Source organism: Oncorhynchus tshawytscha, linkage group LG14 (assembly GCF_018296145.1).
Source record: "Oncorhynchus tshawytscha isolate Ot180627B linkage group LG14, Otsh_v2.0, whole genome shotgun sequence".
In the NCBI taxonomy this organism is placed as follows: domain Eukaryota; kingdom Metazoa; phylum Chordata; class Actinopteri; order Salmoniformes; family Salmonidae; genus Oncorhynchus; species Oncorhynchus tshawytscha.
Window position 1 is genome coordinate 57,308,572 of NC_056442.1, and position 51,414 is coordinate 57,359,985.

At 43.4% G+C, this 51,414-nt stretch overlaps 2 protein-coding genes across 3 annotated transcripts; both read right to left on the bottom strand.

The window, feature by feature from the left end:
- Positions 1-590: 590 nt before the first annotated feature.
- LOC112247955 (THAP domain-containing protein 5) lies at positions 591-10,982 on the bottom strand. Of its 2 annotated transcripts, none has more exons than XM_042297729.1 (5): positions 10,796-10,982; positions 9,591-9,774; positions 7,655-8,503; positions 6,902-7,070; positions 591-1,126 (listed from the first exon to the last, which is right to left on the bottom strand). In XM_042297729.1, exons 3-5 carry the CDS (start codon positions 7,975-7,977, stop codon positions 1,025-1,027), a joined length of 594 nt encoding a protein of 197 aa, XP_042153663.1. In that variant the 5' UTR covers positions 7,978-8,503; positions 9,591-9,774; positions 10,796-10,982; the 3' UTR covers positions 591-1,024. The 2 variants fall into 2 exon arrangements, with proteins under 2 accessions (XP_042153663.1, XP_042153662.1); XM_042297728.1 differs by having other exon boundaries at positions 6,884-7,070; positions 10,796-10,980.
- A 1,111-nt stretch (positions 10,983-12,093) lies between these two features.
- Positions 12,094-43,260, bottom strand: LOC112247953 (serine/threonine-protein phosphatase 5-like). The gene is made up of 13 exons (XM_042297730.1): positions 43,124-43,260; positions 30,472-30,713; positions 27,562-27,709; positions 27,167-27,288; positions 26,663-26,728; positions 24,043-24,141; positions 23,740-23,845; positions 22,483-22,625; positions 18,000-18,087; positions 17,876-17,916; positions 17,569-17,747; positions 17,253-17,334; positions 12,094-13,546 (listed from the first exon to the last, which is right to left on the bottom strand). The coding sequence occupies exons 1-13, from the start codon at positions 43,230-43,232 to the stop codon at positions 13,484-13,486; spliced, it is 1,488 nt and encodes a 495-aa protein (XP_042153664.1). The 5' UTR covers positions 43,233-43,260; the 3' UTR covers positions 12,094-13,483.
- Positions 43,261-51,414: the final 8,154 nt, after the last annotated feature.

Below are 51,414 nucleotides of genomic sequence, written 5' to 3' on the forward strand. Positions count from 1 at the left end.
GTGCCTGGACACAGCCCATAGCTGTGGTATACAGTCTGATATACCACAGCTTTCAGCATTCAGGGCTGGAACCACCAAGTTTATAATGACCTAAGACACTAATAAATAATAAAACAGACACGTTCATGCAAACAGATCAGTCTCCATCTTCTGATATTCCAATAGACAAAGTTTCTGATTTTCACATCACATAAAGTGCAGGGTTCATATCAGCTAGATTCCTCATCACTTTAGCAAGGTAACAACTACCTATCTCGCCTGTCTGTTCTGGACCCTGACCCCGTCCCGTGTCTGTCTGTTCTGGACCCTGACCCCGTCCCGTATATATGTTCTGGACCCTGACCCCGTCCCGTATATATGTTCTGGACCCTGACCCGTATATATGTTCTGGACCCCGTATATATGTTCTGGTACCTGACCCGTCCCGTATATGTGTTCTGGTACCTGACCCCGTCCCGTGTCTGTCTGTTCTGGTACCTGACCCCGTCCCGTGTCTGTCTGTTCTGGTACCTGACCCCTGTCTGTTCCCTGTGTATCTGTCTGTTCTCCCGTATCTGTCTGTTCTGGTACCTGACCCCGTCCCGTATCTGTCTGTTCTGGTACCTGACCCCGTCCCGTATCTGTCTGTTCTGGTACCTGACCCCGTCCCGTATCTGTCTGTTCTGGTACCTGACCCCGTCCCGTATCTGTCTGTTCTGGTACCTGACCCCGTCCCGTATCTGTCTGTTCTGGTACCTGACCCCGTCCCGTATCTGTCTGTTCTGGTACCTGACCCCGTCCCGTATCTGTCTGTTCTGGTACCTGACCCAGTCCTGTGTCTGTCTGTTCTGGACCCTGACCCCGTCCTGTATATGTTCTGGTACCTGACCCCATCTCGTCTCTGTTCTGGACCCTAACCCCGTATATATGTTCTGGACCCTGACCCCATCCTGTATATGTTCTGGTACCTGACCCCATCTCGTCTCTGTTCTGGGCCCTAACCTTTCTCGGTTTTTATACTAGACAAGGCATAGAGGTACGCTGTTTATCCCGATCCGTCATAGAGGTACGCTGTGTTGTCCTGTTCATAGATGATAGCCACGGTCTCTCCTGCTTCCGATACAGCAGCACTGGTCTGGATACACACCTGGGAAAGAACAAATACGTTCACGTACAGTTTGACAAATGTTTGGAGAATGTTATTATTTATTTTATCAGAGAGAGGGGGGTATCATAAAGCAGAATCAGCCATCAGTTTGAAAACATTAGTTCTACCAGTATTCTTACTGTTTATCATATAATCCTGCACATTTTATAGTCACAGCAATGTCCTCAGGGCAATGTCCTCAATCACAGGAACATTGGGATCCTCTAACCAGAGGAAAGAGTGCCTCCTACTGGCCCTCCGACACCACTTCCAGCAGCAGCAGCTGGCCTTATCAGAACCAACCCTGCTTAGCTTCAGAGGCCAGCAGCTGGCCTTATCAGAACCAACCCTGCTTAGCTTCAGAGGCCAGCAGCTGGTCTTATCAGAACCAACCCTGCTTAGCTTCAGAGGCCAGCAGCTGGTCTTGTCAGAACCAACCCTGTTTAGCTTCAGAGGCCAGCAGCTGGTCTTGTCAGAACCGACCCTGCTTAGCTTCAGAAGCCAGCAGCTGGTCTTGTCAGAACCGACCCTGCTTAGCTTCAGAGGCCAGCAGCTGGTCTTATCAGAACCGACCCTGCTTAGCTTCAGAGGCCAGCAGCTGGTTTTATCAGAACCAACCCTGCTTAGCTTCAGAGGCCAGCAGCTGGTCTTATCAGAACCAACCCTGTTTAGCTTCAGAGGCCAGCAGCTGGTCTTGTCAGAACCAACCCTGTTTAGCTTCACAGGCCAGCAGCTGGTCTTGTCAGAACCAACCCTGCTTAGCTTCACAAGCCAGCAGCTGGTCTTGTCAGAACCAACCCTGCTTAGCTTCAGAAGCCAGCAGCTGGTCTTGTCAGAACCAACCCTGCTTAGCTTCTGAGGCCAGCAGCTGGTCTTATCAGAACCAACCCTGCTTAGCTTCTGAGGCCAGCAGCTGGTCTTATCAGAACCAACCCTGCTTAGCTTCTGAGGCCAGCAGCTGGTCTTATCAGAACCAACCCTGCTTAGCTTCAGAGGCCAGCAGCTGGTCTTGTCAGAACCAACCCTGCTTAGCTTCAGAGGCCAGCAGCGGGATGCAGGGTGGTATGCTTCTGGACTCTCGAGATTCAGTGCATTCACATTTTGTTACATTACAGCCTTATTCTAAAATGTATTTTAAAAAAAACATTCTCAATCAACAATCAATACCCAATAATGACAAAGCAAAAACAAGTTTAGAAATTTTTGCAAATGTGTAAAAAATATTTACATAATTATTCAGACCCTTTGCTATGAGAATCTAAATTGAGCTCAGGTGCATCCTGTTTCCATTGATCATCCTTCCTTGACATGATTTGGAAAGGCACTCACCTGTCTATATCAACTCCCACAGTTGACAGTGCATTTCAGAGAAAAACCCGAGCCATGAGGTCGAAGGAATGCTTAGAGACAGGATTGTGTCGAGGCATAGATCTGGAGAAGGGTGGCAAAACTGGTCTGCAGCATTGAAGGGACCCAAGAACATAGTGGCCTCCATCATTCTTAAAAATGGAAGCAGTTTGGAACCACCAAGACAGGCCAAAATGAGCAATCGGAGAATAATTTAATTTAACTAGGTAAGTCAGTTAAGAACAAATTCTTATTTAGAATGACTTCCTAACCCGGCCAAACCCGGGCCAATTGTGTGCCGCCCTACGGGACTCCCAATCAGGGCTGGTTGTGATACAGCCTGGAATCAAAGCAGGGTCTGTAGTGAAACCTCTAGCACTGAGACGCAGTGCCTTAGACCGCTGCGCCACTCGGGAGAAGGGCATTGGTCAGGAACGTGACCAAGAACCCGATTGTCAATGACAGACCTCAAGTTCCTCTGTGATGATAGAAGAACAACCATCTCTGCAGCACTCCATCAAATCAGGCCTTTATGGTAGAGCCACTCCTCAGTAAAAGGCACATGACAGCCCGCTTGGAGTTTTCCCAAAGGCACCTAAAGACTCTGACCATGAGAAACAAGATACTCTGGTCTGATGAAACCAAGATTTAACTATTTTTCCTGAATGCCAAGCATCACGTCTGGAGGAAACCTGGAATCTTCCCTACCGTGAAGCATGGTGGTGGAAGCATCATGCTGTGGGGATGTTTTTCAGCAATAGCGACTGGGAGACGAGTCAGGATCGAGGGAATGAGAAACAGAGCACAATCCTTGAAGTCCTGAGCGCTCTGGAGCAGGTTCTCAGACTGGGGCGAAGGGTAACCTTCCATCAAGACAACGACCCTAAGCATACCGCCAAGATGATGCAGGAGTGGCTTCGGGACAAGTCTCTGAATGTCCTTGAGTGGCCCAGCCAGCATCCGGACTTGAACCCAATCGAACATCTCTGGAGAGACCTGAAAATAGCTGTGCAGCGACACTCCTCATCCAACCTGACAGAGTTTGAGAGGATCTGCAGAGAAGATATGGGAGAAACTCCACCAAAAACAGATGTGCCAAGCTTGTAGCGTCATAACCAAGAAGACTCGAGGCTGTAATCGCTGAGTAAAGGGTCGGAATACTTATGTAAATGGTGCTTTATGTGATAAATGTGTAACATTTTCTAAACCTGGTTCTGTTTTGGTATTGTGTGTAGATTGAAGAGTTAAACTTTGAATTCAATTTAGAATAAAGCTGTAATGTAACAAAATGTGTAAAGTCCAAGGGTCTGAATACTTTCTGAATGCCCTGTACATATTCTATATAAAAACGTTCTATCATGTAGTATTTATTTATTTATTTATTTTACATTAAGTGATTTCAGCAGCCCTCTTATCCAGATTGACTTATAATAGTATACATTTTGTTGTAGTGCCCCCAAGGGAAACAAACCCACAACCCAGCCATTTCAAGAGACATGCGCTATCAACTGAGCCTCAACGGACACTACATGGCCAAAAGTATGGGGACACACCTTCAAATGACTGGATTCTGGCTATTTCAGCCAAACGCATTGCTCACCGGCGTATATAAATTCAAACAGTCATGCAATCTCCATAGACAAACATTGGCAGTAGAATGGCCCTTACTGAAGAGCTCAGTGACTTTCAACGTGGCACCATCATAGGATGCCGTCTTTCCGACAAGTCAGTTAAATTTCTGCCCTGCTAGAGCTGCCCCCGGTCAACTGTAAGGGCTGGTTTTGTGAAGTGGAAACATCTAGGAGCAACAACGGCTCAGCCGCGAAGTGGTAGGCCACACGAGGTCACAGAACATGACAGTCGAGTGCTGAAGCACTTAGAAATAGTCTGTCCTCGTGTTGCAACACTCCCTACAGAGTTCCAAACTGCCTCTGGAAGCAACGTCAGCACAAGAACTGTTTGGCGGGAATTTCATGAAAATCGGTTTCCATGGTTGAGCAGCCGCACACAAGCCTAAGATCAGGAGTACACTTCCTGCCTGAATGCATAGTGCCAACTGTAAAGTTTGGTGGAGGAGGACCAATTTCAGCCTAGAGTCTTCATGGGTATGATGCTACAAGCTTGGCACACCTGTATTTGGGGAGTTTCTCCCATTCTTCCCTGCAGATCCTCTCAAGCTCTGTCAGGTTGGATGGGGAGCGTCGCTTCACAGCTATTTTGAGGTCTTTCCAGAGATGCTCGATCAGGTTCAAGTCCAGGCTCTGGCTGGGCCAATCAAAAACATTCAAAGACTTTTCCCTATGCCACTCCGTCGTTGTCTTGGCTGTGTGCTTAGGATCTTTGTCCTGTTGGAAGGTGAACCTTCGCCCTAGTCTCGGGTCCTGTGTGCTCTGGAGCAGGTTTTCATCAAGGATCTATGTACTTTGATCCGTTCATCTTTGCCTCGAGTCTGACTAGTCTCCCAGTCCCTGCCGCTGAAAAACATCCCCACAGCATGATGCTGCCACCACCATGCTTCACCATAGGGATGGTGCCAAGTTCACCAGACATGTTGCTTGGCATTCAGGCCAATGAGTTCAATCTTGGTTTTTGTCAGATCCAGAGAATCTTGTTTCTCATGGCCTGAGTCCCATTGGTGCATTTTGACAAACTCCAAGCGTGTTGTCATGTGCCTTTTACTGAGGAGTGGCTTCAGTCTGGCCACTCTACCATAAAGGCCTGATTTGGTGGAGTGCTGCAAAAACGTATTAGGTATTGTGTGTAGATTGGATGACGACATTTCATTTAAACCATTTTAGAATAAGGCTGTAACAAAATGTGGGAAAAGTCAAGGGGTCTGAATACTTCCTGATACACTGTATATATTGTGATGTATTGTTACATATCGTTATATCTTGAATTGTCCAGTCCCGTACTGGCCCGTCCTGTATCGTCCCGTCCCGTTGTGTGTATTGTCCCGTACTGGCCCGTCCTGTATCGTCCCGTCCCGTTGTGTGTATTGTCCCGTACTGGCCCGTCCCTGTATTGTCGTCCCGTCCCCCGTGTATGTGTATTGTCCCGTCCCGTTATGTGTATTGTCCCGTCCCGTGTGTGTATTGTCCCGTACTGGCCCGTCCTGTATCGTCCCGTCCCGTCCCGTTATGTGTATTGTCCCGTACTGGCCCGTCCTGTATCGTCCCGTTGTGTGTATTTGTCCCGTACTGGCCCGTCCCTGTATTGTCCCGTCCCGTTATGTGTATTGTGGCCCGTCCCGTTATGTGTATTGTCCTGTATCGTCCCGTCCCGTTATGTTATGTGTATTGTCCCTCCTGTATCGTCCCGTCCCGTTATGTGTATTGTCCCTGTACTGGCCCGTCTTGTATTGTCCCGTGGCCCCGTGTATGTGTATTGTCGTTATGTGTATTGTCCCGTTATGTGTATTGTCCCGTACTGGCCCGCCCGTCCCATTATGTGTATTGTCCCGTACTGGCCCGTCCCGCCCCGTTATGTGTATTGTCCCGTACTGGCCCGTCCTGTATCGTTCCGTCCCGTTATGTGTATTGTCCCGTCCCGTTATGTGTATTGTCCCGTTATGTGTATTGTCCCGTACTGGCCCGTCCTGTATCGTCCCCGTCCCGTCCCGTTATGTGTATTGTCCCGTCCCGTTATGTGTATTGTCCCGTCCCGTTATGTGTATTGTCCCGTCCCGTTATGTGTATTGTCCCGTACTGGCCCGTCCCGTTATGTGTATTGTCCCGTACTGGCCCGTCCTGTTATGTGTATTGTCCGTCCCGTTATGTGTATTGTTATGTGTATTGTCCCGTACTGGCCCGTCCCGTTATGTGTATTATTGTCGTTATGTATTGTACTGGCCCGTCCCGTTATGTGTATTGTGTCCCGTTATGTGTATTGTCGTACTGGCCCGTCCCGTTATGTGTATTGTCCCGTACTGGCCCGTCCGTTATGTGTATTGTTATGTGTATTGTCCCGTACTGGCCCGTCCCGTTATGTGTATTGTCCCGTACTGGCCCGTCCCGTTATGTGTATTGTTATGTGTATTGTCCCGTACTGGCCCGTACTGGCCCGTTATGTGTATTGTCCCGTACTGGCCCGTCCCGTTATGTGTATGGCCCGTACTGGCCCGTCCCGTTATGTGTATTGTCCCGTACTGGCCCGTCCCGTTATGTGTATTGTCCCGTACTGGCCCGTCCCGTTATGTGTATTGTCCCGTACTGGTACTGGCCCGTCCCGTTATGTGCATTGTCCCGTACTGGCCCGTCCCGTTATGTGTATTGTCCCGTACTGGCCCGTCCCGTTATGTGTATTGTCCCGTACTGGCCCGTCCCGTTATGTGTATTGTCCCGTACTGGCCCGTCCTGTATCGTCCCGTATTGTCCTTATGTATTAAGTATTGTGTCATGTATGACGTACCCTCTCCAGCAGACGTACCCTCTCTTCATTCAACAAGTTGTTCTGTCTCAGTTGGTTGACGGTGTTTTCCAGACCCACAAGTTTATCCAGGTGTCTCCTGTGTCTCTGCTGCAATACCTTTACCTTCTTCTGAAGCTCGATCACAATGGCTTCCAGCTGCTCCTTACTCAGGCTGTTCTTATTGTAGCTAACAGAGGAGACAGTGGTTAGGGTTACTCAGGATGGTATTGTAGCTAACAGAGATGGTGGTTAGGGTTACTCAGGATGGTATTGTAGCTAACAGAGGAGATGGTGGTTAGGGTTACTCAGGATGGTATTGTAGCTAACAGAGGAGATGGTATTTAGGGTTACTCATGATGGTATTGTAGCTAACAGAGGAGATGGTATTTAGGGTTACTCATGATGGTATTGTAGCTAACAGAGGAGACCTTAGTGGTTAGGGTTACTCAGGATGGTATTGTAGCTAACAGAGGAGACCTTAGTGGTTAGGGTTACTCAGGATGGTATTGTAGCTAACAGAGGAGATGGTAGTGGTTTGGGTTACTCAGGATGTTAACTTTTTTTTTATCCCATTGATTTTGTTGTAATATTTGAGTCACTCAGATATCACATTAATGTTGGGGTGACACGGTATCTTAGCATAACATACTGGCACTAACATTAAGGCAAGAGTCTGAACACAGGGTTTGGGTTAGGCACCAGGCCCAAGACCATCATTCTTAGGGTCAAGGGGTAGAGGGTCAAGGGGTAGAGGGTTAGGGTTCTCTATACCGGTGTTCCTCCAGTTGGCTTCCCCGATGTTCCATATCGTCCTCCTCTGGAGTCTCCCCCTCCTCTGTCGCCAGTCTCTCCAGCGTGAGGATAAGTGATGCAGGAGAGGGGGGCATGTGCTTGGACACTATAGGCAGTGTGGAGACGATGGGTGTGGGGCTGAGAGCTGAGGACAGCACAGTGTCTGGGGGGATGCTTAACTGAGCCGCCCCGCTGGACAGAATGTTGGGAATCGTCTCAAAGTAGGCAATGATCTGAGCCCCACCACCGTGGTCGTCCTGGGAGACAGACAGCTCCTCCATCTCAGGAGAGACGGTCTCCATGACCAGAGACGTCGGGGACAACACAAAATTGTCGACATCTTCCGTCGTTCCGAGGTCATGACCCTCAGTCAAGATGGCCGCTGTGACCCCACTCACCACCTCTTCCAGCTGTTGTGACACCACCACCTCCCCGTCCAGCCCACCCAGATCCTCTAATGTCTGGAACACCGTAACAGGGAAGTCTCCCGCAGCCACGTCATGGCTCCTCCTCCAACGCTGACAGTGTCAGAGGTGCTGTGTGCAGAAGGCCCACTGTGTGGCCAGTCACGTCATGGCTCCTCCCCCCCATCACCGACAGTGGCGCTGTGTGCAGAAGGCCCACTGTCACGTCCCGCTCCTCCAGCAGCTGTGCCTCCTCAGTCACCGAGGGGTTAACAGTGACCTCATAGAGTGTCAATGTGTTGTCACTGTCGGTGGAGTCGCTAACTGGCATCCCAACGTCAGAAGAGGTGGTGGTCAGTGGTTTCCTGCCGTGTCGCAGCCTTTTGGATTTCTGACTCTCACTGTGTTCCTCACCTTTACGTTTCTGACCAAATCAAAAGGGAAGAGGAAGAGTGTTTTCAAACTTCTGAAACTATTTTTTAAGAAATGTAAAGCATAAAAATAAATCTAATAAACTCATGTAGAACTTGAAGGAACATAAACCAACCCCATTACATTTAGGTTGACTTCATCCGGGTTAACACATGGCCACATTTACGGACAAAACCTAGGGTTAGAGTTACTACACGGCGTCTTCTTCACTTTCTCAACATTTTAATACATTACAGCCTTATTCTAAAATGTATTAAATGAAAATGTTTCCTCAATCTACACACAACCACAATGACGATGCACTCAGGACCTTAGACTGGGGCGAAGGTTTGCCTTTCAGCAGGTCAACAACCCTAAATACACAGCTAAGACAATGCAGGAGTGGCTTCGGGACAAGGCTCTGAATGTCCGTGGGTGGCCCAGCCAGAGCCCGGACTTGAACCCGATCTAACATCTCTGGAGAGACCTGAAAACAGCTGTGTAGCAACACTCCCCATCCAACCTGACAGAGATTGAGAGGATCTGCAGTGAAGAATGGGAGAAACTCCCCAAATACAGGTGTAGCTTGTAGTGTCATACCCCAGAAGAGTCAAAGCTGTAATCACTGCCTAAAGTGCTTCAACAAAGTACTGAGTAAAGGGTCTGAATACTTATGTTAATATAATATTTCAGTTTTTTTATAAGTTTACAAAAATGTATTTTTTTTAAAACTGTTTTTTTGCTTTGTCATTATGGGGTATTGTGATGACATTATGGGGTATTGTGATGACATTATGGGGTATTGTGATGACATTATGGGGTATTGTGATGTCATTATGGGGGTATTGTGATGTCATTATGGGGTATTGTGATGTCATTATGGGGTATTGTGATGTCATTATGGGGTATTGTGATGTCATTATGGGGTATTGTGATGTCATTATGGGGTATTGTGATGTCATTATGGGGTATTGTGATGTCATTATGGGGTTCTTGTGGATATATTTGAGGGTGGCAAAAAACAATTGAATCCATTTTAGAATACAGCTGTAACGTAACCAAATGTGAAGGGGTCTGAATCCTTTCAGAATCCAGTGTACCTCAGTGAGCTGGAAGACAGTGGGCACAGCATTATTCTCCAGGTAGCGAATCCCCCAGCGCAGCTTGAAGCTGGAAGATGCAAAATGTTCATGACAGATGTACTGGTGTCTGGAAGGGCTCCAGTCCTCACGACCCATGTTTTTCAACCACTGTTCTAACCGAGCTGGATCCTGCAGTGGAAACCTACAGGGGCAGGAGAACAGTATAATTTTCCAACAGCAACCTTTCTTGAGTCAGCTCATGCCACTGTGACACACATTGCGAAACATTGACCGTGTGGCACAGTAGATCAGCTTACACATTTATTTTTTATTATTATTGTTTTTTTAACTAGGCAAGTCAATTAAATTAATTGTAAATAAGAATGTTCTAATTTTATTTCACCTTTATTAAACTAGGCAAGTCAGTTTCAGAACAAATTCTTATTTACAATGATGCCTACCAAAAGGCAAATGGTCTCGTTAGGATTAAAAATATATAGAGATTTACAATGACGCCAACACTGGCCAAACCCGGACGACGCTGGGCCAATGGGACTCCCAATCACGGTCACGGTCGGTTGTGATACAGCCTGGATTCGAACATGGTGACGCCACTGAGATGCAGTGCCTTAGACCGCTGCGCCACTCGGGAGCCCACACGTCAAATACATTATTAGGGAAACTAACTATCAATATGAACTAGTATTAGCCTTTTAGCCTTTGAGCCATGACTTAATGTTATTTCCCGGAAGCTTTCCAATCTTTGGGGATCTCAGGCGATACGAAAGAGAGGTTGAACAGGCTAGTAATAGGGGTTGCAACAATGATAATGCTTGATACCGTCACCTTGCCATTCACAGTAGCCAACTAAACTTAACTGAAGTCGAGTGGCGACTACAGTTCCAATGACAGATACAATTACGTGTATCCAAAACTATTGTTTTCGGCAGCCAAAAAAATAGCCCGCAAATACACAAGACAATGTGTAATTTAGGGCTAGATTTTGGGTGCTGAAATCAGTAGTTTAAAACTATATTTTTTTTCTATAAAACTTACATTTTGTCACAAAAAATTGCGTTATTTTATTTTTATATTTTTAAACGCGTCCACCCACACTAGTCGCCACTTAACTCTATCGTAAATCGGCGAGTTTAATCATTAATAACGAACGTTACTGCTCGCATAGTTACAGTTAATCTAACAACAAATACAGCCATGCTTACTTATAGAAGCTTTTCCTATCAGAATTGTTGTTTCCAGAATCATTCTTGCAGTTCGGTGCAGAACAATACTTCGGCATCTCGTCAACCACCTTGAAGAGTTATCTTTAAAACTGGCCAGGCAAGGTGAGTTGTCAGTTTTCTGATCCACTTGTAGCGTTCGTCAGCTGTTAGCTTGTGTGCATTACGTCAAAATGATGCGACTCGCATATCACGTGGCGCACGTTTTGCTGCAATAAAAAAAACAACTGGGAACTCTGAAATCGCCGACTGGGGGGGGGGCTCCGACTGGGAAAAATCAATTTTTATTTCACCTTTATTTGACCAGGTAGGCTAGTTGAGAACAAGTTGTCATTTGCAACTGCGACCTGGCCAAGATAAAGCATAGCAATTCGACACAAACAACACAGAGTTACACATGGAATTTTGACCGTGATTCAACTCGGGAACCCTGGCCCTTTTCTAGATCTCCGAACTGAAGAACACTGACGTTATGATTTGATCTGGTATTTACTGAGTTAAAAAATGCGACATTCATCTCCCACTTCTGAGAATAGCTGTAGAACAGAATGAGCCAGATATTTCACTGGTGTAAATGTGAAGCATCCGGTTGACGTTTCCACTCACTACCAAATATGGTGATGAGAGGAAGCCCAATGACCGGCAATGGAAGAAGCCGGAGTGAGATGGATTTTGGCCGATATTCAAATCAAATTCTGCTAATTTTCTCATCGATGAAACATTTGATCTTAATACAATTTTCTGATTCCAAAACGTTTAAATCCATAAGAGTGGACTGTGTTTTGTACTTTACCCTTTGCCAAAGTAAAAAATAAATTAAAAATACGTTGTTTTGGAACGCAAGGACGAATTGAGTTTTTGCACACGCGCACTTGAGTAGGCGTTCCCCAAAGGAAATATGCAAATAAATGCTAGAACGTGCCAATAGGATATCACTAGATCTTCCTTGGCTCAGCCCACCGAATTGCTTGGCTCTGCCCACTATGATTCATTCTCTCCCATTGGAAACGACCGACTCTCTTCTATCTTCAGTCACATATACACACATTTTTGTCTGTGCCTGTTGGTGTCGTTCTTATAACTCAGTGGTTGGTATATGTCTAAAGATGGTAAACTATACTTGGCTGTTGGTATATGTAAAAACAAATATATACACTTGGCTTCATTAGGAAATATATTGGTAATTTCTTTGAAGTGGGTGCATTTCTTGACACAGAGAAATCATCGCAGACCCTGTGCACTGAAATTTCAACATAAATAATCATTCATTTAAAAATCACTGGACTGGAATTTTTTTTATTCAATATCTTTTTTTTTTCCAAACATGTACACAGCATTAATTTTAAATGATAATATATATATATACACACACACATACACTTCAGTGTATACCATTATCTTAAAAAGTTTAGGGCCAATATTGGGACACTGCAGCTGTGCGCATGAGAGAGAGAGAAGGGAGGTGGCTTGGTGTCTGGACGTCCGGGCTATACATCCACACAACGGCAAAGTCACACTGGTAGACAAAACTAACAGTGGAGCGTGTTGAAGCATCACACCAGTGCTTGGCCTTGTAGCAAAGCAGGTCAGGAGAGAAGAGATATTGTGCAAGAGCTGCCGGGAGACAGGAGAGTGACACTACTGACTGAGCTGAAGAGCAGCAACACTCCTGCCCCCCCCCACCTCCCCCCTCAACAGGTAGAGGAGAGGTGCAGCAGAGCAAAAATAACAACGGAATGAGGATCTGTTTTGTACATGTTGAATGTGAAGAACCTACAACATCTGACTACTAGTAATGAACAGCACCGTGCAGAGTGAGACTGGAGACAAACCAGGTTCTTCCCCAAAACACCTCCTTTTCTCCTGAAGATGCAAATCGTAGCTACATTTTTCTACACTCACTTTTGCCCTACTGTAAAAAATATTGAACTTTAATAAAACTATATTTCACAGGATGTATGAACCAATACTGTAGTATAGACATTCTGCTAGCACCCCCTCAACCAGACACACTATAAACGGTGCAGTTGGCCAACCAACTGTATGTTTTACAGTAGCAGAACAGTCAAATATTATTTTTAACAGTTCTGCTGCCGTACGTTCTTACAAAATCCGACAGTTCCGATCATTCCAGTTGTTATTTAACCATACAGTACCAATACAGTATAATTCATCATTCTAAATCACTACCGGGAATGAAACCCATGTGTGGGGACCAATATGGACAGAAATTAGGGAGAGATTGAGTTTTCCAGTTTTTACCATTACAAAACAAAAGAAATGAACACACCCAGTTCTTAACTGTGCCGGTCGAAGATATATATCTGCCATCACACCACCACGTTGTCTACTCTGAACGCAACAAGAGGGATTTACCGGAAACCGGTCGCAATTCGCTCCCCAATCCTTCCCCCTTGGTACTAAACCCTTCAATGTTTTCAGATCTTTAAAGTGCTGACCCTTCAGATGTACAAACATCAAAGAATTAAAAAGGTCAAGGGGAGGGGGGACTACTGGGGGACAGGCTGGGAGAAAGGGATCCCATGGAACCGCATGGACCAGTGGGCCAGGGCATGTTGTTGTCTAAGGAAGGAGTGGTGGGTGTGGTCAGCCAGGAGGTGGGTGTGGTCAGCCAGGAGGGAGGTGTCAGGCTGAGCGTCGTGGGCCTCTCTACATCATCCCCATCTGCATCAGAGAGTTGGCGTACGCCATCGGCTTCACATTCGGATGAGGCTGTGGAGGAAAGATACGAGATATTTTATTGGCCCGTGGTAACAAACATGGAAACTTATTTCCCCCCTCGAAGCTAAAGATCCGGATCCCGCTCACACCTTAATCCCGCTCACACCTTGATCCCGCTCACACCTTAATCCCGTTCACACCTCCCCTTCATGTTTCTCTTTAGTCACCCTCTTCTGAACCAAGCCACTCTCTGCCTCACATTTCTGAACAACTGAAATAACACAACCTGCAGCCATTTAAAAAAAATTTTTTTTTAAACTAGGCAAGTCAGTTAAGAACAAATTCTTATTTAGAAAAACTACCCTGGCCAAACGCGGATGACGCTGGGCCAAATGTGATGCAGCCTGGAGTCTAACCAGGTACTGCAGAGACACCTCTTGCACTGCGATGCAGTGTCTATGACCACCGTGGAGCCCATTTGAATGAACATTCCCACAAATATTTATTGAAGGCTATACAACCCGTCTGTTGTAACCAATATTGCAGTTGCACAAGCAGGGAAGTCCCTACACAATGCATTGTGGCAAAATCCATCAGCATATTGTGTGGTGTAGGCTAATCTGTCTCCTGTTGGTCAGTTATTCTGCTTTATATTGTCTCCTATTGGTGATGGTAATCTACATAGTTATTCTGCTTTATATTGTCTCCTATTGGTGATGATAATCTACATAGTTATTCTGCTTTATATTGTCTCCTATTGGTGATGGTAATCTACGTAGTTATTCTGCTTTATATTGTCTCCTATTGGTGATGATAATCTACAGCTATTCTGCTTTAGACTGTCTCCTATTGGTCATGACAATCTACATAGTTATTCTGCTTTATATTGTCTCCTATTGGTCATGATAATCTACATAGTAATGCTGCTTTAGACTGTCTTCTATTGGTGATGATAATCTACATAGTTATGCTGCTTTAGACTGTCTCCTATTGGTGATGGTAATCTACATAGTTATTCTGCTGCTTTAGACTGTCTCCTATTGGTCATGATAATCTACATAGTTATACTGCTTTAGACTGTCTCCTATTGGTGATGATAATCTACATAGTCTAAAGCAGCATAACTGTCTCCTATTGGTGACGATAATCTACATAGTTATTCTGCTTTAGACTGTATCCTATTGGTGATGGTAATCTACAGTTATTCTGCTTTAGACTGTCTCCTATTGGTGATGATAATCTACAGTTATTCTGCTTTATATTGTCTCCTATTGGTCATGATAATCTACATAGTTATGCTGCTTTAGACTGTCTCCTATTGGTGATGATAATCTACAGTTATTCTGCTTTATATTGTCTCCTATTGGTCATGACAATCTACATAGTTATTCTGCTTTATATTGTCTCCTATTGGTCATGATAATCTACACAGCCTAAATCAGAATAACTATCTCCTATTGGTCATGATAATCTACATAGTTATTCTGCTTTATATTGTCTCCTATTGGTCATGAAATCTACACAGTTATAAATCAGAATAACTATCTCCTATTGGTCATGATAATCTACATAGTTATACTGCTTTAGACTGTCTCCTATTGGTGATGATAATCTACATAGTTATTCTGCTTTAGACTGTCTCCTATTGGTGATGATAATCTACATAGTTATTCTGCTGCTTTAGACTGTCTCCTATTGGTCATGATAATCTACAGTTATTCTGCTTTAGACTGTCTCCTATTGGTGATGATAATCTACAGTTATTCTGCTTTAGACTGTCTCCTATTGGTGATGATAATCTACATAGTTATTCTGCTTTAAACTGTCTATTGGTGATGATAATCTACATAGTTATTCTGCTTTAGAATGTCTCCTATTGGTGATGATAATCTACATAGTTATAAAGCTTTAACCGTCTGTAGATTATCATCACTTTAGACTGTCTCCTATTGGTGATGATAATCTAAAGCAGTTATTCTGCTTAGATTATTGTCTCCAATAGATGATTTAAAGCAGTTATTCTGCTATGTAGACTATCATCCTATTGGTGATGATAATCTACATAGTTATTCTGCTTTAGATTATCATCTATTGGTGATGAGACATAGTCTAAAGCAGAATAACTGTCTCCTAGATGATAATCATGACCAGTTATTCTGGAGACAGTCTAAAGCAGTGATGATAATCTATGTTAGCTTTACCATCACTAATAGGAGACAGTCTAAAGCAGAATAACTGTCTCCTATTGGTGATGATAATCTACATAGTTATTCTGCAGCATAACTGTCTCCTATTGGTGATGATAATCTACATAGTTATTCTGCTTTAGAATGTCTCCTATTGGTGATGATAATCTACAGTTATTCTGCTTTAGACTGTCTCCTATTGGTGATGATAATCTACATAGTTATTCTGCTTTAAACTGTCTATTGGTGATGATAATCTACATAGTTATTCTGCTTTAGACTGTCTCCTATTGGTGATGATAATCTACATAGTCTAAAGCTGCATAACTGTCTCCTATTGGTGATGATAATCTACATAGTTATTCTGCTTTAGACCGTCTCCTATTGGTGATGATAATCTACATAGTTATTCTGCTTTATATTGTCTCCTATTGGTCATGATAATCTACATAGTTATTCTGCTTTAAACTGTCTATTGGTGATGATAATCTACATAGTTATTCTGCTTTAGACTGTCTCCTATTGGTCATGATAATCTACAGTTATTCTGCTTTAGACTGTCTCCTATTGGTCATGATAATCTACAGTTATTCTGCGGGAAAAAAAGTATCAGGAAAAAAATAACTAACCAATGTTTGCAATGATGAGAAAATCCAGGCAGTCAAAATAGACAGTATGTGTTTAATATGCTGGTTTACATTTGCTGTTAGAACAGACGTCGATCCTGTCTTTCGTGTAGGCTACAACATGAAATCACACTCGAGGCATGGAATGCATAGTTGGAACATGTCGACCATGTCTTCAGTGTACAACGTGAAGTTTCCACCTCCACGTCAATGAGGGGGGAGCGGCAGTAGAGGAGTGGGAGCAATGGGCGGCAGAGTGGGAGGCGGCCATGTGGGTGGCAAACGGCCATGTGGGTGGCAAACGGCCATGTGGGTGGCAAACGGCCATGTGGGTGGCAAACGGCATGTGGGTGGCAAACGGCCATGTGGGTGGCGTTACGGCCATGTGGGTGGCAAACGCCATGTGGGTGGCAAACGGCCATGTGGGTGGCAACGGCCATGTGGGTGGCAAACGCCACGTGGGTGGCAAACGGCCATGTGGGTGGCAAACGGCCATGTGGGTGGCAAACGGCCATGTGGGTGGCAAACGGCCATGTGGGTGGCAAACGGCCATGTGGGTGGCAAACGGCCATGTGGGTGGCAAACGGCCATGTGGGTGGCAAACGGCCATGTGGGTGGGAAGAGGCAGAGTGGGAAGAGGCAGAGTGGGAAGAGGCAGAGTGGGAAGAGGCAGAGTGGGAGGCAGAGCGGGAGGCGGCAGAGCGGGAGGCGGCAGAGCGGGAGGCGGCAGAGCGGGAGGCGGCAGAGTGGGAAGCAGCTATGTTAAAAAAAAAATCTTGCCACCTGCACAGAAATCTCTATAAATAGCCACGATGAGTCGGGTTCTAGAAAATCCGAAACTGCAACCAGTTTAAAGGCCTGAAAGGTAATGTAACTAAGTAGATGTACTGTTATTGTAACGTTGGTTAGGGTTAGTATGTCAAAGTTATTATCAGATGTACTTACCACAGCAGTGAACTGGTGAAACTCTGGTTTGAGGTCTGATCCTCTGAGGTGGATGTACGCTCCCTTATTAGCCATCTGATCACTTGAGGGAGAGAGAGAAGGACAGCGAGAGGAAGGGAAGGGGAGAGCGAGGGGAAGGGAAGGGGAGAGCGAGGGAAAGGGGTGAGAAGAGAATACTGATCTTAAATGTCTTTAGAGGGGGTGACATTTGACATGTGAGAGTCTTACAATAGATGTGGTTTAAATCTGGCAATGCATATAAAATAAAAAAAATCACAACACTTGGATTGAATAGTGAGTCTGTTGCCCTAGTTACCAGTAGTTGGGCGCTGAGAAGACTGTGATGCACTTCCCTGAGTGTGTGACCTCATAACCCTCTGCCTTGACCTCGTGACTGCGGACGATGTAATCCAACTTGTTCTGGTCCAGGAACCGCTCGGTGACGTCAGGACCAAACTGACAGCTCACACCTCGCTTAGAGACAGACCGCCCATTCTGGGGGTCAGGAAAAAAAGAAAATAATTAAATAGACAGATGACATGATGCAGTACAGCTATTTAAACCAGATTATATTAGAATTATATTTTGTTGTTGGACAAGAGTGTATTTCTAGGACACCAAACCTGTGGCTGTGGGTCTGACCAGAGGAGATCACACATGGGACCTGAAGAAAAACAAACAGTTGAAACAACACTTTAATTCCTAGGTCCTAAACGAGAAAGATATTGATTAATTGATCGCTCTTACCAGAGTCTGGGGGCTGTCTGTTCCTGTCGATCTTCCTCAGATCGTCGAGCATCACTCCGTCCTCACTGAACAGCCCTCCGTGCATCACCTGACACAGACAGAACACAACTACAGACAATATTCTCAAAAAAATGTCCAGTTGTACAATTGGAAGGCCTCAGCACGGTCGTTCAGTTCGGCTGGCGACTAGCGAAACTTGGCTAGTCGAACTGAAAGGCCGTGCTGCATACTCTCTTAAAAAGACCTTTGCTTGAAAAACGAGAAATAAGAAATAAAAGTGGCAACAGTACCGTTTGTCCATCTTGAGACGCCAAAGTCATTATTCACTTCCTCAAAAAAAGTCAGAATGGATCTAACTCAAGAAATCTGTCATTAATTGAAGTTATTGCTGAAGAGATTTGTCACACAATGTTACATGTAACTTAGAAGTTTGGTGCATTGTTTATCAATTAATTTTTTGATGCAGGAAAACGAGTTCTCTCACTGAATGGCAGACTTTATTGAGGAATCCTTACTGTTGAAAAATCACAGACGAAGGGCCTTTTCTTCACAGACGAAGGGACTCCAGAAAAATTGAGTGCCGAAACAGCCGGAAAAAAAACCCTCACCGAAGTCCAAAATGTCGTCCTATATGAACAAACTCCACCGAACTGTTTCGGCTGGGAAGCATGCGGACGCCTTAACAGACAACCTACCATGACTTTGCTGTTTAATACACCATGTGAGGGCTGTCAGGGGTCAAAGGTTAGAGGTCAGGGATACCTAAAAGGACTTTGCCGTTGATGCACTGCGCCACAGGTTAGGGCATGGGTGTCAAACTCTGGCCCGTGGGCCAAATTTGGCCCGCGGGGTAATTATATTTGGCCCGCGAGACAATACCAAATTACTACTAGAGCTGGCCCGCCGGTATTATACAGCGCATTCACCACTAATACTACGAATCCCATAATGCTCTGCTGTTTTCGCGCGCCAATCAGGACAGGACCCAGAAACGCTCTCTCCTCTGTGACAGTAGTCATAGCAACATAGACGCTACAACTGTCAGCGAGCTAACCCTTCCCAAAAATGGCGAAAGAAAGGCAGAAAACAGGAGCTTTCTGGACAAGTGGGAGGCAGAATATCTGTTTACATATGTAAAAGACAAACCTGTTTGTCTTGTTTGTGGAGTCAACGTGGCTGTAAGTAAGGAGTACAACATTAGACGACACTATGAAACGAAACACCATGACAAATACAAGGACCTGGACATGACTCAAAGGAGCCAGAAAGTAGAGGAGATGAAAAGAAGTTTGGTTTCACAACAGAATATGTTTAAAAAAGCCACATCACAAAGCGAGGCTGCTGTAAAGGCTAGTTATATAGTGGCAGCAGAGATCGCAAAATCAGCCCGGCCCTTTAATGAGGGAGAGTTCATGAAAAAGTGCATGATGAAGGTTTGTGACCTCGTATGCCCAGAGAAAAAACAAGCATTTTCAAACGTGAGCCTGAGCAGGAACACAGTAGCTGATCGCACATGTGATCTTGCCACCAATCTGTATGACCAGCTGATGGAAAAGGGAAAAGATTTTGTTGCGTTCTCCTCGCTGTGGATGAGAGCTGCGACGCATCTGATACTGCTCAGCTGTCAGTCTTCATCCGTGGAGTGGACTCAAATCTGTGTGTTACGGAGGAGCTATTAGGATTCAAATCAATGCATGGCACAACCACAGGAAAGGAAATCTTTGAGGAGGTTTCCAAATGTGTAACTGAAATAAAGCTGCCGTGGGATAAACTCGTTGGATTAACGACAGATGGTGCGCCAGCGATGTGCGGTAAAAAGAGTGGACTGGTGGGCATGGTTCGGGAGAAGATGCGGGAAGAGAACTGTGCAGGTGAGCTAACTGTTTACCACTGCATCATACATCAGGAAGCACTGTGTGCCAAAGCCCTAAAGATGGAACATGTTATGACCACAGTAACACAGGTAGTTAACTTTATAAGAGCCAAAGGTCTAAATCACCGCCAGTTTAAATCTTTTCTGGAGGAGTGTGGTTCGGAATACGCAGACATGCCGTATCACACAGAGGTGAGATGGCTAAGCAGAGGAAAAGTACTGAACAGATGTTTCGAGCTGCGTGAGGAAATATGTCAATTCCTGGAAACCAAAGGGAAGGATACAGCAGAGCTCCGGGAGCAAAAGTTCCTTTGTGAGCTGGCCTTTCTCTGTGACATCTCGAGCCATCTCGATGCGCTGAACCTGCAGCTTCAGGGGCGGGGGCGCATCATCACAGACATGTACGCTGCAGTGAGGGCCTTCAAAACTAAACTGTGCCTGTGGGAGAATCAGATGCTGCAAGGAAACCCTTGCCATTTTCCCTGCTGCCAATCCATAAAAGCGCAGATCTCTACCGCCGTGTTCCCATGCGCACAGTTTGCTGAAAAACTCAGTGTTCTCGCCGCTGAGTTTAGCCGGCGATTTGCCGACTTCGATGCCCAGAAATGCAAGTTTGAACTGCTTAGTAATCCCTTCGCAGTTGATGTGGAAAATGCACCAACCAACATCCAAATGGAGCTGATTGAACTCCAGTGCAACGACACGCTGAAGTCAAAGTATGATGCTGTGGGCGCCGCACAGTTTCCACGGTTCATCCCTGACACAATGCCTCTGCTCCGCACCCAAGCTGCTCAGATGCTCTCCATGTTCGGCAGCACTTATCTATGCGAGCAACTTTTCTCCTCGATGAAGATGACCAAAACAACTCACAGGAGACGTCTGACTGATGAACATCTTCGCTCGATACTGAGGATTTCTTCAGCTCAGAGCTTGAGCCCAGACATTGATGAACTAGCATCCAAGAAGAGATGCCAGGTATCTGGCTTGGGCACATCAGATTAGACCAGTGTGCAATAATTAACGTTTTCTTTATGCACTTTTTCTTGCTACAAGGCATGGGCTTGAATGGTTGATTGATTTATCATTTTATTTGTAAAATTATTAGCCAGTGGAAAAAGTTTATTTTGGTATTTAAATCAGAAGGCTGCAAATAGAAAAGAGGCATACAATTTTTATTTAAATTTTATTTATTTAATAAATGAATGCCATTGATGTGTTTTTTCATTTGAAATTCGATTTTGCATGTCTCCACTATTAAATTATATATTGTATGGTAATAAGCGATGCTTGTTCCATATTCAATGTTAAAGCAAAACTTGTTTGGGTCCATATTAAAAGGTTAATTTGTTCAATGTTGGCCCGTGACTTTGTTCAGGTTTTACATTTTGGCCCACTGGGTATTTGAGTTTGACACCCCTGGGTTAGGGTTTAAAGGTCAGGGTTACCTACCACTGGAGAATCTCAATTGCACTAGTTCTTTTTCCTCGCCTACCTCTCAAAACCCATTGGAGGAGATGGTCAGAGGGGAGGGACCTCTGGCTTTCTCATCCAATGAGTTTTGAGAATGAGTATGCAAATGAGATTCTTCCCGATGGTTTTACAGTTAATACACTGTGCTTCAAAAAGGGGGTGTGGTAGATATCAAAACTCTTCCGCAAAGAACTGCGATAGGATACACATGACAAGCCTCAATGAAAAACGTGGCTATCGAGGAGGAGAAGACACAAACAAATTGACTCTCCTCGACCACCATCGGTTTCCGGGTCACGGAAGAGAGAGGACAGAGGCAGTTTGGAATTCGATGGTGAGTTTTGCAACCGAGGACAGGCGATTTTTGAGCGCTATGCGCATCAGTGTTCCCATTCTGTGAGCTTGAGTGGCCTACCACTTCACGGCTGAGCCGTTGTTGCTCCTAGACATTTCTAGTTGACAAAACCAGCACTTACAGTTGACCCGGGACAGCTCTAGCAGGAATTTGGAATTTGATGAACTGACTTGTGGGAAAGGTGTCATCCTATGACAGGGCCACATTGAAAAGACACATCTTCAGTAAGGCCATTTAATGTGTTTATTTATTTTATTTTTTAAACCTTTATTTAACTAGGCAAGTCAGTTAATAAGAACAAATTATTCTTTCAAAATGACTAGGAACAGTGGGGTTAACTGCCTTGTTCAGGGGCAGAACGACAGATTTTTACCTTGTCAGCTCGGGGTTTCGATCTTGCAACCTTTCGGTTACTAGTCCAACGCTCTAACCACTAGGCTACTTGCCAATGTTTGTCAATGGAGATTGCATGGCTGTGTGCTTGACGTTATACACCCATCGGGTGTGGCTGAAATAGCAGAATCCACCAATTTAAAAAGTGTACTCCCCAAAGTCCAAGTTCAAAATGTGAATTTACTTGTTTCGTATTTACGGCTTCACAACTGGTAATTACCACATAGTTATAAACGCCAAATTACCTACCAGGACCTTGCCGTTGATGCACTATGCTAGAGGTTAGGGGTCAGAGGTTAAAGGTCAGGGGTCAGGGTTACCTACCAGAACTTTTCCATTGATGCACTGTGCCAGAGGTTAGGGGTCAGAGGTTAAAGGTCAGGGTTACCTACCAGAACTTTTCCATTGATGCACTGCGCCAGAGGTAGCCACTGGAAGACCTCACTGAAGAGCGTAAACATCTGAGTGGTGTACTTGGCCTTCACCTCCCCCTCAAAACCATACATCTGGTTCATGTTGTCAGTCTCGTGGTTACCTAGTTACACAGGAACATATGGACATCAGTTACCAACACAATTTTCCCTAAGGGCTAAGCCCCACTCACAGAATTATGGGCAAGCAATCGCAACGCTTCGATGGATAGCAACTGTAGTTGAGTCCAACACCTCGGACAAGGTCATGTTTCAAACCCTTGGAAGCCAAGGTGGGCTATGGCAAAAACAGAAACGTAATTTATATTGTATTATATTATATTATTATATATTGTTTAAAGGGTTAAATAATTTAACAGTGCACCAGAGGTACTTGCAACTACGACACATGAAATACAGAGCCTGTTGTGTTTTTCAGAATACATTATACTGTGGTTGCATTGTTAGCTAGCTTGTTAGCTAGGGTCTCATTGAAAACGTTGCTAACGCTAGAAGGTTGGCTAGCTCTCATTGAAAACGTTGCTAACGCTAACTGGTTAGCTAGCGCTCATTGAAAACGCTCATAGTTAATATTACTCATTGGCATGTAGCTAAATTGGCTATTGGGAATATAACTCTCATAGGCCGTTGACAAACAATTTGAAAGCACTTCTTAACTCCAAAAGTGGTTAGTAGCTTTGACTGCATGCAAAGTGCCTTTAGAGCCATCTAGTGGCTAGCCACACTACAAACTTAATTTGACTAGGTTCCCAAAAAAAGCAATTGTAATGACAGTTCACCACAACATACCTGAGAGTCTCCTGATCAGCTAGGGGTAGTCTGTTTAAATTCATTGTGTATTAACAGCCCAGTTTAAGATCATTGCGAGGGGTTTTCTCCAATGGTTTGAATGGAGAATTGGGCTTCCTGGTAAAATGTTGACCAAGGTCGCAAAAGTAACCAAGGGTGACAAGGCTTAGCGAAGGGTCCATTACACATGGGTAATATAAACATTAGCAAAGAAGGAAGACTGGCCACAGATATACAGTGCTCTTAACTTCCTCTGTGAGCCTACTGACCTCTGAGCAGGTAGAAGGAGGAGCCTACTGACCTCTGAGCAGGTAGAAGGAGGAGCCTACTGACCTCTGAGCAGGTAGAAGGAGGAGCCTACTGACCTCTGAGCAGGTAGAAGGAGGAGCCTACTGACCTCTGAGCAGGTAGAAGGAGGAGCCTACTGACCTCTGAGCAGGTAGAAGGAGTCCGGGAGGAGCAGCTTGAAGCCGAACAGAGTCAGAATGACCTCTAGGGAGAACGAACCACGGTCCACAAAGTCTCCATTAAACAGCTGTGTTCTATTGTTAAGGGTTATCATGTACATATATTTGAATACAAACACCGCTTTACTGCACACGCCACCGCTTTACTGCACAGGTCACCGCTTTACTGCACAGGTCACCGCTTTACTGCACAGGTCACCGCTTTACTGCACAGGTCACCGCTTTACTGCACAGGTCACCGCTTTACTGCGACTGAGCAGGATACATAGGGGTTGGTCTCGGAGGGTAAGCCGTTCAGCTCAAAGATGTTCAGAAGGTCGTAGAATTGTCCATGTGTGTCGCCACAAATGGTTATCTTCTCTGTCTGTTGGGGAGGAAACAGAACAGGTTTAGGCACAGGGACATATGCTGAAGTGCTAACAGTCAGTATCTGGATAACGTGTGAAATGCTTGATACTGTACCAACCAGCCTGACTCAGTCTACTGTACCAACCAGCCTGATTCAGTCTACTGTACCAACCAGCCTGACTCAGTCTACTGTACCTACCTACATTACCTGCTTGATAATGGATGTGATATCAACAGAGAAGTATATTTTCTGAGTGATTTAAATATTGACTGGTTTTCATCAGGGTTGCCCACTCAAGAGAAAGCTTCAAACTGTAACCAGTGCCTGCAACCTGGTTCAGGTTATCAGTCAACCTACCAGGGTAGTTAGAAACAGCACAGGAATGAAATCATCAACATGTAATTGATCACATCTTTACTAACACTGCAGATATTTGCTTTAAAGCAGTATCCTGCTGTAAATTGCTGTTCCAGTTTCAACTGACCTGAGCCCTAGGACCATGCCCCAGGACTACCTGACATGATGACTCCTTGCTGTCCCCAGTGCACCTGGCCATGCTGCTGCTCCAGTTTCAACTTCCACCTGACTGTGCTGCTGCTCCAGTTTCAACTGTTCTGCCTTATTATTATTCGACCATGCTGGTCATTTATGAACATTTGAACATCTTGGCCATGTTCTGTTATAATCTCCACCCGGCACAGCCAGAAGAGGACTGGCCACCCCACATAGCCTGGTTCCTCTCTAGGTTTCTTCCTAGGTTTTGGCCTTTCTAGGGAGTTTTTCCTAGCCACCGTGCTTCTACACCTGCATTGCTTGCTGTTTGGGGTTTTAGGCTGGGTTTCTGTACAGCACTTTGAGATATCAGCTGATGTACGAAGGGCTATATAAATAAATTTGATTTGATATCCAAATTATACAAGAAGTTTGTATGTGATTCCTATGTTGTCGATGTAAAGAATATTTGTTGGTCCGCGGTGTGTAATGAGGAGCAACCAGACGTTGCACTTGATACATTTATGAAATTGCTTATCCCCGTTACTAATGAGTATGCACCTATTAAGAAAATGACTGTAAAAACTTAAATCCCCTGCAAATTGAGAAATCATGTGACTAAACTGAATAAAAATGAAGAAACTACACTATGAAACAAAGATAAATGACAAAGAATGATAGCTTTTTACTATGGTGCTCCTTAAATGAAATTTCGGGCAAAAAGGCAAACTCAGCTCCATCATTTATTGAATCAGATGGCTCACAAACCCGACTGATATTGCCAACTAATTTAATGTTTTTTTATTGGCAAGATTAGCAAACTTAACCATGACATGACAGCAACAAATGCTGACACTACACATCCAAGTTTATCTGACCAAATAATGAAAGACAAGAATTGTAATTTTGAAGTGTGGAAGAGGTGAATAAAGTATTGTTGTCTATCAACAATGACAAGTCACCGGGATCTGAGAACTTGGATGGATAATTACTGAGGATAATAGCAGACGATATTACCACTCCTATTTGCCATATCTTCAACTTAAGCCTACTAGAAAATGTGTGCCCTCAGGCCTGGAGGGAAGTTAGTCATTCCGCAACCCAAGAATAGTAAAGCCCCCTTTACTGGCTCGAATAGCCGACCAATCACCCTGTTATCAACCCTTACAAAAGTTTTGGGAAAAAATAGTGTGACCAGATACAATGATATTTTACAGTAAACAAATTGACTTTCAGCACGCTTATAGGGAAGGACTTTCAACAAGCACAGCACTTACACAAATTGACTGATGAGAGAAATTGATGATAAAAATATTGTGGGGGCTGTTTTGTTAGACTTCAGTGCAGCTTTTGATATTATTGATCATAGTCTGCTGCTGGAAAAACTTGTGAGTTATGGCTGTACACCCCCTGCTATAATGTGGATAAAGAGTTACCTGTCTAACAGAACACAGAGGGTGTTCTTTAATGGAAGCCTATCAAATATAATCCAGTTAGAATCAGGAGTTCCCCAGGGCAGCTGCCTAGGCCCCTTACTTTTTAACATCTTCACTAACGACACGCCACTTGTATTTGTGAGATGCATTGACATGTTGAATGCACCGAGCGGTCTGTTTAAACTACTGGCACACAGCTCAGACACCCATTCATATCCCACAAGACATGCCACCAGAGGTCTCGTCACAGTCCCCAAGTCCAGAACAGACTATGGGAGGCGCACAGTACTACATGGAACTCTATTCCACAGTACTACCTAGAGCCATGACTACATGGAACTCTATTCCACATCAGGTAATGCAGCAGTAGAATCAGATTAAAAAAACATTAAAAAAATATACCTTATGGAACAGCGGGGACTGTGCACACACTTGGTGTGTTGTGAATTCTGTAATGGAATGTTTTTTAAAATTGTATAACTGCCTTTAATTTTGCCGGGACCACAGAGTAGATAACGTGGGATCAATAATAAATACAAATCTGCCAATTGAAGGACAGGATGAAGAGCAATACCAGGAAGTCAACATACATCACACGGATGTCTCACCTCTTTTAACGTGATCTCAACTAGACTGGGTAGTTTGGACAAGAGCTCTTTGACTTGGATCAGAATCTAAAAGGAGAGATTTTATTAGTCAACACAAATACAGTATTATTATAGGTATACCTGGTAACTACAGTAATATTACAGTATTATTATAGGTGTACCTGATAACTACAGTAATATTACAGTATTATTATAAGTGTACCTGGTAACTACAGTAATATTATAGGTGTACCCGATAACTACAGTAATATTACAGTATTATTATAGGTGTACCTGATAACTACAGTAATATCACTGTACTTATCAGGTATACCTGTAATACTGTAATATCAAATCAAACAAATACCTATAATACTGTAATATCACTGTATTTATAGGTGTACCTGATTAGCACAGTAATATTACAGTATAATTATAGGTGTACCTGATGAGTACACTAACATTACAGTATTATTATAAGTACACGATAAGTACACTAATATTACAGTATTATATAAGGTGTACCTGATAAGCACACTTTCTGTGCAGTTTCTTCTGGTCTTTGAAGCACTCCATCATCTCTTTCATGAACCTCATCGTCACCTTTCCTTCTTCCAGCTTCGGTCCAGTGTACTCGTCCTCAATCACTGCATGGGTGGCACAATCAAATCAACCAAATGTATACAGCCCATTTTACAGCAACATCTGTCACCAAGTGTTTCACAGTAACTCAGTCTTGAAGATTTTAATTTCAAAAACACCAATGTATACAGGCAGTAGTCCATTATCTAGACATTCAAATTTTATATATATATATATATATATGGAGATAAATAGAGATGTATTTATATATATCTATATATATAAAAAATGATAATCAAGTAATGAATCCTAAAATATGAAGATTACCAACTACTCACTCATGTTTTCGATGTCTAGGGAGTCCACGACCGATTTCTTCATCTCGTCGCTGGCGATGGCTCTCTCGAAGGCTTTCTGTTTCACAATCTTGTTGCACTCCTGGTATTTCATCTTAGCGTCCTTATCGTTGGGTCGCACCCGCACTACCTAACCCCACAACACCAGGCAAACACACAGGACTTAGGGTCAGTCTCACACTTAAAACACTATCCCCGGTACCAGTACTACACAATGGTCAGTACCATGTCAGAAAAGTCCGTCCAAAATTCAAAGGAAAATAGATTTTACAGCCATGGTTTGGTTGTAAATTAATACAAAACAGTTTTGATTTCTAGAAATAGTTAGTGCTTCTCTCCTCTCACTAAGACTTCAGTACTGTTCTCCCCAGTAGACACGGTTGCATCTGTGTAGAGCAATATGTCCATGACACCAATACTCTAAATTTGTCTCAGTGACAGCAGGCAGCTATCACTGTCAGTGATGTGGCACAGCCAGCCAGCTCCCTGTTGCCAGAGCCTTGGGGTGTTTATGTCAACATGGAACAAAGACCAGCTGTTTATAAATGGGACCCCCCCATTGACCAAATGTAAATTTGAAGGAACAAACTTTTGATCGATTTACTGAACTGACCACATTTTAAAACAGAATCTAACCCTGGCAGTACGTGACTGCCAAGTCTTTACACTGTTCAAGGTAAACACATCTGCAAGATGTCATCTCAAACAGGGCGACTTTCTAAATTGTGACGACAGCCCCACTATTGGCTCCTCCCTTGTGACAAGCCCACATTCTCCTCTTCTGTCCTCATCAGTAATAATACTACTGCTACATGGGCCTTATACAGCGCTGGTCAAACCCAGTCACCTGGTAGGACGTCACCTGGTGATTTAGGGGGCGGCAGGGTAGCTTAGTGGTTAGAGCGTTGGACTAGTAACCGGAAGGTTGCAAGTTCAAACCCCCGAGCTGACAAAGTACAAATCTGTCGTTCTGCCCCTGAACAAGGCAGTTAACCCACTGTTCCCAGGCCGTCATTGTAAATAAGAATTTGTTCTTAACTGACTTGCCTAGTTAAATAAAGGTTAAATAAATAGTCACCAGTTTGTTTTTTTGCGACTAACTTTTTGTCTTATTTTTGTTGTGAGGGGTTCAGATCACAATAATATTAGAAAGAATTAAAACAAAACACCAAAAAACTCAAATAAGTTCGGTGTAGTCTATTCATACTCCTCCCTCACACCAACCTCCCTCCCCCATGGGCTCATGTTGTGGACATACACTACCCTTCAAAAGTTTGAGGTCACTTAGAAATGTCCTTGTTATTGGAAGAAAAGCACATTTTTTGTCCATTAAAATAACATCAAATTAATCAGAAATACAGTGTAGACATTGTTTATGTTGTAAATGACTATTGTAGCTGGAAACGGCAGATGTTTTATGGAATATCTACGTAGGCGTACAGGGGCCCTTTATCAGCAACCATCACTCCTGTGTTCCAATGGCACGTTGTGTTAGCTAATCCAAGTTTATCATTTTAAAGGGCTAATTGATCATTAGAAAACTCTTTTGTAATTATGTTAGCACAGCTGAAAACTATTGTTCTGATTAAACCAGCAATAAAACTGGCCTTCTTTAGACTAGTTGAGTATCTGGAGCATCAGCATTTGTGGGTTCGATTACAGGATCAAAATGGCCAGAAACAAAGAACTTTCTTCTGAAACTCGTCAGTCTATTCATGTTTTGAGAAATGAGTTATTCCATGCAAGAAATTGCCAAGAAACTGAAGATCTCGTACAACGCTGAGTACTACAACCTTCACAGAACAGAGCAAACTGGCTCTAACCAGAATAGACAGAGGAGTGGGAGGTCCCGGGGCACAACTGAGCAAGAGGACAAGTACATTAAAGTGTCTAGTTTGAGAAACAGATGCCTCACAAGTCCTCAACTGGCAGCTTCATTAAATTGTACCCGCAAAACACCCGTCTCAATGTCAAGAGTGAAGAGGTGACTCCGGGATGCTGGCCTTCTAGGCAGAGGTCCTCTGTCCAGTGTCTGTGTTCTTTAACCCATCTTAATCTTTAATTTTTATTGGTCAGTCTGAGCTAGATAAGGCTATTTCTTTGCAACTCTGCCTAGAAGGCCAGCATCCCGGAGTCACCAATTCACTGTTGACATTGAGACTGGTGTATTTCAAATCAATTTGATGTTATTTTAGAATTGACAAATAAATGTGCTTTTCTTTAAAAAAAAACTTTAAAAAACAAGGAAATTTCTAAATGACCACAAATTTTTGGAACGGTAGTATATCTATGAAAAAAACTAAGCATCATGAATAAGTCATCTTATGTTTGTACGTTTACTTGTGGGTCCAAGGTACACGTTGACAGTCAGCCTGGACATCGATATTCGATACAGATATTCAAACTACAACTGATGAATTTATACATGATTACATGAACTCATAATAAGGTTGTTGTTGTTCTCTAATGAATGCTCTAGTGAAAGGACATTTGACCATACCATGCCGTTTGTTTCTAGAGTTTAAACGATCACAATTTGTTTCGGTAGAACATGTTTTATATCCAGAAGAATGACAAATACATTTATTATTATTTTTCAACAAATTCGGGACATTGGATTTGTCTGCGTCAAGAATAACATTTCACCACCCTCCATTGTGGCTAAAGGATTAGAATGGAAATGTATTTGAACAATTATAAATTGGACAATTTAGCCACTACAGTAACTATTCCCATTTAAGTCACCTGGGGATTTACAACGATGTCATCTTCCTAAGAGTACCTGGAAGCTTCCTCTCCTATCATCTTCCTAAAGAGTACCTTGAGGCTTCCTCTCCTGTCATCTTGCGGAGTGTACCTTTAACTCTCCCGTCTAACCGTGTCCGGTCTTACCGTCTCGTAGTCTTTGAGTGCAGCCTTGAACTTGCCCAGGGCCATGTTGGATGTGGCTCGGCGATAGTAGCCCTTGATGTAGTTCTTGTCTATCTCCAGACACTTGGTGGCGTCGGCCAGTGCGTAGCCATAGCATTCTGTCCGCAGGTACGCCAGGCTGCGGTTGGAGAAGTAGATGGCGTTGGCCGGGTTGAGCTCCAACGCCTCCGTGTAGTATTTGATTGCATTGTCATAGTCTTTCTCTAGAAAACAACATCACATTCATTGTCATATAATTACTCCTGAAAACATCACATTCATTTAGATCGGAATCAGTTCCACTTACAAGGCTATAGTGGACTTTCTCTCGAGTCACTCATTCGCTTCAATAATATGCATTTATTGGCTTATTGCCTATCAAGGAACGGGCTACTCAACGTGTCAAAGAAACCCGTGGAGTTGTCAATGGCGGTATTGAGCAAAGGCAGGCCTTGTTAACCTTGCCTTGTTATGACTTTGCTCAATACCGCCATTGACAACTCCACGGGTTTCTTTGACACGTTGAGTAGCCCGTTCCCATAACACGAGGTTCAAAGGTTGAACTCTAAAAAATGTATACCACTGGAAGACAAACCGGGGGCGGCAGGGTAGCCTAGTGGTTAGAGCGTTGGACTAGTAACCAAAAGGTTGCAAGTTCAAATCCCCGAGCTGACAAGGTACAAATCTGTCGTTCTGCCCCTTGAACAAGGCAGTTAACACACTGTTCCTAGGCCGTCATTGAAAATAAGAATTTGTTCTTAGTTAAATAAAGGTAAAAATAATAATACTAAATTTAAAAAAACACACATTGGGAAGTGTCTTTCCCTTAGCGGGTGGATTGATAGGCTAATTGATCAAGGGCTATCTTACCACTGCTATGGAAGCGTTATGGTATCCTGGATTTCAAGTGCAACACATTGATGGATTCCATAGCAGGATAACAGTGGCTACAATAGGACCTGCCTTGGTGATAGTGCTGTTAAGAAGGTAGAAACTAGGGCCTGTAGGACCTGCCTTAAGAAGGTAGAAACTAGGGCCTGTAGGACCTGCCTTGTTGATAGTGCTGTTAAGAAGGTAGAAACTAGGGCCTGTAGGACCTGCCTTGTTGATAGTGCTGTTAAGAAGGTAGAAACTAGGGCCTGTAGGACCTGCCTTAAGAAGGTAGAAACTAGGGCCTGTAGGACCTGCCTTGTTGATAGTGCTGTTAAGAAGGTAGAAACTAGGGCCTGTAGGACCTGCCTTGTTGATAGTGCTGTTAAGAAGGTAGAAACTAGGGCCTGTAGGACCTGCCTTGTTGATAGTGCTGTTAAGAAGGTAGAAACTAGGGCCTGTAGGACCTGCCTTAAGAAGGTAGAAACTAGGGCCTGTAGGACCTGCCTTGTTGATAGTGCTGTTAAGAAGGTAGAAACTAGGGCCTGTAGGACCTGCCTTAAGAAGGTAGAAACTAGGGCCTGTAGGACCTGCCTTAAGAAGGTAGAAACTAGGGCCTGTAGGACCTGCCTTGTTGATAGTGCTGTTAAGAAGGTAGAAACTAGGGCCTGTAGGACCTGCCTTGTTAAGAAGGTAGAAACTAGGGCCTGTAGGACCTGCCTTGTTAAGAAGGTAGAAACTAGGGCCTGTAGGACCTGCCTTGTTAAGAAGGTAGAAACTAGGGCCTGTAGGACCTGCCTTGTTAAGGTAGAAACTAGGGCCTGTAGGACCTGCCTTGTTGATAGTGTTAAGGCAGAGCATCGCTTTATTATAGACAGACTTCTCCCCATTTTAGCTACTACTGCATCAATATGTTTTGACCATGACAATTTACAATCTAGTGTTACTCCAAGCAGTTTAGTTATTTCAACTTACTCAATTTCCACATTATTGATTACAAGTTTTAGTTGAGGTTTAGGATTTAGTGAGTGTTTTGTTCCAAATACAATGCTTTGTTTTAGAAATATTTAGGGCGAACTTATTCCTTGCCATCGACTCTGAAACTAACTGCAGCTCTTTATTGAGTGTTGTAGTCATTTCAGTCGCTGTAGTAGCTCATGGCTATAGTGTTGAGTCAACCGCATACAAAGAAACTATGGCTTTACTCAAAGTCAGTGGCATGTCATTAGTAAAAATTGAAAAAAAAGCAAATGTGCCTAAACAGCTACCCTGGGGAATTCCTGATTCTAACTGGATTATATTTGATAGGCTTCCATTAAAGAACACCCTCTGTGTTCTGTTAGACAGGTAACTCTTTATCCACATTATAGCAGGGGATGTAAAGCCATAACATAAAGGTTTTTCCAGCAGTAGACTATGATCAATAATATCAAAAGCTGCACTGAACTCTAATAAGACAGCCCCCACAATCATTTTATCATCAATACCTCCCAGCCAATCATCAGTCATTTGTGTAAGTCCTGTGCTTGTTGAGTGTCCTTCCCTATAAGCATGCTGAAATTGTTTTCAATTTGTTTACTGTAAAAAATAATTGTATCTGGCCAAACATTTTTTCCAGAAGTTTACTACGGGTTGGTAACAGGCTGATTGGTCGGCTATTGGAGCCAGTAATACTATTGTTGGGTAGCGGAATGACTAACTTCCCTCCAGGCCTGAGGGCACATACTTTCTAGTAGGCTTAAATTGAAGATATGGCAAATAGTTGTGGCAATATCGTCTGCTATTATCCCCAGTAATTTTCCATCCAAGTTGTCAGACCCCGGTGGCTTGTCATTGTTGATAGACAACAATCCTTTTTTCACCACCTTGCCAATCAGTTGGAGTTCCTCGTCAATCCAAGGGGCTTGAACAGTTTTTACAGTCTTTTCGGTGCGTGCTTATTAGTAACTGAAATAAGTAGTTTCATAAATGCGTCAAGTGCAGCGTCTGGTTGCTCCTCATTACACACCACAGACCAGCAAATATTCTTTACATCATCAACATAGGAATCACTACAAACTTCTTGTATGACCTCTTATACACTATATTAGGCCCAGCCTTTGGATCTTTGGTTTTCCTAGATATGGCTATTATATTGTGATCGATACATCCTATGGATTTGGATACTGCTTTAAAGCAAATATCTGCAGTGTTAGTAAAAATGTGATCAATACATGTTGATGATTTCATTCCTGTGCTGTTTCTAACTACCTTGGTAGGTTGACTGATAACCTGAACCAGGTTGTAGGTACTGGTTACAGTTTGAAGTTTTTTCCTGAGTGGGCAGCTTGATGAGAGCCAGTCAATAATTAAATCACCCAGAAAATATACTTCTCTGTTGATATCTCATACATTATCAAGCATTTCACACGTTATCCAGATACTGACTGTTAGCATTTGGTGGTCTATAGCAGCTTCCCACCAGAATGGGCTTTAGGTGAAGCAGATGAACCTGTAGCCATATTACTTCAACAGTATTTAACATGAGATCCTCTCTAAGCTTTACAGGAATGTGGTTCTGAATATAGACCGCAATACCGCCTCCGTTGGCATTTCGGTTTCAGAGATAGATGACATTCATATTCTGACTGTTACAAGCAAATTATTGACTTCATGGACCTTGTTTCTTAGGCTACATATGTTAATATGGGCAATTTTTTAGCACTTTTCTGGGTTGCTTGATTGTTTTTTAATGCTTTACTGGGAAGCTTATCAGAGGTAGACTTACTCATGTTATTTACATTGGAGCTGATAGTGCAGGGTGAGCTATATAAAGTGGTCTTCCTACTAGGGCACACCGCCTAAGCGCTAACAGTGTAACTCTGGTTTATTGGCTCATGACTACTGCTTACAATAGGTGATAAACAGATATATTCAGTGCAATTAGGAATACATAAATTAAATTACTTGTGTTTACCAATGCCCCTAAGATCATGTACATTTGATGCAGCATTATGACGACTCATTGTCACAATGGTAGGGATTAACTGAGCTGGTCCTGGACCATTTACCAGTCAGTGGTAGGGATTAACTGAGCTGGTCCTGGATCATTTACCAGTAAATGGTAGGGAGTAACTAAGCTGGTCCTGGATCATTTACCAGTAAATGGTAGGGAGTAACTGAGCTGGTCCTGGATCATTTACCAGTCAATGGGGTAGGGATTAACTGAGCTGGTCCTGGATCCTTTTCCACTCATTGTTTCAAAGCAGCCTTGAAATGCTTGGACAGATTCCAGGAGCCAAGATGATTTGGAAGGACTCCGTCATTCATGTAGAGTATCTTCTGTTTCCAGAAGGTGTCAAAGTTATCAATAAAAGTGACTCCAGCAGAGCTACAGTAGTCTTTTAGCCAGATGTGTAATGCCAGCAGTCTGCTGAATCTTTCACACCCGCGGCCCAATGATGGTACTGGACCTGAAATTATTGGCTGTTTTTTGGGAGTCTTTTAAAACCTCTTAAGCCTACCCCCTACTTTTTCGAACATTCTGTTAAAAATCGCGCAACATTTTGGCGTCCTGCTACTCATGCCAGGAATATAGTATATGCATATGATTAGTATGTGTGTATAGAAAACACTCTCACGTTTCTAAAACTGGTTAAATCACGGCTGTGACTATAACAGAACGTCTGTTTCATCGAAAAGCGCAGGAAAATCTGATCACTGAGAGTGGAAAAAAAAAATATCCATGCGCCACTTCAACCCATTGTTAAAGGTGAACCGTATTAAATGAGGCCGAGGTTGCAGTACCTACAGCTTCCACAGGATGTATAGAGTCTTCTCATTTGATTCGGATTTGATTCTTGGTAGAACCGACCCAAGGGAACCGATTCCCTCTGACCTCCAACTTGATGTATTGGCTGAGTTTTTCCGGACATTTTTTCCAGACGACCACCTATCGAATTTACATCGCCTCCTGATGATTTTTATCGCTTATTAACGTGTACTAATACCTAAAGATGCATTAGAAAAGTATTTGAAGTGTTTTGTGAAAGTTTATCGTCGACTTTTTAACTTTTAAAAAATGACGTTACGTTATGAAACGCTATTTTTTTTCCGTTTATCACACAGTCTTCATAGATCGATATCTAGGCTATATATGGACCGATTTAATCGAAAAAAGACCCAGTATTGATTATGGGACATCAAGGAGTGCCAACAAAGAAGATGGTCAAAGGTAATGAATGTTTTATATTTTATTGTGCGGTTTGTGTAGCGCCGACTATGCAAATTATTTTGTTTACATCCCCTACGGGTCTTTTGGGGTGTTACATGCTATCAGATAATAGCTTCTCATGCTTTCGCCGAAAAGCATTTTAAAAATCTGACTTGGTGCCTGGATTCACAACGAGTGTAGCTTTAATTCAATACCAAGCATGTGTATTTTAATGAACGTTTGCGTTTTAACTAACACTATTAGCGTGTAGCGTAGCGCATTTGCATTTCCAGAGCTCTAGGTGGGACGTCTGCGTCTCAAGTAGGATCAAGAGGTTAACTAATACTATTAGCGTTTAGCGTAGCGCATTTGCATTTCCAGAGCTCTAGTTGGGACGTCTGCGTCTCAAGTAGGATCAAGAGGTTAACTAATACTATTAGCGTTTAGCGTAGCGCATTTGCATTTCCAGAGCTCTAGGTGGGACGTCTGCGTCTCAAGTAGGATCAAGAGGTTAACTAATACTATTAGCGTTTAGCGTAGCGCATTTGCATTTCCAGAGCTCTAGGTGGGACGTCTGCGTCTCAAGTAGGATCAAGAGGTTAACTAATACTATTAGCGTGTAGCGTAGCGCATTTGCATTTCCAGAGCTCTAGTTGGGACGTCTGCGTCTCAAGTAGGATCAAGAGGTTAACTAATACTATTAGCGTTTAGCGTAGCGCATTTGCATTTCCAGAGCTCTAGTTGGGACGTCTGCGTCTCAAGTAGGATCAAGAGGTTAATGCCAAAATCAGTTCTCTAAAATCAATTTTCAAATGTTCCGAGCTAGCCCTCCTGATGTAGTTTGACCCCACATGGACTACGACACTGTCAGCTCCCGGCATCTGTGGTAGAACAGTCGGAAGCAGCCTTGTACTCGTTCTCCTGGGTAGCACAGGGGTTTTGCCTTGGGGACCGAGATGTTTCTCACCATAGAGCTGCCTATGATGACAGCTGGTGAATAGGCCAGTCTCTCAGGTAGCCTTGCGGTCTGATGAGGGTGGGAGCTCCGAGGATCTGAACCCAAGGTAGAAGCCACCGGAGAGGGAGACAGAACTGAGGACGAAGACGCAGGTACCTCCGGATTCGATCTTCATTGGGAAGCCACCACGGACGAAGGTGCCGGAACCTCTTGATCCAGGGCAGCAAAGCTGTTTCTGGTCTGTGTCAGTTCCGGGCTCAACATCTCCATGGAGACCCCCGTTGCCAGAGGACGCCTTCTTCGACTTCCACGGCGAGTGACGTACCTCTATGGCTGGTTGGTTGGGTCGAGATCAGCTCCGTTCTCCAGGGAAGGGGGAGACCCCTTCGGGGATGGAACCCTGCCTAGAACCGGCCAGTCGGCTGTGGCGAGCCGACACGGCGGCAAAACTTCCACCAGACCAGAGCGGCGTCCGGCTACTGGGGTGGAAGAAAAATAAAAAGTAAGTGGCCGTGGGTTCCCCAGTAGTTTATGTAGGTTTGCTACATTGCTTGCTAAGAGTAGCTACTTTGCTCCTGTAGTCGTCCACAAGCAAGCAATTGCTACATTGAAAGTCAACTCGGTCCACATCGTCCCGGAACAAAGCAAAGTAAAAATGCAGCTCCTGCAACGTTGGAAGCATCCAATAGCTGCCTACATTTGAGACTGCCGAGCCAGCTAATCTAGCTTGTCTTTCTGGCAGGATCCCGGGACAGATAGTTCATGTTTCAGCGTTCGACAGCGTTTAACAACAAAGATACGTTGCGCCCCGATGACGTCAGTGTCAGGTGATTAGGTGCAGTGTAGCTTATCAGGGTACAATTTAATTACACACTTCTGGAACAAAGCTATAAATGACAATTCATACAGTAATAACTGGGAGCTTTTTAAATATTAGGTTGGAAAATATGGGAGTATTGATGCCAAGACGAGGAGAGCTGAAGAAAGTTTAATTACAAAGATCACTTCTTGTTAAAAAGCCTGTTGAAAGTCTCTCAGATGAGGACACATCTGTTCTGTTTGAGCTACAACACAAGTTGGATGATATGTATAAACTGAAAGCAGAGGGAGCCTTTGTCAGATCTAGGAAGAAGTGGCTAGAGAAGGGTGAACAAAATGCTTCTTATTTTTTCAGGTTAGAAAAACACCACTCTCAAAATAATACAATTCAACAATTAAATATGACTGGTCTAATCACAGATGATCCCAAATTTATTTCTAACTTTAGTTGCAACTTCTACAGGAATTTATATAATTCTTAGTATTGTGAGGTTTCCTCAACTCTGTTTTTTACTCTCTGGGGGATGTGAAATCATTTGGGGAGGCTGAGAGGGAACAGTGTGATAACACTATTATAGGAGAAGAGATCATGTATTCTATTGAACACCTTACAAATAATACATCTCCTGGGACTGATGGTATATCTGCTGAGTTTTACAAAACTGTTTCTCAACAGTTGGCCCCATTTCTGTTTTGAGGTATTTTCTGAAAGCATTGTAAATAATGCTCTCCCTCCCAGTTTGACTCAAGGTCTGATTACATTAATGCCTAAGACCAAGAAAGACTGGCTTCTCCTCCATAATTGGCATCCAACCTGTCTGCTCAATAACAACTACAAAATATTGGCCTCTATATTTGCAAAATAGAATGAAAGCAGTATTGGACTCAATTATAGAGGAGACTCAATCTGGCTTCATGAGGAATAGACGTATCTATTAATATCCGACTGGGGTTATTGACTATTTTGATCTAATCTTCGAAAATAGACAATAAAACTTTGATATAGAAACTCATGTTCCACTCTTTCTCTCCCATGAGAAATGTGGATTTGGGGAATTATTATGTAGTACTATTAAAACTCTTTATATGAAATGGGAACAGTTCCATAAAATGGGACTTCTACTAGATTTGATTTGAAAAGAGGAATTAGGCAAGGTTGCCCACTTTCACCTTACCTCTTCCTGCTTGCAACACAACTTCTTACAAGTTCTGTTAAATCCTGCAATATAAAAAGGGATCTCTATTGCTGACAGAGATATTATCATTAGTCAGCGTGCAGATGACATCGCCCTCTTTTTGAAAGACGCTGACCAGATACCTAGAGCAGCCAATGTGATGAATTGTTTGCTGTTAAAGACCAATACCCTCTATATGCAATATTTCAGTCGAGGAAAAAGTAACATACCTTGGGATAACCATATCTAAGGATCAACATGAAAGACGTTCATTAAAATTTCAGACCTATTATTGAAAATAACAAAAAGAAGAAGTTGAGCCATTGGTTGCAGAGGGATTTATCCTTGAAAGGTTGAGTATTGCTTTCTAAAGCAGAAGGTATCTCCAGACTTACTTACACAGCCCAGTCCCCTACATGCAGCCCAGTCCCCTACATGCAGCCCAGTCCCCTACATGCAGCCCAGTCCCCTACATGCAGCCCAGTCCCCTACATGCAGCCCAGTCCCCTACATGCAGCCCAGTCCCCTACATGCAGCCCAGTCCCCTACATGCAGCCCAGTCCCCTACATACAGCCCAGTCCCCTACATACAGCCCAGTCCCCTACATACAGCCCAGTCCCCTACATACAGCCCAGTCCCCTACATACAGCCCAGTCCCCACATACAGCCCAGTCCCTACATCTTGACAACAAAATAGGTAAAGCGGTGGACCAAATGATTTTCAACTTCATCTGGAAAAATCATACACATTATATTAGGAAATCTGTCATTATGAACACATATGAATATGGTGGTCTCATATTTTTTTTGATTTTCCTACTTTGAATAATACTTGCGATAAATTAGGCTAAAACATTTCTTAAAGAATCCAACTTCAATTTGGAATTTCATCCCTCATATATCTTCTCCCGATTTGGTGACTTCAATTTTATGTCACTTTGTAACTATAGTAACTATAACATTGATGAGATTCCTACAAAATGATCTGCTTTTCATAGACAAGTATTCTTAGCGTGGTCGATAATATATAAACATAATTTTTCCCCACATAGGTATTTCGTTTGGAATAATAAGGATATGTTGTATAGAAACAAGTCTTTATTTTTTAAGAACTGGTTCAATAATCATATCCTACTGGTGAGTCAACTGTTTAATGCAGAAGGATTGTTACTCAATTATGAGGATTTGTTTATCTAGTTACAATATCCCTGTTACACCTAGAGAGTTCTCCATAGTCTCTGATGCTGTTCCATCTGGAACTCATGTTATTTATAGGTGTAGCCAGACCTCACCTTGTTGACCTACCCTCCTAGAGAGTTCTCCATAGTCTCTGATACTATTCCATCTGGAACTCTCATGTTATTTATAGGTGTAGCCAGACCTCACCTTCTTGACCTACCTTCGCTTAATCCAGTTGACTATCCAATAGAGATAGTGTTTCTCCTTGTTCCCTCAGAACAACAGATCTATACCTGCTTTATTTCAAAGGGATATTGTATCTATTCCTTTTGTCACAACTTACTGGAATACATTGGTCAATAATATCCGTTGTGAAAAAATACCTGCTTGTTAACAAGGTCAAAGAGGTCTCTTTTCAGAGCGATCCATGAGTATTACCCTGCGAATCATCACCTGAAGAAACTCAAAAAAGACATTGACTACTTTTTATGTTGAGCATCCAGAAAAAAAAATTTTGCATTCATTTTGGCGTTGTCTACATGCAAAAAAATTATTATGGAAAGATAAAACTATGAATATAATTGTTAATATTCTTGATGACCAGTTTTTTTTAAATGGGAGAATGTGCTCCTCGGTTTCCGTTTTAAGGTCTTTGTATACTCTGTAATTTGTTGTACCCCTAGCATATGTTATCATTGTCTGTTTGTATACTTCTTGTATGTGTACTGTTTTTTCTGCCATATATATATATATATATATATATATATATATATATATATATATATATGTTTTCTTTTATTTTTTTTAATAAACATGATGGTTGATATAACAATATGCAGACACATGCACATCGAGTTATGGCCATGTATCTAGCTAGCTATTTCAATCAGTGCACTTCAATGTTTTGGCAACAACTCTGATTTTCCTTGGACAATAACTAAACTATCATCTAGCCAGGATGCGATGTCAACCTATTGACTTGGTATCCTGAGTTACAGGTAACCCACTGCAGGATAATACTGATACCGTTATTACTTATATAATATATATTTTTTTCTTTTTAAATAAACATGCTATTTCAATCAGTGCACTTCAATGTCGAGTTGCTTCCCACTGCGGGCACTGTCCATTTTTTTGCTAACATTCTAAGAACATGTACCGTAGTGAGATCATTTTTTTGCTAACATTCTAAGAACATGTACCGTAGTGAGATCATTTTTTTGCTAACATTCTAAGAACATGTACCGTAGTGAGATCATTTTTTTGCTAACATTCTAAGAACATGTACCGTAGTGAGATCATTTTGGGAGGGGGGTATACAGAGGACGTCCACATCCTGTCAGAACATTTTATTGGTAAACTACACGGTAATGTATTTTTGAAGTGATCCACTACGTAATATAGTATATCAGCTCATGAAACATCACTTTACATGTTGCGTTTATATTTGTATTCGTTGTATACGCAGGCGAAGGCGTTTGATTGTAATCCTGTTGGCTATATAGGTTTTAGGACAAAAAAAATACACCAAAACGGTCTTCACGGCGATGAGTGTTGCACACAATTCTGAAAAACAATACATATTTACACGTGATTTAACCTCAATCAAATGGTACTATGGCTGCCATATTTGTTTTTGGACATCATATTAGATTTGAGGCTACAACTATGGTGGCTCCAAAGATCATCTGTGGTGGCCACTGACTTCATGACAAGGGTAGGGGCTAACTTTACAAAAAAGGAACCTTGGACCACAAAAAAAATCCAATCCCCATGTCTGAGCCAACGTGTTTTCCTTAGAGCTGATTACAATAGCCACAATGTTTAAAGAAAGCACGTGCAACTGTATGCATGTTTGTCAGGCAGCACTAAATGAGAGGAAATTTGACTTGAAAGTTGTCTATTAAAATCAGCCACCAAAAAGTAACGCTTTCATTCATTAAAAATATTCATAGTTGGCATTATATTTACAGGTCTATATTTCAAATATGCACCAACCACTGTTTGTTTGTGTATAAAGGACAGACAATAAACTACTTGCGTTCCACATTTTAGCAATATCAGAGCTCGCAATATTGGGTTACATGATCGTCCCACCAGCCAGGTATCATTCTGTACTTCCCTTACCTTTTTCACATGGAGAATATAAGTACCTATGTTGAAAATGTTTACCACACACACACACAGACATTTAGGAGCACAATTAAATATATTTTAGATATTAAAAAGCTAGAATCCACTGGTGCTCGTAAATACATTTTAAAAATTAGGCGCATATGCGAGTAAAATGGTCGCACTGTTGAGTGCCCTGGGGGTGTGTCACAATAGCTATCAATTTAACCCCTTTTGAAGGAAAATATTTTTTACACAACCATCCATTTCATAAATGAGAGACATTAGGGATGTGAAAAAAATACATGTTGATGTTTTGTTCTACCGCGGCTATGGGGTATCTGGATTTGGGGGCCTTGCCACTTTCCTATTAAGCTAACTTTAGTAGCGATGTGATTTAGGGTTATTATGTGCAAAGTGTATGATTAAGTGTGAGACAGGTTTTTTTTTTCTTCCCTCCAATCGTTAAATATATGACGACGGGTGTCAACTTGCAAAATTAAAACTAAGACAGTGAAATCATGTTGTTTTCTTAAGGAACAGTAACTAGCTAGCGAATGAATGACTTGACATGGCCTGTCTGTGTGCTACTGACACAATACCGACTTGTTTAGCGTGAAAGACATCTAGAACAAATCTGGTCGGTGTCATCGACATCAGTTAGGACATACTGGATAATCACAATGATCAATATGGACATGGAATATATATATATATTTAAAATGGATCGTTTTCTGTTTTCAAGAAGAACCAAGTTGCGACGACAACACAACCACACGACTGTGAGACACGTTTTCACGAGTGTGTTAGCGGGTATGCTAACTAGCATAGCAACAACTGTCCACTGTAGCAATGCGCCGTTTAGCTAGCTGATAGCATAGCAACAACTGTCCACTGTAGCAATGCGCCGTTTAGCTAGCTGATAGCATAGCAACAACTGTCCACTGTAGCAATGCGCCGTTTAGCTAGCTGATAGCATAGCAACAACTGTCCACTGTAGCAATGCGCCGTTTAGCTAGCTGATAGCATAGCAACAACTGTCCACTGTAGCAATGCGCCGTTTAGCTAGCTGATAGCATAGCAACAACTGTCCACTGTAGCAATGCGCCGTTTAGCTAGCTGATAGCATAGCAACAACTGTCCACTGTAGCAATGCGCCGTTTAGCTAGCTAGCTGATAGCATAGCAACCGGCTCATGTGTGCTAGACAAATCCACCGTTGTTGCCCATATGAAAGGACACTGAATTTGGATCATTACAGACTTTGTCCAGATAGATTGAACGATAACGTTAATCTAGAACCACTTTACGGGGTTGTTGTCAAATTACCTTTAAAGCAATTATTCGCCTTCTCCTTGAGTTTCTCTGCATTTTTATCTCCCTCCGCCATCTTCTCTCTGCTGCTGCCGCTTGCGGATGTTGCCGTATCGTTCGCCATTAACAGTACAGTCGCAAAGTGCGCACGTTGCGGTTCTATGGTCGCAAACTACACTGATCTCGGGTCAGTTTTCAATCGCTCCACTGAAGCGTGAACTGTCTGTGGTAGTAGAGTTGTCCTAATTTGAAAAAAATGAAAAAAGAAAATAACCATTGACACTTTAAACAAGTTAAACTGAAATAATAAGTAATTAGTCTACAATGAAGGAACATATTGGAATTGCTTGGCCAAATTTCACATACACTGTTGCCATCTGTCATTTCATGTTAATTTATAATAAAACAACAAGCTTTACTATTCTGTATAGAGAACCTATGCTGGCTCATTATTAGGCCATACAGAATCACAGAAGCTATAAGTAACAGGGTGCAATAGTGTCAAATAACCTCCAGGTGGCAGCAGAGCTATGCAGAAGAGAAGCGTTACCAGATTGAGGCAGTCCAGTTTGTCGGGACGGGGCGGGGATCTCTATGTTTAGACAGAGATCTACATGTGATAGAAGAGGCCTCTCAGGAATGGACCTGCAACCACACCCTCTCACACCCGTTTCCTGCCCCTTGCCCCACTCTACCCCCTGCCCCCTGTCCTACCCCCTCTACCCCCCCCCTCTACCCCCTGCCCCCTGGTCCTGCCCCCTGTCCTGCCCCCTGTCCTGCCCCCTTACCCCCTCTACCCCCTGCCCCCTGTCCTGCCCCCTTTCCCCCCACCCCCTGTCCCCCCTGCCCCTCTGCCCCCTGTCCTTGCCCCTTACCCCCCTCTACCCCCTGTCCCCTGTCCCTTACCCCCCTCTACCCCCTGCCCCTGTCCTGCCCCTTACCCCCCTCTACCCCCTGTCCTGTCCCTTATTCCCTCTATACTCCCTGTTCAGCTCCTTACCCCCTCTACACCCTGCCCCCTGTCCTGCCCCTTACCCCCTCTACCCCCTGCCCCCTGTCCTGCCCCTTACCCCCTCTACCCCCTGTCCTGTCCCTTACCCCCTCTACCCCCTGTCCTGCCCCTTACCCCCTCTACACCCTGCCCCCTGTCCTGCCCCTTACCCCCTCTACCCCATGTCCTGCCCCTTACCCCCTCTACCCCTGTCCTGCCCCTTACCCCCTCTACCCCCTGCCCCCTGTCCTGCCCCTTACCCCCTCTACCCCCTGTCCTGTCCCTTACCCCCTCTACCCCATGTCCTTCCCCTTACCCCCTCTACCGCTGCCCCCTGTCCTGCCCCTTACCCCCTCTACCCCATGTCCTGCCCCTTACCCCCTCTACCCCCTGTCCTGCCCCTTACCCCCCCTATACCCTGCCCCATGTCCTTCCCCTTACCCCCTCTACCCCCTGTCCTGCCCCTGTCTACCCCCTGTCCTTCCCCTTACCCCCTCTACCCCATGTCCTGCCCCTTACCCCCTCTACCCCCTGTCCTGCCCCTTACCCCCTCTACCCCCTGTCCTGCCCCTTACCCCCTCTAACCCCTCTTCGTGACCAGTCCATCTGTGCTGAGGAATGAGGATATGGTGTGTTTCCTGCCAGCTGGACTCAGCATGTGGATCCTGATAAACCGTAATGCTGTGTGAGGGAAGGGGACAGAACGACACAGGTCTCTCTTTCCACAACCTGAGTCACTTAGCCTGACATCTGACGCACCCTCGTTCTCAACTGACTGGCTGGCAAAAACAACACGCATCCTTAAACAGAAACACGCTAGAAACACCTTTCATGGTCAAAGCCATGAATTCTGTATTGTTGAATGGCTAATCAGCTCTCTCTATGCATTGTACCTTTGAATAATTACTTATTTTTACAGAAAATTCAACGTAATATTGACTTGCTCTTCTGCTGGAAACAGTCAAATTACAGAGATTGTCATTTAAAAATAATAGTAATAATTGGTGGGTGCTTATATTTGTATATGTACAGGTGTGTATTAATAACAAAAATAAATGCATGTTTTATATTCATGTGTGAAAACAGATGTACCTTAATTTGAATGAACTTACATTGTATGTGAGGAAAGTTTGAATTTACGATTGGCACACAGGAAGCACGTCATGCCTGAACTAAACAGTACAGGAAGTGCATGATGTTTTTGTTATCCACACCCTACAAAGGTCGCGAAATACTACTGTTATCCCAATTTAGCTAAATGGCTAACATCGCTAGCTAGCAAATTACTAACATATGTGCGCTGGTTCAAAGCCGCAACAACAAAACAAAAAAAATATTATTCACAAAAGGGCAATTTACAACAACAGGCAAAATAGTATTGTCACAATTATTTCACATAAAGGCCTGAGCAAGATGCATAAGTAAAAGAAAAACAAAAGTAGGGTAACGATGCATTACATCACAACATGCATTACATCACAACATGCATTACATCACAACATGCATTACATCACAACATGCATTACATCACAACATGCATTACATCACAACATGCATTACATCACAACATGCATTACATCACAACATGCATTACATCACAACATGCATTACATCACAACATGCATTACATCACAACATGCATTACATCACAACATGCATTACATCACAACATGCATTACATCACAACATGCATTACATCACAACATGCATTACATCACAACATGCATTACATCACAACATGCATTACATCACAACATGCATTACATCACAACATGCATTACATCACAACATGCATTACATCACACAACATGCATTACATCACACAACATGCATTACATCACAACATGCATTCACACAACATGCATTACATCACAACATGCATTACATCACAACAACATGCATTACATCACAACATGCATTACATCACAACATGCATTACATCACAACATGCATTACATCATTACACAACATGCATTACATCACAACATGCATTCACATCACAACATGCATTACATCACAACATGCATTACATCACAATGATGCATTACATCACAACATGCATTACATCACAACATGCATTACATCACAACATGCATTACATCACACAACATGCATTACATCACAACATGCATTACATCACAACATGCATTACATCACAACATGCATTACATCACAACATGCATTACATCACAACATGCATTACATCATTACATCACAACATGCATTACATCACAACATGCATTACATCACAACATGCATTACATCACAACATGCATTACATCACAACATGCATTACATCACAACATGCATTACATCACAACATGCATTTACATCATCACAACATGCATTACATCACAACATGCATTACATCACAACATGCATTACATCACAACATGCATTACATCACAACATGCATTACATCACAACATGCATTACATCACAACATGCATTACATCACAACATGCATTACATCACAACATGCATTACATCACAACATGCATTACATCACAACATGATGCATTACATCACAGCATTACATCATGCATTACATCACAACATGCATTACATCACAACATGCATTACATCACAACATGCATTACATCACAATGATGCATTACATCACAACATGCATTACATCACAACATGCATTACATCACAACATGCATTACATCACACAACATGCATTACATCACAACATGCATTACATAACAACATGCATTACATCACAATGATGCATTACATCACAACATGCATTACATCACAACATGCATTATATCACACAACATGCATTACATCACACAACATGCATTACATCACAACATGCATTACATCACAACATGCATTACATCACAACATGCATTACATCACATCATCACAACATTACATCACAACATGATGCATTACATCACAACATGCATTACATCACAACATGCATTACATCACAACATGCATTACATCACAACATGCATTACATCACAATGATGCATTACATCACAACATGCATTACATCACAACATGCATTATATCACACAACATGCATTACATCACACAACATGCATTACATCACAACATGCATTACATCACACAACATGCATTACATCACAACATGCATTACATCACACAACATGGATTACATCACAACATGCATTACATCACAACATGCATTACATCACACAACATGGATTACATCACAACATGCATTACATCACAACATGCATTACATCACAACATGCATTACATCACACAACATGCATTACATCACAACATGCATTACATCACAACATGCATTACATCACAACATGCATTACATCACAACATGCATTACATCACAACATGCATTACATCACAACATGGATTACATCACAACATGAGCAAAGGTTCCAAAAACAGCCACATGACACTCTTTAGGATCTCTCTCAGTAGAGTGATGCATGTGTTTCGATGTTATACCTATTCAAGTGTGTTATTTGCTAATTCATCCGTAACGTCATATTCCAATATGTTGGACTCGAGCGATACAATGGAATAATAACATTGCCAATAAAGATAGGATCCTAAATACAAATGTGTTTGTTTTTTTAAAATCATGTTTTTGACTTGTCATTTAAGTGTTGAGCTCTTAGGTAACAAAACACACTGTCTCTCTTATAACTCAATAGTTGTTGGGGGGGGGGTTTCTGATAATTTGAGCAGATCTTAAAGTCCCTACTCATCATATATAACCCATCCACCACTGTCCCAGTGTGGCGCAGTGCTCACTCAGTACAAATAACAGACATCCGTAGTTCCACAGAAAAAGTGAGCCAGTCTCACAGACAGACAGACAGACAGACAGTCAGATATTAGGGGTTGAGGTTGTGTGTGATGTGTTGTGTCTGACACAGAGGATACGTCCCAGTCCAGTCTGCTCCCCTGACTCACTGGGTCAGGCCAGGGACATCCCATCCAGCCACAGGGAACGAAAGGCCAAGCATTGATTCACAGTTGACTTTTAAAAAAAATGTTAAACACCACAGGAGTGAGCAACACAGCAGTAGTGTGAGTTCACTTTCTCTCAGTGAGTTCATCATATGACTCTTTCTTTGATGACATCAAAGGCCTGTTCACCTGTTGATGGACAAAAGGAAATGGAGGAGTTTAGGAGGTAAACAAAGAGACAAGAGGTTTTAAGTTAGAACCCAGAGAGAGAGAGAAAGTGCAGACAGTGGGTGGGAGAAAGAGAGAGACAGTGGGTGGGAGAAAGAGAGAGACAGTGGGTGGGAGAAAGAGAGAGACAGTGGGTGGAAGAAAGAGAGACAGGGTGGGTGGGAGAAAGAGAGAGACAGTGGGTGGGAGAAAGAGAGAGACAGTGGGTGGGAGAAAGAGAGACAGGGTGGGTGGGAGGTAGCAATGTGGTGAGGGGGAGAGTGGAAGGAGGGAGATTGCTGTCCTTCGGTGTGTAAGAATCATGAGTTTTGGTTTTGTGGGGTCTTGAGAAAGTTTAAACAAACACACAGAGAAGACAGTATATATACGAGGGACTGGAGGAGAGAAGGGGACTGACATAACAATTCTAGTACTGTCTATGTAAGAACATATACATCAGTCATGTTATTCACCACACAGGCTGTTATTCAACCCACAGGCTGTTATTCACCCCACAGGCTGTTATTCAACCCACAGGCTGTTATTCACCCCACAGGCTGTTATTCACCTCAGGCTGTTATTCACCTCAGGCTGATATTCACCTCAGGCTGTTATTCACCCCTCAGGCTGTTATTCACCCCTCAGGCTGTTATTCACCCCTCAGGCTGTTATTCACCCCTCAGGCTGTTATTCACCTCAGGCTGTTATTCACCCCACAGGCTGTTATTCACCTCAGGCTGATATTCACCTCAGGCTGTTATTCACCCCTCAGGCTGTTATTCACCCCACAGGCTGTTATTCACCCCTCAGGCTGTTATTCACCTCAGGCTGTTATTCACCTCAGGCTGATATTCACAGGCTGTTATTCACCTCAGGCTGTTATTCAGGCTGTTATTCACCTCAGGCTGTTATTCACCTCAGGCTGTTATTCACCTCAGGCTGTTATTCACCTCAGGCTGTTATTCACCACAGGCTGTTATTCACTGTTATTCACAGGCTGTTATTCACCACAGGCTGTTATTCACCCCACAGGCTGTTATTCACCCCACAGGCTGTTATTCACCCCACTGGCTGTTATTCACCTCAGGCTGTTATTCACCCCACAGGCTGTTATTCACCTCAGGCTGTTATTCACCTCAGGCTGTTATTCACCCACAGGCTGCTATTCACCCCACAGGCTGTTCACCTCAGGCTGTTATTCACCCCACAGGCTGTTATTCACCTCAGGCTGTTGTTCACCTCAGGCTGTTATTCACCTCAGGCTGTTATTCACCCCACAGGCTGTTGTTCACCTCAGGCTGTTATTCACCTCAGGCTGTTATTCACCCCACAGGCTGTTGTTCACCTCAGGCTGTTATTCACCTCAGGCTGTTATTCACCCCTCAGGCTGTTATTCACCTCAGGCTGTTATTCACCTCAGGCTGTTATTCACCCCACAGGCTGTTATTCACCTCAGGCTGTTATTCACCTCAGGCTGTTATTCACCCCACAGGCTGTTATTCACCAGGCTGTTGTTCACCTCAGGCTGTTATTTCACCTCAGGCTGTTATTCACAGGCTGATATTCACCTCAGGCTGTTATTCACCCCACAGGCTGTTATTCACCTCAGGCTGTTGTTCACCTCAGGCTGTTATTCACCTCAGGCTGTTATTCACCCCACAGGCTGTTATTCACCTCAGGCTGTTGTTCACCTCAGGCTGTTATTCACCTCAGGCTGTTATTCACCCCACAGGCTGTTATTTCACCTCAGGCTGTTATTCACCTCAGGCTGTTATTCACAGGCTGTTATTCAGGCTGTTATTCACCCCACAGGCTGTTATTCACCTCAGGCTGTTATTCACCACAGGCTGTTATTCACCCCTCAGGCTGTTATTCACCTCAGGCTGTTATTCACCCCTCAGGCTGTTATTCAGGCTGTTATTCACCTCAGGCTGTTATTCACCTCAGGCTGTTATTCACCTCAGGCTGTTATTCACCTCAGGCTGTTATTCACCTCAGGCTGTTATTCACCTCAGGCTGTTATTCACCTCAGGCTGTTATTCACCTGTTATTCAGGCTGTTATTCACCTCAGGCTGTTATTCACCACAGGCTGTTATTCAGGCTGCTATTCACCACAGGCTGTTATTCACCTCAGGCTGATATTCATTCTCAGGCTGATATTCACCTCAGGCTGTTATTCACCTCAGGCTGTTATTCACCCCACAGGCTGTTATTCACCTCAGGCTGTTATTCACCCCACAGGCTGTTATTCACCTCAGGCTGTTATTCACCTCAGGCTGTTATTCACCCCACAGGCTGTTATTCACCTCAGGCTGTTATTCACCCCACAGGCTGATATTCACCTCAGGCTGTTATTCACCTCAGGCTGTTATTCACCTCAGGCTGTTATTCACCTCAGGCTGTTATTCACCCCACAGGCTGTTATTCACCTCAGGCTGTTATTCACCTCAGGCTGTTATTCACCTCAGGCATTCCCCTCAGGCTGTTATTCACCTCAGGCTGTTATTCACCCCACAGGCTGTTATTCACCCTGTTATTCAGGCTGTTATTCACCCCACAGGCTGTTATTCACCTCAGGCTGTTATTCACCCCACAGGCTGTTATTCACCTCAGGCTGTTATTCACCACAGGCTGTTATTCACCCCTCAGGCTGTTATTCATTCCCCACAGGCTGTTATTCACCCCTCAGGCTGTTATTCACCTCAGGCTGTTATTCACCCCACAGGCTGTTATTCACCCCTCAGGCTGTTATTCACCTCAGGCTGATATTCACCTCAGGCTGTTATTCACCTCAGGCTGTTATTCACCTCAGGCTGATATTCGCCTCAGGCTGTTATTCACCTCAGGCTGTTATTCACCTCAGGCTGTTATTCACCTCAGGCTGTTATTCACCCCACAGGCTGTTATTCACCTCAGGCTGTTATTCACCCCTCAGGCTGTTATTCACCTCAGGCTGTTATTCACCCCTCAGGCTGTTATTCACCTCAGGCTGTTATTCACCCCTCAGGCTGTTATTCACCTCAGGCTGTTATTCACCCCACAGGCTGTTATTCACCTCAGGCTGTTATTCACCTCAGGCTGTTATTCACCTCAGGCTGTTATTCACCCCACAGGCTGTTATTCACCTCAGGCTGTTATTCACCTCACAGGCTGTTATTCACCTCAGGCTGTTATTCACCTCACAGGCTG

Excerpts from the sequence above, each read along its gene's own strand:
- LOC112247955 (XM_042297728.1), bottom strand. The coding sequence starts at position 7,977 with ATGGAGACCGTCTCTCCTGAGATGGAGGAGCTGTCTGTCTCCCAGGAC. Across the intron at positions 7,071-7,654 it reads AGCCAACTGGAGGAACACCG|CTACAATAAGAACAGCCTGA; the intron begins GTATAGAGAACC and ends CTCCTCTGTTAG. Across the intron at positions 1,127-6,883 it reads GGGTACGTCTGCTGGAGAGG|GTGTGTATCCAGACCAGTGC; the intron begins GTACGTCATACA and ends GTTCTTTCCCAG.
- LOC112247953 (XM_042297730.1), bottom strand. The coding sequence starts at position 43,232 with ATGGCGAACGATACGGCAACATCCGCAAGCGGCAGCAGCAGAGAGAAG. Across the intron at positions 27,289-27,561 it reads CCTAGACATCGAAAACATGA|TGATTGAGGACGAGTACACT; the intron begins GTGAGTAGTTGG and ends CCACCCATGCAG. Across the intron at positions 26,729-27,166 it reads ACAGAAAGTGTGCTTATCAG|ATTCTGATCCAAGTCAAAGA; the intron begins GTACACCTTATA and ends CTCTCCTTTTAG.